The 72,089-nt window shown below is 44.0% G+C and overlaps 2 protein-coding genes across 2 annotated transcripts; both read left to right on the plus strand.

Annotated features, from left to right (window-relative positions):
• Positions 1–18,144: 18,144 nt before the first annotated feature.
• Positions 18,145–25,865, plus strand: LOC121405398. Its single transcript, XM_041596075.1, has 5 exons — positions 18,145–18,626; positions 18,924–20,547; positions 20,974–22,840; positions 23,519–24,234; positions 25,779–25,865. Exons 1-5 carry the CDS (start codon positions 18,145–18,147, stop codon positions 25,863–25,865), a joined length of 4,776 nt encoding a protein of 1,591 aa, XP_041452009.1.
• A 70-nt stretch (positions 25,866–25,935) lies between these two features.
• On the plus strand, positions 25,936–26,832 carry LOC121405399. Its single transcript, XM_041596076.1, has one exon. It carries the CDS (start codon positions 25,936–25,938, stop codon positions 26,830–26,832), a length of 897 nt encoding a protein of 298 aa, XP_041452010.1.
• Positions 26,833–72,089: the final 45,257 nt, after the last annotated feature.

The raw sequence follows: 72,089 nt of genomic DNA on the forward strand, positions 1-72,089 counted from the left end.
TTTTTTTACAGCTGCTGCTTCATCTCCAGACAAACGGCTTGGCGACTGAAAAACGGTTTTATAACTCCATCTGGAACGATCTACAGCTCCATTGGACAAATTATGGGCACTTCGGCTGACTTATAACTGCTTTCCACTAGCTGCTCGATGTTCTTCTGATATGTGGAGCATCAACACAACCTAGAGTTTCGATGACATTTTAAACCATTTTATACTCTTCTTTCGATTTTTTCTGGTGTTCCAGGCTCAGAAAAGAGACTCCGTCTAAATCGGCCATAAGTGTGAACTTCTTAATGAAATCGTAGCCCAAAATTCCATCACATTCCATCGCATTGTTTGGAACCACCAGAAACTTGTGCTCGGTTCGCAGCTGATCCACTTTTATGTGGGCGTTAAAAAATCCAATTGGCTTTGTATTCTTGTTTGCCAGGCCACGCAAAGTTGTTGCACTTTCCAGCATCTGCACATCGTTCAAATTTTTGAATACTCCTTCTCTGACCAAGGTCACGTCCCATGACTTCATTGTCAATTTTAAACTGAAAGGCATCTTCCTTAGGCAACCATGAGATTCCTAACGCCTTAGTCGATTCTGAATCCGAGATCGTTATGGGTTTTGCTGTGCTCTCAGATGCGGTGATTTCAGGTGAGTTCGAAAACCACTTCGCTAACTCAAACCCTGCGGTCTGAAGAACCTGAGATACTTCGGACTTAATTGCCCTTAGCTCCTCTACGCATGCAGCACCAGTCAACATGTCATCAACGTAAAAGTCGGACCCAATAACGTCAGCAGCTTTAGGGAATGATAGCTTCACAGACTCACTCAACCTTTTTAAACACCGGATAGCCAAAAAAGGGGCTGGTCCAGTCCCATAAGTCACGGTGTTAAGCTTGTATAATCTCAAGGACTCAGATGGGTCTCTTCTCCACACTATCATCTGAAACTGCCTATCCGCTTCATTCACCATCACTTGGCGATACATCTTTTTCACATCGGCAGTCAGGGCGAACCTGTGCAGACGGAAGCGGAGCAGTGTTGAGTATAATTCCTCTTGAATGGTCGGTCCGACCATCAGAATCTCATTCAAGGCCACCTGAGAGGACGTCTTCGACGACGCATCGAACACGACGCGAAGCTTGGTGGACGTACTTTGGGGCCGAAGGACACACTGATGTGGAATTACGTAGTGTGGAGTAGAAGGAACCGTATTGTCAGTCGGTGACATATGACCTAAGGAGAGGTACTCTTCCATGAATTCCAAGTACATTTTCTTCAACTCAGGGTCACGAGACAATCTTCTTTCGAGCGACAAAAACCGCCGTTTAGCAACCTCAAAGGAGTTGCCCAAACAATTTGGATCTGATTTAAACGGCAGCCTTACTTCAAACCGACCTGATGGCAATACCTGAGTCGTCTTCCGAAAGTGATTTTCACATAACGTGTGCTCAGGCGAAATAATTTTCTTTGGAGATGGCATTTCTTCCAGTGACCAGAATTTTTGCAAGGTAATGGAAACTAACAGCTCTTCACTGCAACTCAAACTGTTTGCCGTTTGGGGGGCAGAACTTTTGGAAACATATTTTCCCGAAACAACCCAGCCAAGAAGGGTCTTCTGAAGAGTTGGATAGTCAGGACCTTGCTTGATTTGACCAACAGCTAATAACTCAAAGAATGATTCAGCTCCAATCAGCATGTCTATTCTTTGTGGCTTGTAGAAATAGGGGTCTGCCAGTGGTAGGTTCTCTGGGATTTTCCAATCAGTTACATTAACTGACTGGTCAGGATGATAACCTGAAATTGATTTCAGGATCCAAAAATCAAAGGAGAACTCACTACCATTTATGCGCGACTTCACCACAGTGTGTATTTTTTTCTTTACTTGAGAATTGGATTCACCAATACCAAGCAAGGTAATACACGACTCCTCTCTACGGATCTGTAAGCGGTGGGCGAGGTCTTCCGTGATGAAGTTTGTTTGGGATCCAGAGTCAAGGAGAGCTCTGGCCAAAATGTGTTCACCATTTTTTGTTCTGACACTTACGATCGACGTAGCCAAAATCACCCTGTCCAACGAAGTCGCATGCAGAGCATGAGAGGTGGAAGGGTGGTCCTGGTCGGTGGCAACGCGAGACTATTATCAGTCACTGTGTATCGATGCAACAATGTGTGATGTGAGCGGCCACAAACTCGACATTTGGCGACCTTGCATCTTACAACAGTGTGACCCTTTTGCAGATAATTTATACATAAGGACGCAGACTTTGTGAATTCGAACCTTTGCATAACCGAGAGACGTGAAAATGGCGTGCAGTTAGCCACTACATGGTCCCCCTTATTGCAATAGCTGCATGTTCGCTGAGCTCTACTGTTGGGGGGAGTGGAAGAACAAGCAAATGAACTGCGATTGTGCGACTTGCTTGGCATGACTTTTTCTTGCCTTGGCTTTGTCGACTCTTCCGCAGACAAATGCTGGTATCGACGATTTAAAACTTTTTCAAAGTCTGACCAAAGCGGCAACTTTTCGAAGTCAAGCTGTTCTTCCCACTTCTGTCTAGTCACTGGGTCGACTCTGTTCAAAACGAGATGAATGAGCATTGCATTCGAATTCTTCGTATTGTCTCCTATCGATAATAATGAACCATAGATCGATGACACTGTATCGATGAGGCTTCTTAGGGACGATGCGGACTGTTGCGAGATTTTTGGCAGATTAAACAGTGCGGGAGATTTGGTTCGAGAATATTAGACATTCGTTGTCATATACTCGCTTTAGGCTGTCCATGGCCTTTGCATAATTGGCCTCGGTGACTTGGAACGCCTTTATTGTTCCTAATGCTTCATTAGAGAGGCACGAAATTAAATGATTAAATTTTTCGATCACCGGTATACTCTCATCATTATGAACAAGAGTCTCAAAAAGGCTAATAAAATTTTTAAACTCCGGATATTTACCACTAAATTTTGGTAGTGCCAATTTCGGAAGTCGAGCACGAGTTGGGGCTGTAGAAGCTGATACCGAGGGCGGCGGATCGCTTGTTAGCTTCAAGGCATCGATAAGCGACATTATCTTTGCCTTGGTTACAATGGCCATTTCTTCCAGCTCGGCTCCAAATTCATCTTTGCTATCAATTTCTTCTATTTGCTCCTGCAATAGGTTGGCCTTGTTAATAGCTGAATTCAGAACATCGAGTCTGCATTGTAGCTCTGTCAAATGCAATGGAATCGACCCACCCTCTAAACGATCCTCTAAGCGGCGAATGCTTTTGACTCGGTTTCTGAGCTTAATTTTTAAGTCATCGAGAACAGACTTATTTTCTTGTGCCATTTTACTATTTATAATCTACGCGACGAAAACCAATATTATTGTAGATAAAGAAATAATAAATGTTCAAACAAGAACGAAAATCGAGAACGACAATAATTGAATGTCGAGGCACGAGGTGTATAGTTGGTTGCAAGTGACAGCCAAAACGATATACCCTCACACTGTAGGGTAGCGCGTAATTTTCCAAGTGAGAGCCGAAAGAAATATACCCTAAGGAAGAAGGGTAGCACGTCACTTTCCAACTGAGAGCCAAAACAGCCCTAAGAATGCAGGGTAGCGCGTCACTTGCGAAGTGACAAGAAAAACAATATACCCTCGAAAAACAGGGTAGCGCGTCACTTGGCGCTCCGTTTTGATCAAGCGCGGCAACGAAATTCTCCCACCAAATACACAGCAAGCAACGGTGGATAAGCGAAAGCGAGAGACGAAAAGAATGCACCGGTGCAGCTGCTTGTATGTATGTATGTATTGTAATGTCCTATTTCAGGCTGAGGTATTCGGTCCAGGGTCCTGAATTACAAGATATTTATAATTCCCGAGGACTTTATCGGGAAACCAGGAACTTTGCCAGAAACTGAAATAGAAATCACAACACTGTTGGCTCTTTTAATTTTTAATGGTTTTCTTTATTCTTCCGTATTCTTCCGTATGATTATTCTACCCGGTTATGTTAGGTTTACTTGTACTACGACGCGGATGGTGATTTTACTGACTGCTGCGATGGCTGATTGACTGCCTCCGACGATGGCTGGTGGACTGCCCTTTTCTTCATGCAAGGCAGTGCCTTTTATAGATCGGCCGGCCTTCGATTTTCCCATGAATGTCTTAAAGATATCTTATTTCTACTCCAGAATGTGGGAAGGGTTCTTACATAAATATATATTGCCGAATTATAGTCTGCGCGTGCAGACGGGCTGATCGGTAACAGAAGGTTACCTAATCATTAGCCTGCAGTCAGTGTCCAATATCCCCGGTAAGGAGAGTCGGAGACTGCTGAGTGGCTTGTGCATGTGGGGGTTTTGCCCGGTAATCGAGGGTTACCTAAGCAATCGCCTCCCAACAAGTGTCCAATGTCCCAGGTAAGGTGATCGGTGTGCACCGGTACCGTGGGAAAGGAATTTCGTTGGCACTTCGGGAATATATATTGTTAGGAATATTTATTTATTTAATATTATTTTAGGTACTTATTGCGTAAGCCCCTTCTGCTGGTCTCCTGTCTTTTGGCGTGTGCTGAGTTTGCATTTTTGCTGGGTGTTGATCGCTTCACCTGGGAGTAGCGTTGGCTGCGTCATCTGCTTGTGACGAACCATGGGATCCATGGTTCGTTACCCCCCCGCCCCCTTTCTTCCGGGTGGGTGATGGAGAGATTTGTGGCGTCGCTTGGCGAGTGCTGAGGTTCGCCTTTTTCCGGGTTATCCTGTCCTTTGGCTTGTGCCGAGTCTCCGGATTCGTCGCTGTTAGTCTCGTCACTTTAGCGTTGCGTCGGTAACGTTATATTTTCTACTGCGGTTGTGATCGTGGCCTTTCTGCTGTTCTGGGTGCTTTGTAGTTGGTGTAGTTGGTGCTTGGTGGGTCGAATTTCCCATATGACGATGGTTTTCTCGGCAGTTTTCTTTGGTCGTTATTTGTCCAGGCATTCTCGAATCTTCGGGGCTATGTCGGGTGGCCAAGGATCCGTCGGTAGTTCTGGGTCGTCTTCGGTGGGTTCGGTGGCTCCGGGGTCAAAGGTTTGATTCGGGTTTTTCGGAAGGATGGGTTTGTCAAATGTGCTTGACGGATCGATGCTCCGGTGGTAATCGCTTATGTGGGCGATGATCGGGGAGGCGTTGGACGTGGGTAGAGTTGTTTTGTAGCTCTGGCGGAACACTTGGGTGGTATTGTGTCCAGACTGGTGGATGAACTGGCTGGTCTCGACGATGTCTCTTTTGTTGGACCAATGGCTTGTTTGGGCGACGGATGCTTGGGTCTGTGGGGCCAAGTCCGGCGGCCACGGCTCCGGGACTGGTTCGGGCTCATGTTCGGTTCGATCGGCGGCTTCGGAGTCAAATGGTTGGCGTGGGTCTTCGGGTAAGAGGGTTGTGTCGAAGGAGCTGTGCGTTTCGATCCTCCGTTGGTAGTCGCTTATGTGGGCGACGATGGGTGTGGTGTCGACCATGGGTATGATGTTTTGGCACGCCGGGTGTAGTACTCGTGTTATACTACAGCCAGATAGGTACGTGAACAGGTGAGTCGCGATGACGCCTCTGGTATCACAACAACGACTTGTATGGGCGACGAAGATCTCGGACATGGCTCTAGGCATGGCTCGGTGCATGACGCTAAAAATCATGTCAGTACGCGGAAGGTACTCCATTGTGTGGGCGAGGATCGGTGTGGCGTCGGCCGTGGGTACGACAGGGCTGCGGTCGGTGTATCGTGGGGCCATCGTACTGGTTTCCGGGCCCGCGTTGAGGGGCTCTGTGGATATCAGTTCAATTATGGGCCCCGACCAGGGTGGGGTCAGCGTGGCTGTTTCCCTTGTTGCTGGGCTGTTGATCTGTTGCTGCCGTTGTCGGTGTCGATTTTGTTGTCTTGGTTCAGGGCTGATTGTCGTCTCTGAGGGTGTTTCTATGTTCACTTTCTCCTGGGAGGAGAGGGTACTTACATGCTCTGTTGCTGGACTTGGACCTGGGCTTCCTGTGTCGAGCGCCGGGTTCCAGTGCGTTAGTGCTTGTCTCGTGGGTGAGATTCTCGTAGTTTCTTTGGGGTATGTGTCCCCTGTGGTTGGCCTAGGACGCGGTTGCTCCGTAGTGACCGTGGGACTCGTTTTCCCGTTTGCTTGATTGTTGTTTCGTGTTGTTGGTTTCGGCTTCATGTTCGTGGGCCGGCGCTTTGCCTCTGCTGGGGCTGGGCTGGGTGTCGTGTTCTTCGTGGCGATCTGGGTCGTTTTGTTCGTTGGGGTAGGTCGTGGTCGTGTGTTCGCTGAGGTTTGTATGGGTGTCATGTTGGCGTGGCTGGGTGCCGAAATTGTTGGGATAGGTTGCGGACGTATGACGGCCGCCGTTGGCTTCAGTTTCTGGTGTCGGGGTTCGTGGCCTTGTACTCTGTTGGTCGGAACGGTGTGGATATGTGGTGTGTGGCACTGATCTCGTAATTGTAGAAGTGTGGTACCGCACTGGATCGTTGTTTCAATGGCGCATAGGAAGTCCATGCCGACGATAACTTGATCCAACATGTTTGGTAGGACCAGGAGGGGTATTTGAACTTCTCTTTGATCCAGTCTGATGTGCGCCAGTAGAATCTGGGTGATCTCTCTGACCGAGCCGTCGGCCAGGCGTATGCGGACGCATGCATCTTGGAGGTTGGTGTTGTTGTCTAGTTGTCGGGCGAGGTTTGCACTGATAAAGCTTCGGGATGCCCCTGTGTCGACGGTGGCTTCCGTTGCCTGTCCTCGTATGGTTACCATTGCCACTATCCGGTTCTCGTTCATGTGTAGCGGGGTTTTTATTCGTGGGTCGGGCAGACGTCGTTCCCGGCTGATCCCGTGTCAGTCGAGGACGCGAGTCGTTTCCCGACGTGTTCTGGCGACAGCAATCGATGGTCCGGGTGCCGCGCTTGCCACATTCCCAACAGAACAGGATCGAGGGATTTTGGCATTCATATGCCGCATGCCCTGCTTCGCCACACCGGCGACAGGCTGCGCGTGGGTTGGCGATGGGGGTCGTGATCATGCGATGTGCTACCTCGGGCTTTGTCGTACTCACTGGGTTGGATGGCTGTCTTCTTGGTGAGTCTGCCGAGTTCCAATGAGGCTTCCGGAATGGTGTCCGATTGGAATCGTCGCTCCTCTGATCTGTCGTAGGCCGTGCGTATCTGGGCGTGTGTCGTGATGGTGCGAGAGTGCTCGGGATGGTCCGCTCTTGAATACTCTCAAACTCTGTGGCCAGCAGTGTTAGCTGTGACAAGTCCTGCAGTTCGTGGCGGCGCACGTACATCTGGTAGGCTGGGAGGGCGTTGTCGTAGATCCTGGTTAGCTCCTTGGTTGCGTCGTACCCAGCGTGGTGCATAAGTAGACGTATCTCGATGAGGAAATCTTTGAACAGTTCCCCAGCCAATTGCTTTCGGGCTCGGATCCGGTCTTCCAATTGTTCAAAATACCGTGGTGGCAAGAAGAACGTTAAGAATTCCTGGCGGAAATTTTCCCATGAGGAACTTTGTAGGCGGCTGGTGCGGAACCAGCGACTGGCACGGTCTGTGAGAAGTTCGGCCATGGCCCGCGGCAGATGGTTTGTGTCCACCCCATACGAGAGCGCGCGTTCTTCGAGCAGTTCGATGAATGATAGAGGGTCATCTTGGCCGTCAAACTGGATTCCCCACTTTCGGATGCGTTCCGCCATTGGTGCAGCGTGGTTGTAGTGGTGCCCTTCCATGGGTCGGTCGATCGCTGGCAAGATCCTCGGCACGGGTGCTGAGTGGGTCTCTGTAGCTAGGGGCCTTGGAAACGGGGCGGCAGGAGTGCGGTATTCGGTGGCTGCGGGGACTCGTAGTCCGGTCATAGGATCCATTTGGAGAGTGTCGGATGGTCCAGGAGTAGTGGGCCGTGGTGACTTGGAACGAGAGCGTGAGGCTGGCTTGGCATAGTGCCTCTCGAACTCTCCTAGGCGGACCCAGGCTTCTTGCGCGAGTGGCCCGGCGACTAGAGCGGCAAATTTCCTTCGGCGTTCATCGACCGTTCCTTCGCTGCCGAATCCGAATTCTTCGGCGAGGACTTCTAGTTCGTCCCGACGGAGTTTGTGGATCCAGCCGGTGCTGACCCCTGGGTTGGAAAAGTGTCCCGCAGGGTATACCTCCTCTGGTTGTTCATCGTCGTGATGTTCCATGTTGATTTCTGTTGATTTTTGGCACTGAGTCACTGTTGAACGGCACTTTTAGGATCGGCACTGCGTATACTTTCGCGTTTGTTTTCGCGCCCGGATTATGTAAGTGCGCGGACTTGTTATCGATTCAATTTCCTTTTTGATGGCAGTGGGTCTTTAATCCACGAAGTCCCTGATTTCGGTTTTCTTGAAGTTTCCACGAAAAATCCTTTAAAGTCCCTGCTCGGGCGCCACTTGTACTACGACGCGGATGGTGATTTTGACTGACTCTCGCGATGGCTGATTGACTGCCTCCGACGATGGCTGGTGGACTGCCTCCGACGATGGCTGGTGGACTGCCTTTTTTATCATGCAAGGCAGTGCCTTTTATAGATCGGCCGGCCTTCGATTTTCCCATGAATGTCTTACAGATATCTTATTTCTACTCCAGAATGTGGGAAGGGTTCTTACATAAATATATATTGCCGAATTATAGTCTGCGCGTGCAGACGGGCTGATCGGTAACAAAAGGTTACCTAATCATTAGCCCTGCAGTCAGTGTCCAATATCCCCGGTAAGGAGAGTCGGAGACTGCTGACTGGCTTGCGCATGTGGGGGTTTTGCCCGGTAATCGAGGGTTACCTAAGCAATCGCCTCCCAACAAGTGTCCAATGTCCCAGGTAAGGTGATCGGTGTGCACCGGTACCGTGGGAAAGGAATTTCGTTGGCACTTCGGGAATATATATTGTTAGGAATATTTATTTATTTAATATTATTTTAGGTACTTATTGCGTAAGCCCCTTCTGCTGGTCTCCTGTCTTTTGGCGTGTGCTGAGTTTGCATTTTTGCTGGGTGTTGATCGCTTCACCTGGGAGTAGCGTTGGCTGCGTCATCTGCTTGTGACGAACCATGGGATCCATGGTTCGTTACACAATAATATTAGTCTTTATTTCAGACATTTATACAACAACTTTCTAAAGTTACCTAAAACAACAAGAATTGCCTATTTCAATTATTTTTGCTTATATTGTTCGAATTTCAATAATATCAGTCTTTATTTCAGACATTTTTACAACAACTTTCTAAAGTCACCTAAAACAGACAAGAATTGCCTATTTCGATTATTTTTGCGTATATTGTTCGAATTTCAATAATATCAGTCGCCAAATCTGAAAATAGTTGCTTATTTAGCTCATATTTGCTTATATTGTTCGAATTTCAATAATATCTGTCTTTATTTCAGACATTTTTACAACAACTTTCTAAAGTCACCTAAAACAGACAATAATTGACTATTTCGATTACTTTTGCTTATATTGTTCGAATTTCAATAGTACCAGTCTTTATTTCAGACATTTTTACAACAACTTTCTAAAGTCACCTGAAACAGACAAGAATTGCCTATTTCGATTATATTTGCTTATATTGTTCGAATTTCAATAGTATCAGACTTTATTTCAGACATTTTTACAACAACTTTCTAAAGTCTCCCAAATCAGACAAGCATAGCTCATTTCGATTACTTTTTCTTATATTGTTCGATTTCCAATAATATTAGTCTTTATTTCAGACATTTTTACAACAACTTTCTAAAGTCACCTGAAACAGACAAGAATTGCCTATTTCGATTATATTTGCTTATATTGTTCGAATTTCAATAGTATCAGTCTTTATTTCAGACATTTTTACAACAACTTTCTAAAGTCTCCCAAAGCAGACAAGCATAGCTCATTTCGATTACTTTTGCTTATATTGTTCGATTTCCAATAATATTAGTCTTTATTTCAGACATTTTTACAACAACTTTCTAAAGTCACCTAAAACAGACAAGAATTGCCTATTTCGATTATTTTTGCTTATATTGTTCGAATTTCAATAGTATCAGTCTTTATTTCAGACATTTTTACAACAACTTTCTAAAGTCACCTAAAACAGACAAGAATTGCCTATTTCGATTATTTTTGCTTATATTGTTCGAATTTCAATAATATCAGTCTTTATAAACAACATTTTTATACCCGTACTCAAAAAAGAGTTAAGGGGTATATTAGATTTGTGGTAAAAGTGGATGTGTGTAACGCAGAGAAGGAAACGTTTCCGACCCCATAAAGTATATATATTCTTGATCAGCATCAATAGCCGAGTCGATATAGCCATGTCTGTCTGTCCGTCTGTCCGTCTGTCTGTCTGTCTGTCTGTCTGTCTGTCTGTCTTGTTGAGCGCCTAGATCTCAGAGACTATAAGAGCTAGGGCAACCAAATTTGGTTTCCAGACTCATGTAATATCCCACTGCTACAAGTGTATTTCAAAATTTCGCCCCGCCCCCTTCCGCCCACACAAAAGACGAAAATCTGTGGCAGGCACATTTTTAAAGATACGATAAAACTAAAACCGCAGTATCGTAGAGAATGCCCATATCTACCGAATCTGAATTAGATGGGATTATAATTATAGCCAGAATGAAGAAATTAATTTTCAGTTGCTTCCCCTCCCCCTCCCGACACGACAACGCATCTCATTTTCCTTCTCGCTCGCACACTCTGCCGCGTTCAGTGCGCGAGCAACCCCTAGCGGAGGAGATGTAGAATCTAAATGGAACATGTACAATCTACATGTTAGATGTAGAATAGACATTGTATATGTATATGTAGATAGCAGATGTAGCAAAAAAATGTAAGATGTAAAATTTTTTTTTTCTAAAATTCAAAAAAATCATAAGCTCAAAAATGTATATACTGACTGAGTACGGGTATAGTAGAGTCGTGTCCCCAGAAACGACTCACACGTTCCTTCTCGTTACAAACAAGTTTCAAAGTCACCCACTCAGACAAAAAATGCATATTTTTGCTTAATAATACAATTTTTACAACTTTTAAAGGTCGCCCAAATCAGAAAATAAATGCTTATCTAGCGTATATTTGCTTATATTGTTCGAATTACAATAGTATCAGTCTTTATTTAAGACATTTTTACAACAACTTTCTAAAGTCTCCCAAAGCAGACAAGCATAGCTCATTTCGATTACTTTTGCTTATATTGTTCGAATTCCAATAATATTAGTCTTTATTTCAGACATTTTTACAACAACTTTCTAAAGTCACCTAAAACAGACAAGAATGGCCTATTTCGATTATTTTTGCGTATATTGTTCGAATTACAATAGTACCAGTCTTTATTTCAGACATTTTTACAACAACTTTCTAAAGTCTCCCAAAGCAGACAAGCATAGCTCATTTCGATTACTTTTGTTTATATTGTTCGTATTTCAATAGTATCAGTCTTTATTTCAGACATTTATCAACAACTTTCTAAAGTCACCTAAAACAGACAAGAATTGCCTATTTCGATTATTTTTGCTTATCTTGTTCGAATTTCAATAATATCAGTCGCCAAATCTGAAAATAGTTGCTTATTTAGCTCATATTTGCTTATATTGTTCGAATTTCAATACTATCAGTCTTTATTTCAGACATTTTTACAACAACTTTATAAAGACCCATAAAACAGACAAGAATTGCCTATTTCGATTATTTTTGCTTATATTGTTCGAATTTCAATAATATCAGTCTTTATAAAAAACATTTTTACAAACAAGTTTCAAAGTCACCCACGCAGACAAAAAATGCATATTTTTGCTTAATAATACTATTTTTACAACTTTTAAATGTCGCCCAAATCAGAAAATAAATGCTTATCTAGCTTATATTTGCTTATATTGTTCGAATTCCAATAATATTAGTCTTTATTTCAGACATTTATACAACAACTTTCTAAAGTTACCTGAAACAGACAAGAATTGCCTATTTCGATTATATTTGCTTATATTGTTCGAATTTCAATACTATCAGTCTTTATTTCAGACATTTTTACAACAACTTTATAAAGACCCCTAAAACAGACAAGAATTGCCTATTTCGATTATTTTTGCTTATATTGTTCGAATTTCAATAGTATCAGTCTTTATTTCAGACATTTTTACAACAACTTTCTAAAGACACCTAAAACAGACAAGAATTGCCTATTTCGATTATTTTTGCTTATATTGTTCGAATTTCAATAATATCAGTCGCCAAATCTGAAAATAGTTGCTTATTTAGCTCATATTTGCTTATATTGTTCGAATTTCAATACTATCAGTCTTTATTTCAGACATTTTTACAACAACTTTCTAAAGACCCATAAAACAGACAAGAATTGCCTATTTCGATTATTTTTGCTTATATTGTTCGAATTTCAATAATATCAGTCTTTATAAAAAAACATTTTTACAACAACTTTCTAAAGTCACCTAAAACAGACAAGAATGGCCTATTTCGATTATTTTTGCTTATATTGTTCGAATTTCAATATTATCAGTCTTTATAAAAAACCTTTTTATAAACAAGTTTCAAAGTCAACCAATCAGACAAAAAATTCATATTTTTGCCTTAACCAAATTTTTACAACTTTTAAAAGTCGCCCAAGTCAGAAAATAATTGCTTATTTAGCTTATATTTGCTTATATTGTTCGAATTCCAATAATATTAGTCTTTATTTCAGACAGTTTTACAAAAACTTTCTAAAGTCACCTAAAACAGACAAGAATTGCATATTTCGATTATTTTTGCTTATATTGTTCGAATTTCAATAATATCAGTATTTATTTCAGACATTTTTACAACAACTTTATAAAGACCCCTAAAACAGACAAGAATTGCCTATTTCGATTATTTTTGCTTATATTGTTCGAATTTCAATAGTATCAGTCTTTATAAAAAACATTTTTACAAACAAGTTTCAAAGTCACCCACGCAGACAAAAAATGCATATTTTTGCTTAATAATACTATTTTTACAACTTTTAAAAGTCGCCCAAGTCAGAAAATAAATGCTTATCTAGCTTATATTTGCTTATATTGTTCGAATTCCAATAATATTAGTCTTTATTTCAGACAGTTTTACAAAAACTTTCTAAAGTTACCTGAAACAGACAAGAATTGCCTATTTCGATTATATTTGCTTATATTGTTCGAATTTCAATACTATCAGTCTTTATTTCAGACATTTTTACAACAACTTTATAAAGACCCCTAAAACAGACAAGAATTGCCTATTTCGATTATTTTTGCTTATATTGTTCGAATTTCAATAGTATCAGTCTTTATTTCAGACATTTTTACAACAACTTTCTAAAGACACCTAAAACAGACAAGAATTGCCTATTTCGATTATTTTTGCTTATATTGTTCGAATTTCAATAATATCAGTCGCCAAATCTGAAAATAGTTGCTTATTTAGCTCATATTTGCTTATATTGTTCGAATTTCAATACTATCAGTCTTTATTTCAGACATTTTTACAACAACTTTCTAAAGACCCATAAAACAGACAAGAATTGCCTATTTCGATTATTTTTGCTTATATTGTTCGAATTTCAATAATATCAGTCTTTATAAAAAAACATTTTTACAACAACTTTCTAAAGTCACCTAAAACAGACAAGAATGGCCTATTTCGATTATTTTTGCTTATATTGTTCGAATTTCAATATTATCAGTCTTTATAAAAAACCTTTTTATAAACAAGTTTCAAAGTCAACCAATCAGACAAAAAATTCATATTTTTGCCTTAACCAAATTTTTACAACTTTTAAAAGTCGCCCAAGTCAGAAAATAATTGCTTATTTAGCTTATATTTGCTTATATTGTTCGAATTCCAATAATATTAGTCTTTATTTCAGACAGTTTTACAAAAACTTTCTAAAGTCACCTAAAACAGACAAGAATTGCATATTTCGATTATTTTTGCTTATATTGTTCGAATTTCAATAATATCAGTATTTATTTCAGACATTTTTACAACAACTTTATAAAGACCCCTAAAACAGACAAGAATTGCCTATTTCGATTATTTTTGCTTATATTGTTCGAATTTCAATAGTATCAGTCTTTATTTCAGACATTTTTACAACAACTTTATAAAGACCCCTAAAACAGACAAGAATTGCCTATTTCGATTATTTTTGCTTATATTGTTCGAATTTCAATAGTATCAGTCTTTATTTCAGACATTTTTACAACAACTTTCTAAAGACACCTAAAACAGACAAGAATTGCCTATTTCGATTATTTTTGCTTATATTGTTCGAATTTCAATAATATCAGTCTTTATAAAAAACATTTTTACAAACAAGTTTCAAAGTCACCCACGCAGACAAAAAATGCATATTTTTGCTTAATAATACTATTTTTACAACTTTTAAATGTCGCCCAAATCAGAAAATAAATGCTTATCTAGCTTATATTTGATTATATTGTTCGAATTTCAATACTATCAGTCTTTATTTCAGACATTTTTACAACAACTTTCTAAAGACCCCTAAAACAGACAAGAATTGCATATTTCGATTATTTTTGCTTATATTGTTCGAATTTCAATAATATCAGTCTTTATAAAAAAACATTTTTACAACAACTTTCTAAAGTCACCTAAAACAGACAAGAATGGCCTATTTCGATTATTTTTGCTTATATTGTTCGAATTTCAATAGTATCAGTCTTTATAAAAAACCTTTTTATAAACAAGTTTCAAAGTCAACCAATCAGACAAAAAATAAAGATATATTTTTGCCTTAATAACCAAATTTTTACAACTTTTAAAAGTCGCCCAAATCAGAAAATAGTTGCTTATTTAGCTTATATTTGCTTATGTTGTTTGAATTTCAATAATATCAGTCTTTATTTCAGAAATGTTTACAAAAACAAAAAAGTCCTATCTCATCCTTTGACATTCTTATTTAATTTATCCCTGGAGCATTCTCGCCTCCCCATGATCTGGAATGAATCCTACCTTATTCCTCTTCACAAGAAAGGGTCCAGATCTAATATCGAAAATTATCGTGGTATTGCTAAACTATCTGCCATTCCGAAGCTGCTCGAGCACCTTGTTACTCGTCAATTGCAACACGCATGTTCTAGTATTATATCCCCGACGCAACATGGTTTTTTAGACATCGATCAACATCTACTAACCTTTTAGAATTCTCGTCTCTAATCAACATAGGATTTCAAAGTGGCTTGCAGACTGACGTCATTTTTACAGATTTCAGTAAAGCTTTTGATTCTGTTAATCATACTTTACTGATCCATAAACTCTCTTTATTAGGTGTTCCCACAAATCTTGTAAATTGGATATCATCGTACTTGTCGAATCGCACACAGCGTGTGTTGTTTAACAATGTCTTGTCGAATGTTGTCAAAGTAACCTCTGGAGTTCCTCAAGGAAGTCATTTAGGTCAGCTTCTTTACAATTTGTTTGTGAACGACCTGCCCCAAGTTATTTTGCACTCAGTTACTTTAATGTATGCTGATGACGTTAAGATTTTTTTTTCCTTCTCCGACTGGTACTTGCATACTCGCCTGCAACTTGACCTTGATGAATTAAGCATTTGGTGTTCAAATAACCTACTTTTCTTGAACCATTCTAAGTGCAAACTTATGACTTTTCACCGCCGTGCACCACATTTGGTCTCCTATTCTCTAGGACACCATGTTCTGGATCGAATCTCCACATCAAATGACTTAGGAGTCCTTTTCGATCACAAGCTATGTTTTAATATCCATATTGCTTCAACTGTTAACAAAGCTAAGGGAGTTCTAGCGTTTATTAAGCGTTGGTCAAAAGATGATGATCCGTATATAACGATATTGGAGTATTGTTCTTGTGTGTGGAGTCCACAATACAAGGAGCAACAAATTATTATTGAATCCGTTCAAAAACAATTTTTAATATTCGCCCTTAGACATCTAAACTGGGACTCTAACAGACTCCTTCCACCATACCTATCTAGGCTAAAACTACTGAACCTACCCTCTTTACACCATCGCAGAATTTGCAATGGCGTGGTATTCATGCATAAGCTCATTCTCGGGATTGTGAACTCCCAAACGATTTTGGGACGAATCGATTTTTCGGTTCCCTCCAGACCAACCCGTACCTTCCGCCCCATCCGATTATCCATATGTAGATCTAATTACCTCCCAGCATGAACCTTTCCGGGTTTTATGCAATAATTATAATTACTTGTACCATTTAATATCCCCGAATTATCCCTTGAACAAATTATATTTAACATTTATCATTACCTTAGTTTAGAAAATGTGTAAATTGTATCTTTCCTTTCTGTCTTGTACATATATAATTAGTTTGTTTTTTTTTTTCTTGTTTATTCCTATTCCATAATTAGCAGATAATTGTTAATTGATATAAATAAATAAATATCCTGGGCTCCCCAATATTTTATTCGCAGGGTTATGTGTCTGACTATCAGCAGTAGCAGATGGCGACGCCTCCCGTGCCGAAAAAAATTTTTTTTTTTATTTATGAAAATTAATAAAAAAAAATTATAATATATTATAATTCCATATAATTGTCATTCATATAATGCTGCATTAATTATATTCTATTTGTCTTCATTATTAAAATATTTCATTTGGTTTTTTGTTCTCATATTGCAATGTTTGCTTCGTGTTTGCTGGCAAAATATATAAAATTGATATAAGTTTCGAGCGGGTTGAAATATACCAGCAATATCAGCAAATACATTCGCATACTTTTCTACTATATACCGATTTCTTTTTTTGGTTGTCTGACTCCTTCCGTGCAGGAAAACAGTTTGGTTCGGCCGCGCGCCCATGGCAGCGCAAAGAGAGCAGAGCTAAGCTCACAACATTGCCTACCTGACTCTGCGCTCTTGAGTCATTTTCCCCCTCCCGAAAATCGTCAGCCGACGAAGGCTGTGAGGGAGGCTCGTCTGCGCAGCAGAGACACTTCGAAATCTAGCATCATAAAACGTACAACATATCGTCGGTTGGCACAGTGACCTGCTACATTGTTATTAACCTTTATACAAAAACCCATTATTGTTTTCGCTGCAACACGGTCCACCACGGGTCCGCCTGTTGCTAACTCTTGCCCATTCTACTCCCACTCGCCTTGCATGGAAAATAAAGAAACTAACATAATCAAACAAACTGTGTTGTGAATTAATCAAAGTACAAATTGTCGATTTAACTCTACGCTATTGAAAAATCTCAATAGCTCAACATTTTGGTGACCCCGACGTGATCTAATCGATATATATTTATATATATACACATATATATGCCTTGCAAATAACACTTGTCGGTTGTTTAATTCGCTTTGTACCACGGTTTTTCGATTCGGCGTCTGTGCACTGCACAAGCAACATAAACGGTTCTCGCGTCATCTGCTTTGCGGTTTGTCTTGCGGTTGTTTCGTTTCGGTTTTCGGTGCTCTAAGTGTGCATGCCATTGTTGTTGTCAGCTGCACCTACTCAGTTCTTTTAAAACTGTGAACTTTCGCTGCTGGCCTGTAGAACTGTGAGCCCGTGTGTTTGAGCGCTGCGATCGAGTGTGCAGTTCCTATCAAACTGTTCGAGGTTATTCACCGGTTATTAACCTCTCCGTGCTTCAGAAACTGTAACCCAGTGCGTCGTAAACCTACCCAATGGCTTCTAATAGCACCCCCTCACTCTTGCCCCCCTCACCATTGTTCGTCGATTCGGAAGCTGCATTCTACAAGCGCAAGGTGCAATCCATGGTAGGGGCAGCACGGAGAATCGAAACGGCCGTTGGCAAGGAGAGAATTGGCGAGCTCAGTGAGGAGGAGCTGAACGTGAGGCTGAAATTGCTAGCGGAGCTTGTAGTTTCATTCAACGAGCACCATAATGCCCTGGAGAGGATTGATCTCGATGAGATCGGTAGTCCCTTGAGGGAGGAGTTTGACGAGTGCGTGGTCATGCTGGAGATTCGCATGAAACGGGAGTTAAACAAGCGGCAGCCCACAATGCTACCATGCTCAACAATGCGGACGGACCATGTAGGAGAGGCCCCAACTACGGTCGTTGTGCAAAGTCGGCCACGCCTGCCGGAGTTGAAGCTTCCTGAGTTCAGTGGTGGCTACGCTCAGTATTCCTCGTTTTGGAGCATGTTTTCCTCCATAATAGACAAGGATACCGATTTGTCAAATGTGGAGAAGCTGCAGCACCTGCGTTCCTGCCTGAAAGGACCAGCACTAGACACTATTTCGTCTCTAGAGTTCACGCACGCCAGCTATCCCATCGCGCTAGACCTCCTTGATAAGCGTTTTAATAACAAACGTTTAATTTTTCAGGCGCATGTCACGGACATTCTGGGTGTTCCGCGCGTAGAGGCTTCGTCTGTGTCGCAACTTCGGTCTTTGTCGGACACTGTGAATTCTAATCTTCGGGCTTTGCAGAGTATGGGAACAACGGAGCAGATTGCAGACTGTATCTTGATACACAGCCTGCTGCAGAAGGTGGACAGCGCTACGCAAGCCAAGTGGGAGGAAACGTCATCGCTGGACAGCATACCCACAAGCCAACAATTCACCGCTTTTCTGGAGCAAAGATGTCAGAAGTTGGAGAATCGGGAGCACGCTATGGCAATGTATACGCCTGGCATTCAGGTGGGAAAGATAAAAAAAGTACAGAGCAACCCTAGAAGTTCATTTGTAGCCACTGAGTCTGTTTCTCTTGAGTGTCTATTTTGCAATACTGCTGGCCATAGCATATATACATGCGCGCTGTTTGGGAATCTTTCGCCGTCCCTTCGCCTAATTGAGGTGAAAAAGCTTGGTCTTTGCCTGAATTGCCTGAAGGCTGGCCATCAATTGCGCACTTGCAGGTCATCAACTTGTCGTCACTGTGGTAGCAAACATCACACCTTATTGCATTTAAACGCCAGACCCTCGCCCACGGAACCCGTTGTCTCTTCATTCCCGCACCCTGAAGCGCAGCCACAGTCCTCAGCTGCCTCTCTGGTTGCACAGAACTCTTGCAGGGATGTTGTGCTCTTAGCCACTGCAGTTGTTCTGCTGAGGGATCGTGCTGGATCGCTCGTACCATGTCGGGCACTCTTGGACTCCGGATCACAAATGCACCTTATAACCTCCAGCCTCGCCCAACAACTTAGACTGAAAAGGACCATGTCGTCGGCCGCAGTATCGGGTCTTGGGGATTCCAGTTTTGTATCGGAGGGCTATACTGTGGGACTCAACTTGCAGTCCCAAGCCTCTGACTACAGTACCAGTTTCGTCGCGTTGGTAGCTCCCACAATCACCGAGCAGCAGCCCAGCTTTTCAGTTGACGTTTCTGGTTGGAAAATTCCGCCGAATTTACCATTGGCAGATCCGCAGTTCTTCAGGCCACAGCGTATTGACCTGCTCATTGGGGCTAGCCTATTCTTCGAGCTGCTGTGCATTGGCCAAATCAAATTGGATGTTGGCTTGCCATCGCTTCAGAAGACTCGCCTTGGATGGGTGGTTTCAGGAGGTGGTCAGCAAACGCGTAGGACAGCCTTACTTGGGGCTCAGGCCTCATCTGACGCCAGGCAGGAGTCTCTTGATCAAGTGGAACTGTTACTGAGGCGTTTCTGGGAGGTTGAAAGTTCCACTGAAGATTCGGTAATGGTCAAGCAGGAGGATGTCGATTGTGAAGATCACTTCAAAGCAAATTTCTCGCGCCTGTCATCTGGAGAGTTTGCCGTGAAGCTGCCCATCAAGAAAAGTTTGGATATCTTGGGCGACTCATACACGCAAGCATATCGGCGGTTCCTCAACTTGGAGCGGAAACTTGAGCGTCGTCCGCAGCTGAAGGCTCAGTACGCATCTTTCATTAGGGAGTACCAAGAGCTTAATCATATGTCGTTGGTGGAATCAGAACTGCTCAGTCGTTGTCGCTATTTTCTACCGCATCATTGCGTGTTTAAGGAGGACAGCACGACCACCAAATTGCGGGTTGTGTTCGATGGATCTGCCACAACATCAACAGGTTTTTCGTTAAACGAGGTCCTAATGGCGGGGCCTACTATCCAGCCAAAGCTGCTACATACGCTGCTTCGTTTTCGTACGTTCCTCATTGCGCTGACTGGTGACATTTGCAAGATGTACAGGTGTGTCCGAGTATCTGAGCCGGACAATTACCTGCAGTGCATCTTATGGAGGGATTCCCCTCACGAGGATGTGAAGGCGTTCAAGCTCGACACAGTAACATATGGAACCAAACCGGCTTCCTATCTTGCAATTCGTTCCATGCTCCAATTGGCAGAAGAAGAGAGGGCTGCATTTCCCATTGGCTCGGAAGTGTTGACCTCCAACTTCTATGTCGACGATTTGATGACTGGAGGAGGATCTGTAGAGGAAGTGCGCGAAAAGATGAGGCAGACATCCCAGTTATTGGCTCGGGGAAGGTTCCCAATTCGGAAATGGTGCTCCAACGTCCCTGGCGTACTTGAGGGAATTCCTGACAAGGATAAGGAAACGCTGCTAAGGTTCGACGATGGCACCGACTTCACAAAGGCTCTTGGATTGGTTTGGGAGCCTTCATCTGATAATTTTCTCTTTTCGGTAGTACCCACGCAGCTGCCATCAAAGCCGACGAAACGTTCAATGTTGTCAACGATTGCTCGTTTTTATGATCCTTTAGGACTGATTGGGCCTGTCATCGCAAAGGCAAAGATTTTCCTTCAGTTGGTATGGAAGGAGCAGCTCCAATGGGATGAGAGTCTGCCAGAGTCTCTTTCATCAGCGTGGACCATTTTCTGCGAGAGTTTGTCCACCCCTCAACTGTTTAGATTTCCTCGTCTGTCAGTTCTCCCCAATTCAACAGTGGAAGTTCACGGGTTTTGTGACGCCAGCCTAGATGCCTATGGAGCATGTATTTACGTTGTGTCAAGGACAAATAATCGCGCGCACGTGCAACTTCTGTGTGCGAAGTCTCGTGTCGCCCCTCTTAAGGTATTGACGGTGCCCAAGTTGGAGTTATGTGGCGCTGACTTGCTTTCTCAATTGATCAGTGAGATACAGAAACTTAAATTGTTCACTGGAAGCTTCTATTGCTGGTCGGACTCCACAACTGCCTTGTCTTGGGTGCGCCATGACTCATCAAGCTTTAACGTATTCGTTGCAAATCGGGTCTCAGCCATTCAGGAGCGGACTGCTCAGATGGAGTGGCGCTACGTGCCCACCGCCCAGAACCCTGCTGACATATTGTCCAGAGGCGCTTCGCCGTCAGAGCTTCTGGAATCGCATCTTTGGGCCCACGGGCCACCCTTTCTTCAAGATGAGCAACCTCTGTGGCCAGCAGCGTCTATTCAATCTGCGCCAACACTGGAGTTGCGCAAGAGAGTCCTGATTGCAGTTTGTCCATTCGTAGACTTATCTGACGGCCGAAAGTTCTCCAATTCCTTCGGAAAGATCCAGCGCACATTTGGATATGTATTCAAGTTTCTGCAGCGCAAAAGGTCGTCCGGATTAACAGTAGCTGACATCGTTGGTGGTACGCGGATACTTCTTCGTTCGATTCAGCGAGTGCATTTGTGGCCTGACTACAAGACTCTGCGTGACGAACAGCAGGTGCAGTCGTCTAGCTCCATCTCGTCACTCGCGCCGTTCCTGGATGACCATGGCTTGTTACGCGTCGGTGGGCGGTTGGAAAATTCATCACTTGATTTCAACGCACGGCACCCAGTCATTCTTCCAAGGCGTCATCCCGTTACATCTGCTGTAATTGTGCATGTCCATGAGCAGAATCTGCACGCTGGGCCTCGGTCATTGCTCGCACTTATTCGGCATGAGTATTGGCCGATTGGAGGGCGCAAGACAGTGGCCAGCGTCGTAAATCGCTGCACCAGATGTTTTAAGGCCAAGCCGCGCCTGCTGCAGCATATTATGGCCGACTTGCCGAAGGATCGTGTGAATGCGTCGTACGTTTTTGCAGTCACCGGTGTGGATTTTTGTGGTCCGTTCTTTTATAAGAGTGAGGTGCGGACCAGACCACCCATCAAATGCTACATATGCCTCTTCATATGCTTTGCCACCAAGGCCGTTCACTTGGAGCTTGTGCAGGATCTATCGACGCCAGCGTTCATAAGCGCACTAAAGCGATTCATTTTAACTCGCGGTCGGCCCAGGGAAATTTGGTCCGATAACGCAACCAACTTTGTGGGAGCAAAGAACGAGTTGGCAGAGTTGAAGAAGCTGTTCCTGGCAGAAAGGCATATGAAGGAAGTTCAGGAGTTTTGCGTTGCGGATCATATTGACTGGCGGTTTATTCCCCCTCGCTCTCCCCACTTTGGCGGACTCTGGGAGGCTGCGGTTAAAACAGCCAAGCATCATTTCTACCGTTCCGCTTCCAGCTCCTTGCTGTGCTTTGATGACCTGAGAACGCTTGTGTGCCATATCACTGCCATAATAAACTCAAGGCCATTGCTTCCCATTTCAGAGCATCCTGACGATTTAGACATGCTAACACCTGCGCATTTCTTAGGTACTGCTCCAATCCGTACCTTCGCGGAACCAGATGTGACCGGACTCAACTTCAATCGTCTTGATCGCTGGCAGCAGGTCAGCTTCCTGCAGCAGACTTTCTGGTCCCGCTGGCGAGAGGAGTACCTCACGCTTCTGCAGGAGAGGGCAAAATGGAGGACTGAGCAGCCTAACCTCAGCGTCGGCGACGTGGTCCTCGTAAAGAACGAGAACTTGCCTCCACTTAAGTGGCCGCTGGGAAGGGTGACGAAACTGATCGCCGGCAGAGATGGCGTTTCCAGGGTAGCTGAGCTCAAAACGGCTACTGGGAGCACCACGAGGGCTATCGCAAAGCTGTGTATGCTGCCAAAGAATGATGTCGAAGACCCGTGCTCTTCAACGGGGGGAGAATGTTCGGCTAAGCGCCGGCCCATGGCAGCGCAAAGAGAGCAGAGCTAAGCTCACAACATTGCCTACCTGACTCTGCGCTCTTGAGTCATTTTCCCCCTCCCGAAAATCGTCAGCCGACGAAGGCTGTGAGGGAGGCTCGTCTGCGCAGCAGAGACACTTCGAAATCTAGCATCATAAAACGTACAACATATCGTCGGTTGGCACAGTGACCTGCTACATTGTTATTAACCTTTATACAAAAACCCATTATTGTTTTCGCTGCAACACGGTCCACCACGGGTCCGCCTGTTGCTAACTCTTGCCCATTCTACTCCCACTCGCCTTGCATGGAAAATAAAGAAACTAACATAATCAAACAAACTGTGTTGTGTATTAATCAAAGTACAAATTGTCGATTTAACTCTACGCTATTGAAAAATCTCAATAGCTCAACACAGTTTTTGCCCGTAAAAATTTCTTATCGGTTTCATACGAATATCAACCCTGATTCTGTTCGCGAGGTGTTTTTTTTTGGATCTGAGTACTAGGCTTAACACAAAAACAAACGCAGCAGACACATATACATACAACCATTCAGCTATATATATGATGTACTAAATACACACACATACACATCTATATCCAGCAATGAAGACGGATGCCGCATCGCAAACCGAGCCGTGGCGAAGGCTTAGCCAGCCTGTTGTGTCGGATGGCCCCGCTGGGGGGCAGGCTCCAACGCTTATGCGCCCAGCAGGTCACAAAGGCGCACCCTTGAAGAAACAGAAGAAGGCCCAGATAAAGCCACACGAGGAGAAGGCGACGCACAATGCCCCCAGCCAACAAGAGAGCCTCGGAAACCGTGAAAGCGGGTGGAGTTTAGTGGCCAAGAAGGCGAGGACAGCGCACCGCGCACGCCCTGACGCGGTCGTAGTGCATGCGGGCGGCAAGACGTATAGCGAGGTGCTGGCCATGGTGACCAGGAGGGAGGATAACCAGCTGTCGGACCTGGGAAGCTGCGTTTCCAGGGTACGCCGCACCATCAACGGCAACCTTTTGCTGGAGGTGGCAAAAGGCAGCTCAGAGATCGCAGAGGCCATGAGAGAGAGCATCGCACGCGTACTTGGCGACGCAGCGGCAGTGCGTGCACTGACAGAGGACTCGAAGGTGGTCGTCTTGGATATCCGCGATCTCGACTCCCTCGCGACAGAGCGTGAGATCTGTACCGCCATCGCGAGCCAGTTCGGGATTGAGGAGGGACGAGTCAGGGTGCGAAGCCTGCGACGCGGCTACGCGGAGTCCCAAACGGAGGTGGTCAGCTTGCCTTTTTCCCTGGGCAAAGCAGTAATGCAGCGGGGACAGGTGCGGATCGGCTGGACCGTTTGCAGGATCCGCGAAACTCCGCACTTGCAACATCTCTGCAAATCACTTATATCTCCGTCCCAGCACGGATTTATAAGGCGACGATCAACAACCACAAATTTATTAGAGTTTACCTCTTTTATCATTAAAGGCTTTCAAGGTAACTTGCAGACGGATGTCATTTACACTGATTTTAGTAAAGCATTTGATTCTTTAAACCATTCCCTTTTAGCACAAAAACTTGACCTTTTAGGGTTTCCGCCTAATCTCTTGAGATGGATTTCTAGCCACCTTTGTTCTAGGTCTCAAAGAGTCCTCTTCAAAAACTCCTTCTCTTCACCTGTTAAGGTTACTTCTGGAGTACCACAGGGCAGCCATCTAGGCCCCCTACTATTCACACTCTTTATTAATGATCTGCCTTCAGTATTAACAAACTCTCGAGTACTCATGTATGCGGATGATGTTAAACTTTGTGTCCAGTATAAGGACATTTCATTTCACTCTCGCTTGCAATCCGATCTCAATAACTTTCAATCATGGTGTTGTGCAAATATGTTACACCTAAATGCCTCGAAATGCAAAGTAATGACATTTCATCGCTCCAGCCCCCTATTGGCTCCTTATAGCCTCTGCGGTGGTTCTCTTGAGAGAATTACCTTGGTTGATGATCTTGGTGTTAAATTAGACCCAAAGTTGAAGTTTTCTGAACACATTTCTACCATGGGTAAATAAGGCCATGGGTGTGCTTGGGTTTATAAAGAGGTGGTCAAAGGAATTTGACGACCCCTATATAACGAAGACTCTCTATATCTCGCTTGTTCGTCCGATTTTAGAATACGGCTCTTGTGTATGGTGCCCCCAGTACAAAGTACACCAGGACCGTATAGAATCAGTCCAGAAAAACTTTTTACTTTTTGCTCTGCGTGGCCTTAACTGGGATGCAGGTGTGAGACTGCCATCTTATCCTCGTAGATTGCTTTTAATAAACCTTCCAACCTTAGTTAGTCGTAGAAAAATGCTTGGTGTGAGTTTTATGCACAACCTGATCAAGGGTGATGTAGATAGCCCTGACTTGTTGAGCCGCATAAACTTTACGATTCCTATTAGATCTACTAGAAACTTCATTCCTCTTTTCCTTCCGCTTTGTAGATCGAATTATTCCTTGCACGAACCATTTAGGGTACTTTGCTCGGACTTCAATTCCCTTTACCACATAATATCAACTACTAATTCCCTTCCTCTTCTTATATCACTAATACTAACATACCTTTCCCGTAATTAGTTATATTTTTTAGCTATCTTTGCATGCTTAGCTCTTTGAGTTGTGTTTAGCTCTAATTTTCCTCGAATTTTAGTCTAACACCTATCTTTCCTGCATGCTCGCGATCGGTTCGGTAACACGCGTCGCGCGTCATGCGGCAGCGCCCCTCGGTCGGTTGGGCGGGAGGAGGGCTGCGTTTCTGCCTGGGTTCCGCGCGTAACAGGCTTCGGCTTGGTGTCGCATGGGCCACTTGATGGTGCAGTCATTGCATATCAACGTCCAGACAATAAAAAAAAAAGAGGAGGACTCCCGAGGTGCTACAAATGCCTGGAACCTGGGCACATCGCGAGCAGCTTCAGGAGTGCAATAGACAGCAGCGGCTGCTGCATCAAATGCGGCGAGCAGGGGCACAAAGCCGTTGACTGCAAAAAGGAGCCATTATGCTTCATTTGCTCGGCAGCGGGCAAGAAGGAGTCCAGGCACCAGGCCGGCAGCAAAAGCTGCCCGGCAGCGTTCAGCGGGGTCGGTCAACGCAGCATCACATGCGGTTGATCCAGCTCAACCTGAACCACTGCAGGGCCGCGCAGGACCTCTTGCAACAGACGGTGCGTGAGCGGGGATCGGAGGTGGCAATCCTCAGCGAGCCCTATAGGGTTCCCAGCTGCAGCGACTGGGCCACAGATCGCTCGGGCAGAGCTGCGTTGTGGACATGCGGAGTGGAGACGCCCCAGATCTGCGACATAAAGTCGGCCGATGGGTTCGTCCGAGGCAAAGTAGGCGGTAAGTGGGTCTATAGCTGCTACCTGGCGCCCAGCCTCCCGCTGGAGACCTTCAGCCGAATCATCGACGAGCTGATCGGAGACCTGCGAGGACGAAGCGACGTCGTAGTCGGGGGCGACTTCAATGCCTGGGCCCAGGAGTGGGGGTCCTCCCTAACCAACGCTAGAGGACGCACGGTGCTGGAGGCCTTCGCTACCTTGGACATGGTGCTGCTCAACGAAGGATCCCAACAAACGTTCAGCAGGGGAGGCATGGGGTCAGTCATCGACCTCACATACGCCAGCAGCGCGTTGGCCAGAAACTCCAGTTGGAGAATCAGCGACGCCTACACTGCTAGCGACCACGAGGCCATCGAGTGCGTGTTTGGCGGACCGGATCGGGTAAGAGCAGCTCCTACTCAGCAAAGGAAGGCGTATCGGCAGGCCACGCTGAGGACACAGGCGTTTACAAGCGCCCTCCGGACCTACACGGCATCAGAGTCAGACGGAGCCAACGAGTGGGCGACCCAGCTGGGGGAGGCAGTGGAAGCGGCCTGCGACCTGAGCATGCTCCAGTGAAGTGCGTTTGGGAAGCACCATGCCCCAGTCTTCTGGTGGAACGAGGGCATCGCCGAGCTCCGCAAAATCTGCCATGGCGCGAGAAGACAGCTCCAACGAGCCAGGGGAACTCCGCGACTAGTAACCTGTTGCGAGGCATACAAAGTCGCGCGGAAGGAGTTGAAGACCGCCATTAGAGACAGCAAGAGAGAATGCTTCCTCAAGCTGTGCGACGCCGCCGAGGAGGACCCCTGGGGAGGCGCCTACAAGATGGTGGTCAAAAACATCAACGCCGGAAGCAGAGCCCCAACGGACCCAGTAGTGTTGGATGGGATCGTTGGGACCTTGTTCCCGCAGGGGCGGCCCATAACAACATCCCGGACCCCCGAGCACAGCCTGGACGACATCTGCGAGGTCACGGAGGAAGAGGTGCTGCAGGCAGGCAGAGACCTGAACCCCAAGAAGGCACCGGGGCCGGACGCGATCCCTAACCGTGCGACGAAGCTGGCACTAGCGCTGATCCCAAGCGAGGTTACGGGTCTGTTCAACAGATGCCGCCACGAGGGTACGTTCCCATCGAGGTGGAAGAGGCAACGGCTCTTTTTGCTGTCCAAGCAGGGGAAGCCGCCGGGCGAGGCGTCCTCCTACAGGCCCATCTGCCTCCTGGACACGATAGGGAAGGTGTTCGAGAAGGTGATTGCCACGAGGCTGAGTGCAGCCATCGAGGCAGCAGGCGGCCTCTACCCGGAGCAATACGGGTTCAGGAAGGGGAAGTCGACGCTGGACGCCATCTCCAAGGTGGTTAAAACGGCAGAGGAAGCCTGCGCTGGTACCAGATGGAGAGGAGGATCCAAATCCTACTGTCTCGTGGTGACACTCGACATAAGGAACGCGTTCAACTCGGCCGATTGGAGCCGCACGCTAGAGGCCCTACAGCGCTTCAGCATCCCTGGATACCTGCAGAGGATAGCACGTAGCTACTTCAGCGACAGGGTGCTGACGTACGAGACCAGTCTGGGTTCCAGGGCATACAAAGTCTCAGCCGGAGTCCCTCAGGGCTCCGTTTTGGGACCCCTGCTCTGGAACGCCATGTACGACGGAGTCCTAAGACTACCGTTGCCAGCCAACACCAGCATGGTGGGATTTGCGGACGACGTCGCCATAGAGGTGGTGGCCAAGCACCTCGCCGCAGTGGAGGAACTCGCCAACGCGGCCGTCCGAGCCGTGGAGTCGTGGCTTACGGTCGCCGGATTGGACCTGGCAGCACAGAAGACTGAGGCGGTGCTCATATCGAGCCGGAAAGCTGTAGAAACAGCAAGTGTGCAGGTCGGTGGCACCACGATACGCTCGCAGAGGTCAATCAAGTACCTCGGGGTGCTCATCGACACTCGCCTCTCCTTCAAGGAGCACTTGGAGTACGTGCAGAGGAAGGCCGGCGGAACCGCAGGAGCGCTCTCGCGAATGCTTCTCAACACCAGAGGCCCGAAGCATGCAACGCGGAAACTCCTGACGAGCGTGGTGACGTCGCAGATCCTGTACGCTGCGCCCGCGTGGGCGAAAGCCGCTCAGGTGAAAACCTACATGCGAGGCGTGGAGGCGACGTACAGGCTGTGTGCCTTAAGGATCGCGTGCTCGTTCCGGACTGTGTCGGACGAAGCAGCGCTGGTCATAGCCGGTCAAGTCCCACTCAGGGAGCTGATAAGGGAGAGAAGGGATGTCCATACGGCCACGCAGGGCGGAAGCGAGGCGACAAGAGCCGAGCTGAAGGCTACCGCAAGGAGGAACAGCATCAGTAGATGGCAGACCCAGTGGGACAGCTCAACCAAGGGGCGCTGGACACATTCCCTCATCCCGAAGCTGCAAGACTGGATCGAGAGGAAGCACGGCCAGGTAGATTTTTATCTCACCCAGGCGCTTAGTGGACACGGCTGCTTTCGCAGCTACCTCAAGCGCTTTGGCCTTGAGACGGCGGACTGGTGCCCGGCGTGCGGCACCGGCATAGTGGAGGACGCACAGCACGTCCTCTTCGAATGCCACAGGTTTGACCGCGAGCGTCTCCGCCTGGAGGCGGTAGTAGGCGACAGGATCGCTACCGGGACCTTGGTGCCGATCATGCTGGCCGAGCCAAGTGCATGGGAATCGGCCGCAGAGTTCGCCTCTAGCGTCATGCGAACTCTGAGAGTTTTGGAGAGAAGGCGTAAGCAGGAGACGGAGTAGGAGCCTTCAAGCGTGCGAAGCAATGCTTTACGGCAGTACCGCGCGCGTTGGGCGCCCACTCCCAAACACGGCCTGCACTTAATTATACCCAATAGTAAGACTGTAGTATTAAAAGCAAGAAATTAGACTAGAAGAAATAAACGTATGAATACAAAAAAAAAAAAATATCCAGCAATGAAGCGTTGCTTTACTTTTGTTTTTCTTATTACCGTGACAAGTCGTGTGCAACGAAAATAAATAAAGAAAAAGAAATATATGAAAATAATAACAGCATAACCATTAAGGTTATTGATCAAGAGTGTGATGAAATAACAGAAGAATGTAAGGTTAGGTTAGGTTGTCCCGGACGGCCCTCACGGGGCCACGCATAGGCCAATATGGCCCTTAGTTGTCCGGATTGGTGCGTATGGACCTTCTGAGTGTTTTTACGCGGTTTCGAAATCCGTGAGGATCGAGGAGAATTTTGCAAAGGCAAGGAGTTCCGCTGGTGTCCTCTTGGATTCATCTACCAGCGATGCCAGTACCGGGCTGCCAAGATGTTTGTTTCTTGCCCTTATGAGGGCCGGGATTGGCAGATTAGATGTTCCAGAGTTTCGATAACCCCAGATTCATCACATTTCCTGCACTTGCCACTGTTGGTGATGCCTAATTTGACTGCATGTGCTGCAGCCAGGCAATGACCTGTGAGTAAACCCATTAGCATCCTACAGTCCTTCCGTGGTAGGTGCAGTAGGTAGTGGCTGAGTTTACCATTGCTCTCCTTGTACATGGTTTTCGCGATCTTGCATTTGGTGGTTCTCCTCCACCTGCTACTGGCCTGTATGTGTGCCCGCCCATTTAGATCGCTTTGAAGCGTTCTGAGGGAGACAGGCACGTTCTCAGTCCTGTCGTTTGCCAGCCCGACGCCTTCCTTAGCCAGCACGTCTGCTGTCTCGTTGCCTTCGATGCCCTGGTGGCTGGGAACCACACTGACTTTGCCGTGCTTAGGAAATCTAATGCCTCCCTGATTGCCAGGTCATTTTTGGAACTGACCGCTGACGACTCCATGGATCTTATCGCCGCCTGGCTGTCCACGAACAGGTTGACCACATTATGTGGGCGCTCCGTACATCGAGCAACCTCCGCCGCTTTCCGTATGGCAAAGACTTCTGCCTGGAATATGCTGCATTTGTTCGGAAGCTTATAGGACAGCCTTATTTCAAGGTCTGTCAGTATATGCCCGCACCTACTCCTCCCTCCATCTAGTTCGGGGGATCATGTAGTCAGATATACTGATCATGTTTGATCTGTGCCCGAATCCTTGCAGTGACATATTGCCTGATGCGACTAGGCGTTGTGCTGCCTTACCTGCAGTCAGTTGAGCGTGAATGTCCAGGGGATCAATTCCGAGTATTGTTTCGAGTGCTTTTGTTGGGGTTGACCTCAGCGCCCCAGTGATGCAGAGCAGTACCTGCCGCTGAGTTCTATCCATTAGCTTGTTGTAAGTTTTCTTTTCTGTAGCCTGCCCCCACACCTTAGTGTACACTCAATACAGCAGAGTCGGTCGCACTACCGAAATGTAGATCCAGTGCATTAGTGCAGGTGATAGGCCCCATGTGCTGCTAAGCATCTTCTTGGATGCATATAGCGCAATGATGGCCTTCTTCACCCTTTCCAATACATTGGGTCTCCATGTCAGCTTGCTGTCCAGTACTATGCCGAGGTATTTGACTTGTGTTTTTGGGGTAAGCCTGGTTCTGTCAATTTTTGGGGGCATCCATGCCGGTACCTTGTACCTCTTCGTGAAGAGGATGAGGTCCGTCTTGTCCGCGTTGATACTGAGTCCTACTTTTCCCGCCCACTCACATATCTCCCTGAGTGTTGATTCCATTATGGAGCTTAGAGTCGATGGACATACTCCCGTAATAATTATGCTTGTGTCGTCTGCATAAGCTGTTATTTTTGGGGCTCTCCTCTCGAATCTCTTTATTAAGTCGTCGACCACCAGGTTCCATAGGAGGGGCGATAAGACCCCACCCTGAGGTGTGCCTCTGTGTGCCCCTTTCACCATGGAAGCGGTGCCCCACTCTGAGTACACCCGTCTACAACTTCAAAGGTTCTTTATCCAGAGGTTGATTGCGGGATGTGTGTTGATCGCTTCTAGGCGGTCCATTATCGCGCTCGTATTCACGTTGTTGAATTCTCCGGATATGTCTACGAACACGCCTAGAGCATACTTCTTATTTTGGAGGACATTTTTGATGGTGGCTACTAGCGAATTCAGTGCCGTCTCTACCGATTTCCCTTTGGTATAGGCATGCTGGTTGGTTGACATCCGCCCACCTACATCGTTTCTGATGTGTAGATTTTCTAGTGTTCTTTGTGTTCTCGAGTTTCTTTGTGCATTGCGTATTTCCTTCTTGTACTCCCTGAGTAGGGTTTTGTATTCCTCATTGATTATCTCGTCGTTCGTCAGTTTGGCGATTTTGAAGAATTCTTTGTGGTTATTTCTTTGAAGCGATAAGTCCCGGTTCCACCAGAGTGGTCTGGTTCTCTTTTTCGTTCTCGAGGGTGGGCATGCTGCGTGGTACGCATCCAGTAGCTCCTTGGAGAGGGTCTCTATGGACGTTTCTATTTCTTCCGGGGATTTCACTGTGCCCGGACGAGTCGCGAGTTTCGAAGTAACTGTCTTTTTAAACTTTTCCCAGTTTGTGTTCCGGCGGTTTCTATAGACAGTTATCTTCGGAGAGTGTTTAAATTCGCACTTAAACTGAATGTAATTGTGGTCTGAGAAGGATGGTCTTTCAAGGACTCTCCAGCCAGATACCAAAGATACGAGTGTTAGATCTAGTACGTTAGACGAGGTGGGGCCTACGAAGGTGTGCTCCTCCCCCACGTTTGCTACATCTAGATTAATGGATAGTATAAAGTCTAGAAAGGACTCACCTCTATCGTTGATATCGGAGCTTCCCCACACGCTATGGTGGGCATTGGCGTCCGTACCAACTAGAAGTTGCTGGTCTTTCGGACTGGCTTCCGCCACCAGACTCCTTAGCTCCTCCGGTGGAGCTGGCCTGCCGTGTGCCATGTAGCAGGATGCTACCATAAGGCGCTTGTCCTCGCTTTCAAGCATCACCGCAGCCAGGTCTTCAGTGCTGTAATGAGACATAAGATAAGCATGCCCTTTCGTACGAGTACGGCGGTTCTGGTCCTGCTTACCGATGGTGGGTAGAAAAGATTATAATTAGAGGACTTTAGTCCGGCCACAGCATTGCCGGAGGCAAGCCATGGCTCCTGGACCAAAGCTTTGTCGACGGGCCCTTGCTCCAAGGCAATGAGGAGCTCCGCCGACGCGACCTTACTTTTATGCAAGTTGAGCTGCAGCAGTCTCAATGTCATGGGAGGCTAGCTCAACTGCACTCGACGGGTTGACTATTATAGTCAGGTCACCGTCCTCGTCCTCTGCGGCATCAGAGTTGTCCAGCGCAAGATCCTGTGCGGCCTCCACGATGGACTCCAGATCTAGGTCCTTCTCCACCTCGCCTGCCTGCAGGGTGTGCGCGTCCTTGTCTTCGGGGTGGCGCTTTTTGAGACGTAGTAGACACTGCCTACGCCCCATGCCATCTTCCCGAATCTCGGGTAGATAATGTCCTCTGCCTCCTTGTTGATCTGGAGGATCATGTGCTGGCCCCCCTCATTGGGTAATGGGCTACCAGCATGCAAGATTTTCCAGTCAGCCCTTGGCACTTCTGTATTCTGCCTCTGGAGGAGTTTCAGTGCTCGGTCTCCCTGGACTGCAATGGGGAAGAGCACCTTCGCCTTTGGGATGGAAGGGATCATCTCCCTGTCCACTACCTCCAGCTTGGCCCCCTCCCACAGAGCTTCCAATTTGGGCATTACTTGCACCAGCCACTTCCTCGTCGGGTCATCATTACATTTGAGGATCTTCACCCCGTTCAGCCATCCCGCACCGCCGAAGGTGGGCATGAGAGCGTCCGGCGCGTCCTCCATTCGCGCTAAAAGGGATTCTCCAGCTGGGCGTGGACCTGTTTCCACTGCGCCGCCGCCTTTACAAAATGGTTGGGAAAGCCCTTACTGCCTGGCGGATTATATTTGGTTGGCTATTCCGAATCTCAGAATCTAAAACCAAAATTCCTTCAATAACCTCCGTTACAGTAGTAGAATCTACACACTTTCCTTATGATGTTGGATTATAAAAAGAGCTTGATTTTGGGCTTTAAACCAGTAGTAACTAGCTTTTCTTGTTAACTCTGGCCCCACGATGGGCGCCAATCTATGTAATGTGCGGAATTACTAGGTGTGAGATAGTAAGTACCGATGTTGCTGGTACATACAATTCGGATGGTCGTACACCCAGGGTATAGCAGGATTTCGGAACGTGTACCTCTAGCTATGCTCTAACTAGCTCGCCAATGTCGTGGGATCTTTCCTACTCCCCTATGTGCCACACAAACACATTTGCACAGATATTTTAGGTACACGTGATTCAACGTTTAGAAGGAACACTCAAACTATAACAATAAAAGCTTCGAAATGTCAATGAATGAATTATGGGACTACCGACAAATAGTATGGCTATATTCCGTTAATGTCGGGGAAATCAGATGACCTTGACCCCTTCTCTACCCTCCCTACCTTTTGTATACCTTCTAACCGACGGCATACCCTTAGCAAGTGTACCTCTCTACAGTAATTCGGACTCGATCATGCTCTACTTAGGACAAACGCAACAGATTTAATATTTCATTTATGTCTATTAATATTCATTTAATAATTCAATATTAACGAGGTTTGACTTCATGTCTTTCTCCAAAAGTATAGGTTGTGTTTCCAAAAAAAAATATATATATAGGGTAGCAAAAGAGTAGGTAAAGAGAAACTTATAATTAGTTCTATGCAATATATATATATATATATATATATATATATATATATAAGGCTAATATCGGGGCAAGGAATATGACTTAAAAAAAACAAGAGAAAGAAAAAATTATAATATGGCTACCGTAAGAATGGTTACAAATCGAATCGCTTTTCAGGTAATTTATACCAAAATATAGAAATAGAAGTTTCCAAGCCATGTGTACATTATGGACCAGGTGAGAACTCCGTTTAAAGAAGCTCGTCTACTCACTCATACTTTAATAAAAAAATCTGTCCAGCGCATCCGTTGAGCTCAAGGGGGCGACGCTGAAACATATTCTGAGGAAAAGAGAGAAATTGTAATTATACAGGTCTTGGCTTCTAATTCAAATCAAATGAAGATTTCAATTCTTTTCGTTCAACGTTGATTTGTAACTTACAAAGGGATTTTCTTTCTATCGTTTCTCTTTCATTCGGGCTAAATCATCGTTACAGATAACGAATATATAGGTTTTCTTATATTTTATATTATAGATAATAAATAACTAATATAATCCTTAAGAAGGGATTACTACTAATTGAGAAAAGAATGTACTGTCTAAAAATCGAGATCTACGGTTTTACATTATCTCATGGCTCTCCCATTTACAATATGTGTCTGCACAGCACAATTGTCTATTTGCACAGTACTATGACTGTCATGAAGAACTTTCAGCCGAAAGCTTTGGCAAAGCATACGCAGAGCTACTACGACTAACGGAGTAATCGTACGATGCTAGGCAAAGCTTACTCAGAGCTACCACGACTAACGGAGTAATCGTACGATGCTAGACAAAGCTTACGCAGAGCTACTACGACTAACGGAGTAATCATACGATTCTGAACAAAGCTTTTACATACATAAATTCCACCGATCCACACTGCTTCGCTATGTCCAAACCTAAACTTTTCAATTAAAGCTTTAACTAGCTACTCTGCCATAATTACTCTCCTCTCTTAATTCTAACCCGAAGAGAAAAGACAACGCTCTCGATACGTTCGATATTGGTCTGGGACATTGGTCACAACTTCCCACTACAGTATATGCCCCGTGATTCCCAATAACCTTACCATATCCTACTCCCAAACCAGTCACCACCCATATATATGATTCTGAAGGTACTCAAAATCTCACTCGGAATTGCTGGCAATCTAAAGGTTATTGAGTCGGAGCCAGGCCAGGAGATAGGGATGTTCCGAATTTAATGATATTATTCTGGTTGTTTCTTTTCGTCAAGAAAAATTACTTACTAAGTATGCTATTAATTCAAACGTCTAGTATTTCATTGTGTAGGAATTTTGGTCCTGACTCAAGTCGGTTCCATACCACGTATTAAATATCTAGAATACTTTCATCTGTCTAACTGGAATTGAGATTTGCTCAGATTGGAGATTTTTTTTCGGTCAGTTCCTCTTTTAGTTCCATTAGATATTCATTCGATATTATTTCTTTTTGTAGATTTTGTCCACGGATTTCGAGATTTTCTGTACTTCTTTCTAACACTTACTGCGGATACGAATGCTTAAGGATAAGTCCCTCGATTCCAAATCCAGTTTTGGTTTACTATAGATGTTAGTGTTTGTTATAACCTAGCAAAGAGGCAGAAGGTTACTAATCCGGCTCGAATGACCGGATTCCATCATTTCCGTCAACCAACCTTTCACCACGTGTGCACAGGTCATATGATTATTTCTGGTCGTCGTCGTCTGGTTATTTCTTAGAAACCAACAGGAATTTTTGTTGTATCGACGAGTTATTTTTGTTCAATTTGTATTTCACAGCTTCGTCAATCTTTTGCAATACCACAATTTTCAGTCGACATACAGATAAAGACTGCCAACTCATCTTGGATCAAAAATATACATAAATGTGTTGACTTCGGTCACACTTACAAAATATCCGATATTCGTTGTAGGGGTTTAATAAGGAAAGGGTTAAATTAAAACGAGAAGGAACGTGTGAGTCGCTTCTGGGGATGCGACTCTACTTATAGCCGTATTCAGTCAGTACATTAATTTTTGAGCTTATAATTTTTTAGAATTATAGAATTAAAAAACAAATTTGATATTTTACATTTTTTTGCTTCATCTGTTATCTTCATCTACTATGTATATTCTACATCTAACGTGTAGATTTTAAATGTACCATTTAGATTATAATTCTCCTCCGCTAGAGGGCGCAAGCGTACAAAACGAGTCAGTGTGTGATTTGGAAAGAGGGTGCGGGGGAAACAACAGAAAATTAATTTCTTCATTCCGTCTATAAATATGATCCGATCTGATTCAGATTCGGCAATCTGGTAGACATGGCCATTCTCTAGAATGCTGCGTTTTAAGTTTTACCGTACCTTTAAAATTTTGCCTGACACAGATTTTCGTTCTTTGTGGTGGCGGAAGAGAGCGGGGCGAAATTTTGAAATACACTTGTAGCAGTGTGATATCACATGAGTCTGTAAACCAAATTTGGTTATCTAGCTCTTATAGTCTCTGAGATCCAGGCGCTCATCGAGACGGACGGACGGCCAGACGGACATGGCTATATCAACTCGGCTATTGATGTTGATCAAGAATATATATACTTTATGGGGTCGGAAACGTTTCCTTCTCTGCGTTGCACACATCCACTTTTACCACAAATACAGTATAACCTCTAACTCTTTTTTGAGTACAGGTATAATAAAAATAGATACCTTCAATTAATTTGAATTTTCACGTTCTTATTTTAAATATCAGTATACCTGTAATAGAAGATCTAAGAGTGCTCGACTCAGTCGAGAGATTGAATCCGTAGAGTCATCCTGTAAACACAAGATTCATAGATCTTGTTTGTTAGAGTGGTTGACGACCAATAAGACATGTTCTGCCTGTAGGCAGTTTTGTTCGCGAGTAATGATGCAAATTAGAGAAAGTCCTTTGACTGAGTTTAGACCTCCGTCGATGCGCGGCCAATATCCTGCAAATGCTTCGCAGACTCAAACGGGAACCGTTCCAAGACCTCGTGTGAATCCCAGGTCAGTTTCTCGTAATACAGGCAACTCAACTAACATCCGAAATGTCTGTTGAAAAATGCAGAAGAAGTCCATCGGTCTGGCTAGTCCTTTGTGACGCATGTATGAGTACATGTGTGTAAATGGATGATGAAATAATTTGTTCTTCTGCGTAAAGCTTAGTACTCAGATCCAAAAACTGTTTGCTAGCAAACAAATATATTCTTCCAGCGGCCAGTTGTGTGACCAGAGGTATGCACAGCTGCTTGGATTTGTTTAAATTTAATAAAATGCACTTCTTCGGCTGGGGTCGCTCTTCCCCAGGCATATCCTGGGCTCCCCAATATTTTATTCGCAAGGTTATGTGTCTGACTATCAGCAGTAGTAGATGGCGACGCCTCCCGTGCCGAAAACAATATTTGTTTTATATTTATGAAAATTAATAAAAATAATATATTATAATATCCATATAATTGTCATTCATATAATGCTGCATTAATTAGATTCTATTTGTATTCATTATTAAAATATTTCATTTGGTATTTTGTTCTCATATTGCAATGTTTGCTTCGTGTTTGCTGGCAAAATATATAAAATTGATATAAGTTTAGAGCGGGTTGAAATATACCAGCAATATCAGCAAATACATTCGGATACTTTTCTAGTATATACCGATCTTTTTTTTGTTGATCTGAGTACTGCCTTCCGTGCAGAGAAAACAGTTTTTGCCCGTAAAAATTTCTTATCGGTTTCATACGAATATCAACCCTGATTCTGTTCGCGAGGTGTTTTTTTTTTGGATCAAACGCAGCAGACACATATACATACAACCATTCAGCTATATATATGATGTACTAAATACACACACATACACATCTATATCCAGCAATGAATAGCAATGAATTGTTTTTCTTATTACCGTGACAAGTCGTCTGCAACGAAAATAAATAAAGAAAAAGAAATATATGAAAATAATAACAGCATTTTTGACTTAACAAAAATGACTGGTCTGTAACATAAGAGGAGCTGATTTGGAGTTTTAAAACAGCGATTGGGAGGAGAGTTGGCTGCCATCTGTTCACAGGAGTCTCTGCCGGTTGTCTCAAGACATTGCGGTTGCATTGGTGTGAGCTGTGCCTTTTATTCAATAAGTTATAGGCCTAGCCAACGCCTCTTAGCTGCAGATAAGTATAAAGTTGTGATTTATATATAATGGAAAAAGGAAAGCGAAACATAAAACTATTTGATGGAGAAAAATACTCAATTTGGAAGTTTATAATAAGAGCATTGTTGACTGAAATAGACGCCATTAAGGTTATTGATCAAGAGTGTGATGAAATAACAGAAGAATGGAAGGTTAGGTTAGGTTGTCCCGGACGGCCCTCAAGGGGCCACGCATAGGCCAATATGGCCCTTAGTTGTCCGGATTGGTGCGTATGGACCTTCTGAGTGTTTTTACGCGGTTTCGAAATCCGTGAGGATCGAGGAGAATTTTGCAACGGCAAGGAGTTCCGCTGGCGTCCTCTTGGATTCATCTATCAGCGATGGGCTGCCAAGATGTTTGTTTCTTGCCCTTGTGAGGGCCGGGCATTGGCAGATTAGATGTTCCAGGGTTTCGATAACCCCAGATTCATCACATTTCCTGCACTTGCCACTGTTGGTGATGCCTAATTTGACTGTATGTGCTGCAGCCAGGCAATGACCTGTGAGTAAACCCATTAGCATCCTACAGTCCTTCCGTGGTAGGTGCAGTAGGTAGTGGCTGAGTTTACCATTGCTCTCCTTGTACATGGTTTTCGCGATCTTGCATTTGGTGGTTCTCCTCCACCTGCTACTGGCCTGTATGTGTGCCCGCCCATTTAGATCGCTTTGAAGCGTTCTGAGGGAGACAGGCACGTTCTCAGTCCTGTCGTTTGCCAGCCCGACGCCTTCCTTAGCCAGCACGTCTGCTGTCTCGTTGCCTTCGATGCCCTGGTGGCTGGGAACCACACTGACTTTGCCGTGCTTAGGAAATCTAATGCCTCCCTGATTGCCAGGTCATTTTTGGAACTGACCGCTGACGACTCCATGGATCTTATCGCCTGGCTGTCCACGAACAGGTTGACCACATTATGTGGGCGCTCCGTACATCGAGCAACCTCCGCCGCTTTCCGTATGGCAAAGACTTCTGCCTGGAATATGCTGCATTTGTTCGGAAGCTTATAGGACAGCCTTATTTCAAGGTCTGTCAGTATATGCCCGCACCTACTCCTCCCTCCATCTAGTTCGGGGGATCATGTAGTCAGATATACTGATATGTTTGATCTGTGCCCGAATCCTTGCAGTGACATATTGCCTGATGCGACTAGGCGTTGTGCTGCCTTACCTGCAGTCAGTTGAGCGTGAATGTCCAGGGGATCAATTCCGAGTATTGTTTCGAGTGCTTTTGTTGGGGTTGACCTCAGCGCCCCAGTGATGCAGAGCAGTACCTGCCGCTGAGTTCTATCCATTAGCTTGTTGTAGGTTTTCTTTTCTGTAGCCTGCCCCCACACTAAGACTCAATACAGCAGAGTCGGTCGCACTACCGAAATGTAGATCCAGTGCATTAGTGCAGGTGATAGGCCCCATGTGCTGCTAAGCATCTTCTTGGATGCATATAGCGCAATGATGGCCTTCTTCACCCTTTCCAATACATTGGGTCTCCATGTCAGCTTGCTGTCCAGTACTATGCCGAGGTATTTGACTTGTGTTTTTGGGGTAAGCCTGGTTCTGTCAATTTTCGGGGGCATCCATGCCGGTACCTTGTACCTCTTCGTGAAGAGGATGAGGTCCGTCTTGTCCGCGTTGATACTGAGTCCTACTTTTCCCGCCCACTCACATATCTCCCTGAGTGTTGATTCCATTATGGAGCTTAGAGTCGATGGACATACTCCCGTAATAATTATGCTTGTGTCGTCTGCATAAGCTGTTATTTTTGGGGCTCTCCTCTCGAATCTCTTTATTAAGTCGTCGACCACCAGGTTCCATAGGAGGGGCGATAAGACCCCACCCTGAGGTGTGCCTATGTGTGCCCCTTTCACCATGGAAGCGGTGCCCCACTCTGAGTACACCCGTCTACAACTTCAAAGGTTCTTTATCCAGAGGTTGATTGCGGGATGTGTGTTGATCGCTTCTAGGCGGTCCATTATCGCGCTCGTATTCACGTTGTTGAATTCTCCGGATATGTCTACGAACACGCCTAGAGCATACTTCTTATTTTGGAGGACATTTTTGATGGTGGCTACTAGCGAATTCAGTGCCGTCTCTACCGATTTCCCTTTGGTATAGGCATGCTGGTTGGTTGACATCCGCCCACCTACATCGTTTCTGATGTGTAGATCCAGCAGCTTTTCTAGTGTTCTTTGTGTTCTCGAGTTTCTTTGTGCATTGCGTATTTCCTTCTTGTACTCCCTGAGTAGGGTTTTGTATTCCTCATTGATTATCTCGTCGTTCGTCAGTTTGGCGATTTTGAAGAATTCTTTGTGGTTATTTCTTTGAAGCGATAAGTCCCGGTTCCACCAGAGTGGTCTGGTTCTCTTTTTCGTTCTCGAGGGTGGGCATGCTGCGTGGTACGCATCCAGTAGCTCCTTGGAGAGGGTCTCTATGAACGTTTCTATTTCTTCCGGGGATTTCACTGTGCCCGGACGAGTCGCGAGTTTCGAAGTAACTGTCTTTTTAAACTTTTCCCAGTTTGTGTTCCGGCGGTTTCTATAGACAGTTATCTTCGGAGAGTGTTTAAATTCGCACTTAAACTGAATGTAATTGTGGTCTGAGAAGGATGGTCTTTCAAGGGCTCTCCAGCCAGATACCAAAGATACGAGTGTTAGATCTAGTACGTTAGACGAGGTGGGGCCTACGAAGGTGTGCTCCTCCCCCACGTTTGCTACATCTAGATTAATGGATAGTATAAAGTCTAGAAAGGACTCACCTCTATCGTTGATATCGGAGCTTCCCCACACGCTATGGTGGGCATTGGCGTCCGTACCAACTAGAAGTTGCTGGTCTTTCGGACTGGCTTCCGCCACCAGACTCCTTAGCTCCTCCGGTGGAGCTGGCCTGTCGTGTGCCATGTAGCAGGATGCTACCATAAGGCGCTTGTCCTCGCTTTCAAGCATCACCGCAGCCAGGTCTTCAGTGCTGTAATGAGACATAAGATAAGCATGCCCTTTCGTACGAGTACGGCGGTTCTGGTCCTGCTTACCGATGGTGGGTAGAAAAGATTATAATTAGAGGACTTTAGTCCGGCCACAGCATTGCCGGAGGCAAGCCATGGCTCCTGGACCAAAGCTTTGTCGACGGGCCCTTGCTCCAAGGCAATGAGGAGCTCCGCCGACGCGACCTTACTTTTATGCAAGTTGAGCTGCAGCAGTCTCAATGTCATGGGAGGCTAGCTCAACTGCACTCGACGGGTTGACTATTATAGTCAGGTCACCGTCCTCGTCCTCTGCGGCATCAGAGTTGTCCAGCGCAAGATCCTGTGCGGCCTCCACGATGGACTCCAGATCTAGGTCCTTCTCCACCTCGCCTGCCTGCAGGGTGTGCGCGTCCTTGTCTTCGGGGTGGCGCTTTTTGAGACGTAGGTAGACACTGCCTACGCCCCATGCCATCTTCCCGAATCTCGGGTAGATAATGTCCTCTGCCTCCTTGTTGATCTGGAGGATCATGTGCTGGCCCCCCTCATTGGGTAATGGGCTACCAGCATGCAAGATTTTCCAGTCAGCCCTTGGCACTTCTGTATTCTGCCTCTGGAGGAGTTTCAGTGCTCGGTCTCCCTGGACTGCAATGGGGAAGAGCACCTTCGCCTTTGGGATGGAAGGGATCATCTCCCTGTCCACTACCTCCAGCTTGGCCCCCTCCCACAGAGCTTCCAATTTGGGCATTACTTGCACCAGCCACTTCCTCGTCGGGCCATCATTACATTTGAGGATCTTCACCCCGTTCAGCCATCCCGCACCGCCGAAGGTGGGCATGGGAGCGTCCGGCGCGTCCTCCATTCGCGCGAAAAGGGATTCTCCAGCTGGGCGTGGACCTGTTTCCACTGCGCCGCCGTCATCTTCCCATTTTCGTCGCTGCGGTCGATCAGGGCCACGATGAGGTGTCTCTTGGACACGTCGCTCAACTTGGCCTTCTGCTTGGTCTTCTTCGTCTTCGTAGGTTGAGGGATACCACCTTGGGCCCGCGTTGCCGCTTGCCCGCCGGAGTGTCCTTGGCACTCTCGATCGAGCGTTGCCTTTTGGTGGCCATCATCTCCTCAACCCTATTGGCGAATTCGCCCTTCGTCGCCTTCATTTGAGGCAGCTGCGCGTAGTGAAGACGCCCCTCTTCTACCTTTTTCTCTGCCCAGGCTAGTTTGGACTTCTCCTCTTGGGAGATGTCCTCTTTGCATTGTAGCCGCCTGCGGATTTTGAGGGCCGCCTTGTATTAAGCCCTTAGCCTTCATCCCATCTCCAGAACGTTTCGGCCCTTCCCTACGCAGGGAGCTGATACCTGGTTCAGGCGAGCGGAGAAGGCTCTCTTCTTCTGTTCTGCTTACGCTGAGCACGCTCTCCAGGTCCGAGTCTGTTTCGACCACGGCACCCGTGCGGCTCAGCTTGCAGAGAGGCGTTTTGGTGGCAGTAGCTTTGAAACTAATATGACCTGCTCCCGCCATATTAGAGTTGAGACCACTGGCGACACGCAGAGAGGATTGCTCCTCCCCGTGCCCGCCGGTGGAAGCAGTCACGCTTTCCACCGACGTTTGGACTGACATCCCAGTCCCTGTTCGATCCTTGCTCAGGTCCATGTTGTTAATATTTATCGGGGGGACCACCCCCTAGCGTTTTATGCCTGTCCGCCAGGCACCTTCAGCCATGGCCATGGTTCAGTTCCCGCAATTTTATATCGGGAAGACCTGGACCTGGCCTTAGCTAGACACTGCATTACCTCGGACAGAGCAAGCGGCAATGCATTACCCGATCCGGGATAATGCAGTGCCCATTGCCCGGCCAGCACCCTCTGGGAGGGTTCAGCTGAAGGATTTTCGCAACTCTGACTCCACATTTACAAATAATTTAATCCGTTGGTAAATTTTACAAAGGTTTTTATTTACCGATGGGTTACAAGGGTTGAGGCCGTGGCCGTGAGCCACGATTCGATGCGTTCGACAAATATTTTGGACTGTTGCGAGAACATGGCGAAGCAGTGCACTATAAGCAGTAATGATATATGTGTATGAGTAAGGGAACGTACTGAGAGAGCGATTTTCAGTATAAGAGATGATGTGTGACTATGTGATATCAATTACTATTAACGGCTGCTGCTCCGAACATACTCCCCCCCCCATTGAAAGACCACGGCTTTTAACAGGATCCTCAACGGGTAGGACGCACAGCTTGTTGACAGCTCGACAGCTACTCCTCACTCCAACGCTTCCAAAAGACCTGCTGAGGCGACTCGTTGCCACCAATCTAGTTTAGATTCGAGCCAGACGGCTCGGTAAACTGCATAAGCGGACGACCAATTAGAAAATTTCCTGGTGTAAGGACGCCAAGATCTTTAGGGTTTTCTGAAATTGCGAGAAGAGGACGAGAATTTATTACAGCCTGGATTTGGCAGACCAATGTCCGCAGCTCGTCAAAGCCAAGGAGTGACGATCCCAGTGCAATGATTATGAACTGCATCACGATGCTTCTCGCTCATAAACAGCCGCCGAAGGTCCTCCAAATCGTTCCTTGCGCCCACAAAATTGGTGACATTGTCCGACCAAATGCATCGGGGTATGCTGCGCGTGACAACGAAGCGTTTGAGGTCACTCAGAAATCCAGCAGTTGTGAGGTTCTTCACTAATTCCAACCAAACGGCCTTTTTTTTTGCCAAACAGTTGAAGACGCTGATTTAACATTTTGTAGGCGTTCGACTGCGCTCATGTGGCTTGTAATAGAAGGGACCGCAGTAGTCGATTCCAGTGAACGCAGGCGAATCCTGCACTCGATCCTTCGGTAGGTCAGCCTTTATGTGCTCCACAAGACGAGGTCTGGATCTGCAGCAGATGATGCATTTCCGCAACGCTCGAGCAATAGTTTTTATGCCGCCGATGGGCCAGAACTGCATGCGAATAGATCTCAGTAGCGACTGCGGACCAGCATGGTGATGCTTCCGATGAAAGTACATGATGATGGCGAACATCAATGGATGATCACGGTACTCAGGATACAGGTGGGCTCGTTGAATGACACAACAAATGCGATCCTTTGCGAAGGTGTTCAGAGGAGATTTTTCTTACTATTGAACTTATGAACATACCCAAAAATGCGCATCATGACTCCGAATGAGTTAATGTGCTTAAACGAAAGCGAGATGTCGACACGCTCAGACGACAGCAATACTCGATGTCTAATTTTCGGAAGACTGAGTTCGGGCGAACAACGTTCAGGCCAGCTACTTCTTTCGCCTTCCAAGAAGGAAGGTCCATTCATCCACAAACTAGACTGCAAGAGATCGCGAAGTAAATTGGCTAATAGGAACGCTGCACATAGCTCAAGCTTGGGCACCGTGAGGGTTTTCAATGGTGCAACTCTAGCCTTCGAGCAAAGCAAATATACCTCATCGGCGGTATCCTTAAACGAACGGGCATAGATACAACCTTGCCTTAGGTTGAAGTATGTAACGCAGAAATGTAGCGTGACCCACAGTAGCGAAGTCCTTGCAAAACTCAGCCCAAGCCGATTCCAGGGGCTGAGGAAGACTTTCATCCCAATGCAGCTTGTCTCTCCACATGTGCTGCATGATGATTTTCGCTCTTGTTAATGTGGGTGAAATCAATCCCATAGGATCATAGCATCCTGCAATGGTTGACAACACCGAACGCTTAGTGTGCTTGCCAACACCGATTTGAGGTGCAAAAGTAAACAAGAACTTGTCCATATGGGGTTGCCAGATGAGTCCAAGCGCCTTGATCACATCGCTGCCATCATCGAGCTTCAGAAAACTTTCCCTTTCTGCCTCAGGGACTTCACCAAGAACATCAGGAGAGTTGGAACACCGTTTCCTTAACTGAAAATTGCCACAAGCAAGAAGATACGTGGTTTGTCGCATAATATCCAGCATTTCCTCGACTGAATTTTCTTCAGAAATCATATCGTCCATTCCTGTAGAATGGTTTCCGAACACAATGGATACGAAGACAACTCATCCATGGCCAGCTGATGCATAGCTCGAATAGCTAAAAACGAAGCAGGCTTAGTCCCATAGGTGACAGTGTTTAGCTTGAAGATCTGTATATCGTCGTCAATAGAGTCCCTCCACAATATGCATTGGAGCATGGTGTCGGGCATTGTCACGCAGGCACTTATACATTTTACCGATATCGCCTGTAAGAGCAATGGAAAATGTACGAAATCGAATGAGAGTGTGAAACAGCTTGGCTTGAATGGTGGGACCTGACATAAGCATATCATTCAACGAGAGACCAGATGTGGTAACTGCAGAGCCGTCGAGTACGACTCTCAGCTTTGTCGTGGAGCTGTCCTCTTTAATGACGCAATGATGCGGCAAGAAATATCTATCTTGTATCTTGTATCTTGTATCTATCTTCATTTGGCACCAGAGACATAGGATCAAGAGACAGGTACTCCTTCATAAATGCCGAATATTTCAAATATAGAGCTGGACTAATTTTCCAACTGTCGCTTTGCTTGCATGTAGGAATCGCCCAAGGACTCCAGACTTCGCTTTATGGGCAAGCTAACGGAATATTCCCCTGAGGGTAATCGAGTGTGATGGTTGACAAAGTGGTCCTCGCAGTGCAGTTCCTCCTTTGTTGCCCTAGCGATTGGCTCAAAGATGTGCTCGACTTCCCAAAATTGACGAACCAACTCATCGAGCCGAGTGCTGTGATTGGTGTCATCCGAAGATTGGGTTGCGATGAACGACGAGCTATTGAGGGCTGAGTGCCCGCCACCAGAAAGAATCCATCCTAGCTGTGTATTCTGCAGCAACGGTAGTTCAGGCGCCAGCTGAATTTGCCCCACACACAGCAACTCGAAGAAAAGTCTGGCTCCGATGAGCAGGTCAATCCGCTGCGGCTTATGGAACGAAGGGTCAGCAAACTGGATATTCAAAGGTATAGGCCAATTAGCAGTGCTAACTGTGATGCTAGGTTGATGGTCCGTGATCTTCTGGGCAAGGACGGCAGTGATGCTAGTGGTGAACTCTGAAATCCGCGATTTCAGAACGAGATCCACCGAGATACCTTCTGTTGGGAAGCTAGCAACTCCTATGCCAGAGACAGCGATAAGCGATTTGGTTGTTCGACGTTTTAGTTGATTAGCCAGACGACTAGTTATGAGATGCAATTTCGATCTCGAATCCAAAAATGCGCAACATGGCACGAAAGTTCCAACGCTGTTTTTTATGAGAACGACGGCGGTGGCTAAAAGCACAGCATCAGATGGACTGTGAGACATAAAAGCTTGCGGCAAGGAGGGCGATAATGCAACCATGGCGTTACGACTTGGTTGTGCTGGTGAGGCTTCAATTGGAGGCGCAGATTGGGCAGACTCTGTTGGACGAATGAAATGCAAAAGAGTGTGGTGCTCTCAATTGATGGCCCTTTCGTAAGCAATTAAGGCATAGCAAGAGCCTCTTGGCTTCCATAGGTGTATTGTCGCAGAATATCCACGGATGTTTATTTAATTCTTTGATTTGTTCCGCAGGTCAAATGTTAGTACTCCTCTCAATTTCGTTCAGCCAGGAAGTGACTCTGTCTCCCTCGCTCCGATCTCTCGTTTAGTGTCAACCAATATACGACCAAGACGATATTTTACGCAAGGTGCAAGAGTCGATATTATGTGGGTTAACAATACTAGTGATATTCCCTCTCTGACCTAATTCCACACAGTTCTAGTTCGCAGAACTAGAACTATCGAAACTTATTACGATATTTTATACAAGGTGCAAGAGTAAATGTAAATACAATTGTAGGTTAACGATAATAATACATTATCGTTATCGTGAACTGATCGGACGTGTTTCTTGGCCCGCGCCAAGAAAATCGCAAATTCAACAATTACTATTATACTTTACTCGCTTGAATTTTTGCAAAGCACAACCGAATGATAACTCTTCACTCTGAGTTCACGGCAAACAAAAATAAATACGGCAGCAACCTTAAACAGAATATTTAATTCGCGTTAGACGCCGCCAAATACACTCAAACCAGACGCTAAAACACAAACACTCCAAGTTACACCGATACGCACAAGTAACACAGAAAGCACTCAATACGGACAACCAGAGAAAAGAAAACAAGTAAATAAACACTCAAAACACACTCCAAACAGCGATGGCACCACCACAAAACGCCCACGGGACAGCGCTGCTGCCGATGTGCAGCGATGCAGCCCAGATGCACCTTCACCACGACTTTTGGAGATTATCTCCGAAAAGTTTGGGGAGCAGGCACAGCTCATACGGGAGACCGAACAGCGGATTCTGGGTGAGCTCTAAGATCACGTCTCCAAACTGAACGAGGAGCTTCAGCGCCTGGCCAAGCGTGTGGAACAGCTGGAGACGGAGGCATCCGAGAATGGCGCTCTAAAGGATCAAATATTGGCACTGGAGGCGCGTTTTGAGCAGAAGCTGGAGGTGCAGGCAATGGACGGGGTCGCAGCTGACGTCCGAGTGCACGGAGTCCCGTTTGTTGACGGCGAAAACTTAAAAACAATCTTTCATACACTGTGTTTTTCACTTAATCTTACGCCTCCGCCAAAGATTAGGGATATTTTCCGAATAAGGCAACAGAGGGCATCGAACGGCACTATTGTTGGATCACATACGCGACAAAATTGCATTGCTGCGACAAATTGGTGCATATCGGAGAATAGAAAAACAGCCGCTGAGCTTACAGCTGCTGGGTTTTGACTCAAACGTGCCATTCTATGTTAACGAGCAATTTACAAAAGCTCAATATGCAATTTTCAAAGCAGCTATGAAAAAGAAGAGGCAAAAAAAGCTCACCGCAGTATTTACGCGCCGCTCCGCTGTGAGAGAGGCTGGGAGCGATAACTACGTTCGCATTAGTAGCATGCAAGAGCTTTTGTCCATGTATGCATCTCAATCCCATCAACAAGAACACGATCAACAGGGGAGCTTTCGTAGCTAAATGTCTCTCTTACCTTTCTCTTTATGTACTCAATGTTAGTCTTAAGAGTTTACTGCATTTCTTTCTCCTTTGTAACTTTAAGTTTTTATGTACGTTTTTAAGGTGTAAGTCGAATATCTCTCTGAATTTGTCTGTGCGTCAGTTAAGTATGGATAAATTAACTGCAAAATGCAGAGTAATATGACTTCAGAGGCGAGCAGTCATGCACTAATCCGTATTCTTAGCAAGCAACACTCAGGAATTAATATTTGTCATATTAATGCTCAAAGTCTAACCAAAAAGATGGATGAATTCAGGTACCTTTTTACTAACTCAAATGTTGATGTCATCTGTGTTTCTGAAACGTGGTTTACATCTAATATCTGTGATGTTATGATTACGTGTGACGGATACAATGTTTTTCGTTCGGACCGTGAGGGACATGCTGGGGGTGTTGCAATCTATGTTAAGTCCAACCTGACATCTAATGTAATAAGTAAGCACACCAATGAGAGCCAAATAGAGTATATCTTTCTCGAAATAAAGGGAGCCAGACAAGCGTTCAGGTTACTTATTGGCTGCATTTACAGACCAAATCGCACAACAGACTTTTCGGAAGCCATCTCAATACTGGACACAATATCATTAAGGTATGACAATGTAGTAATCACCGGTGACCTAAATAGCAACATGCTGAAAGAGCACCAGCTAAAAAACAATTTGGAAGCGATAGGCCTGCATGCTGCAAACTCTGACTACCCAACTCATTTCTCACACAGTACTGACACCCTGCTTGACGTATTTTTTGTTAGTGATCGCCAAAGTATTTTATTATATGACCAAATTTCTGTGCCAGTATTCTCTAGACATGACTTAATATTTCTGACGTATAATGTTTACTTCGAAAACTCTGCCGAAACAATATATTACAGGGACTTTAAAAATATTGACTATTGAATCCTTGCTACAACCTCAGTGGACGAACAAGTTTCATTACTTGAGAATAACATACTGTACCTTTACAAAAAATTTGTACCAACCAAATCACGCACTATTAGGCCGTCTTTAAAGCCCTGGTTTTCTGACAATATAAAGTTGCTAATAAATGCTCGAAATGTTTCGTATGAGCGATGGAAACGATACAAGACAAGCCATCACTACGCTATGTTTAAGGAAGCGAGACACAAAGTGCAGAATAGCATTAAGAAATCTAAAACTTACTATTACACGATCAAATTTCATGAAATCATGTCAACTAGCCAAAAATGGCAGGAACTAAAATCACTCGGTATCGGCAAACAGATGCCGAAATCACCACAGGTTGATATAGACCTTGATGATTTGAACAGAAAATTTGGAATTTGAAATTAGGAAAAACAGGAGCTGTATCTCTGCAATCCTTAAAGTCACTGAAGACATCCGTAAAAAAATTGATGAAGGACAGGTGGCATTCTTGACATTATTAGACTATAGCAAAGCATTCGATACCGTCAATCACGAGGTTATGTGTACAAAACTACAAAGACTATATGGACTGGACAGCACTGCAACCGAACTAATTCATTCATACTTGACAAATCGATCACAATCTGTAGTCACGAAATTTGGGAACTCGTCATCTCTGTCCCCTACGAGAGGAGTTCCGCAAGGATCTATCCTTGGACCATTATTGTTTACTGTTTATGTAAATGACCTTCCCAATGTATTGTCTGAGTGTGAAGTCCATTTATATGCTGATGACGTCCAAATGTATGTATGCCGTCCCGTAAATAACATAAATGAGTGTGCAATAATAACCAACAGGGAACTAACAAACATAAGCAGTTGGGCAAACAATAACGGTCTAGGATTAAACCCAACTAAATCTAAATGCCTAGTAATCTCAAAGAAGAAAATCGAACTTACTAACCTACGCAAAATAAAAATAAATCACAATACCATTACATACACAACAACAGCAAATAATTTGGGAGTGGTTTTTAATAGCATGCTTACATGGAATGATCACATTATAAAGGTCGTAGGTAGAACCTATGGTTTGCTGAGAACTTTAAACATGACACAACGTTACCTTCCAGAAAATATTCGTCTCTTAGTTGCTAAAACACTATTGATACCAACACTTTTTTATGGCGTAGAGCTATTTGCAAACTGTGATAGTAGTTGTAAGCAAAAACTGAACGTCGTATTCTATAGTATAGCAAGATATGTGTTTCATATAAGAAAGAGGGAGCTCATGCAGTCAGAATTTTTGGTATGGGTTTAACGAAATGGATTGACTCGCGAGCATTAATATTTTTACATAAAATTATAACCAAGAAAGAACCACCATATCTATCAGACATACTAAGGATTACTGCATCACGAAGAACAAATAATATAGTATGTCTTAAGCACAGACTAGCTAGCTCTGAAAGACACTTTTTCATGTACACTGTTCGCCTATGGAACCAATTACCAAATAGCTTAAAAACAACTGTAGACGCATTAAAGTTCAGGACAAATTTGACTATACATCTGAAAACTCTAAATTAAAAGAAAAGAATAACATACCTCAAAATAAAATTAAGAATCTATTATGCTTAGGAGATATTTAAATTTAAATTTAGAATTAAAAATGTGTATAAAATTAAGCAAAATTAGCTATAAGAAATATTCGATCTAATCCAATTTCATTTATTAATTAATCGTATTGGAATTTTTGTGACTAGTGCACTAATCATAATGTACAACCTTGTAGCACTAGGAAAATCAAAATAAACAAACAAATAGTAATACAATCTAACAGCTCGGCCATCCTGACAATTAGATCGTCCTCGATCGTGAGTTTGTAATTAAGGTTAATTGTAATTATATGTGTATATATATAAAATGTTAACTACTTAGGTTGGAGTTATTTTCACACTGATTACGCCAATCGGCCCATTTCCTCAACCGGCATGCCTCTACAACACCGTCATACGGGATTTGACTTATCTGGCAATTTTCAATGTCGTTTAACACGTATCTGTCATTCGGCAATACCTTCCTGACGATGTACGGACCCCTGTATTTTGGAACAAATTTTTTATTTGTACCGATTGTGGTGTCAATGTTTCTCATTACAACGAAATCTCCCTCTAAGAACTCAATGTGGTTTTTGTGCTTCCTTTCAAAATACTCTTCACTCTTCTGCTGACTATGCTCAATTTTAAAGATGTCTTACGTATTGATTCTAAATCACCTTGCGGTTGGTCTTGCTTGTCATCTAAATATTCTGTCAACGCGTCAATATTACAACCCCTTTGCTGAACTCCAAATAACAAAACTGTGGGCAATTCTTTCGTGGTCGAGTGCACTGAGTTGTTTATTGCAAATTCTGCCTTTATCAAGAGTTTACTCCAATCTTCGTGTTTTATTGGCTCAGTTATTTTGGCCAACATAGCTTTTATGGTTCTGTTCACCCGTTCTACCTGACAATTCGCTTGAGGTGACGCAGTTGCTACTTTCACATGTTCTATATTATTTTCTAACAGAAATTTACTAAATTCTAATGATGTAAAACATGATCCTCTATCACTTATAATTCCACGTGGACGACTATAGAATTGAAAATATTTTAAAAAACAACTGTTGACTTCTTTCGTGCTTGTCGTATTTACAGTAAACAATTTTACAAATTTCGTAAACGCGTCAATGATGACTAGCACATACTTTTTCTTTGATATAATAGCGGGAGTGGTCCAAAATGATCTACGTGTAATGTATCAAATGGGATTGGTCGCTTAGGAATATTGTGAAGTGTTCGGTTGTTTGCGTGTGTGGGCACTGAAAACATTATGCAATTTAAGCAGTTTCCTATAAATGAATCAATTTTAGATCTCATATTCGGAAACCAATAGTGCCTTAGGATTTCTTTCATACATTTTTCAGTTCCCAAATGACATAACTTCTCGTGAACTCTTCTGATTATGTGCGTTTCCATTTCAGCTGGGACATAAAATAGTTCGACGTCATTCTCATTTAATCTATACACAATTCCATCACTCAAAGAAAATTTCTTAACAGGTCCATGTTCCAATTGTTCTTTCAATTTCTCTATATAGTTGTATCTGTTTTGTGTTATCTGAAGCTGAAGACTAATGTCATCAATGTCAATTACGGAAACTATTCGGTCTTTGTTATAACTTTCATGACTTGTAACTACTGGCTCATATTCAAAATCTTGATTAAGCGCTGAAGGATATCTACTAAGCGTGTCAACATGGGCCATATATTTTGCACTGCGATGTTTCAGAGTGTAATTATAATTAGCTAACTCCATGGCCCATCTGGCAATACTTGAATTAAGGCGTCCTTTTCCTAAACATAAGACTACTGCGTTACAATCCGTTATAATTTTGAACGGAATTCCTTCTAAATAGATTCTAAACTTCCTTAATGAATAAATCACTGCTAATGTTTCGAGCTTGAAACTTTCATATCTTGCTTCTAGTTTGGTCGCTCTCTATGAAAAAAATGCCGTTGGGTGAAACTTATCATCATTTTGTTTCTGCAACAAAATTCCACCAAAACCTTCACTACTTGCATCACAATGCAGCTCTGTTTCTCGATTTGGATTATAAAGAGCCAATACTGGGAACGAAATTAGTTTCTCTCGCAGATATTCAAAAATTTTTATGCACTTGTCTTGAAGTTCAAACTTAGCCCCTGGTTTCGTAAGTTCCTGTAATGGTTTTGCTATTTTTGAGTACGCCGGAATAAAACGCCTAAGCTAGGAGAATAATCCTAAACACTTTTGCATTTCATGGCGATCCTTTGGCAACGGAAGATTCTTAATTGTTGCTGTGTGCTCGCAGTTTGGGCTTATTCCTTTTCCACTAAGTGTATATCCTAAGAATTCAATACTTTCATAACCAAATTGACATTTACTAATCTTAATTTCTAATCGATATTCAGCGAGAATTCTTAATACTCTACCTACTGTTATGAAGTGATCATTTAACGTTTTGGAACCTACAGCAATATCGTCCATATAAACTACTACATTACCTTCGCGAATTAATGGTTGCAAGATAAAATTAATAAATCTCATAAATACTGCTGGTGAATTCATAAGTCCGAAGGGCATTCTTGTATATTCATACTGACCACTAGGTATGACAAAACTTGCATACTGCACCGAATTCTCTGATACTTTTACCTGGTGATATCCGTGTTTCAAATCTAAAATTGTAAAAATTTTATTCCCTTCCAATCTCTCTAAACAGTCATCTATTAGAGGCAACGGATATCCATCACGAATGCATATCTTATTAAGCTGCCTGTAATCTACACACATTCTTTTTTCTCCTGATTTTTTCTTCACTAATACTATTGCAGAAGTATAGGGATAGAAAGTATAGAAAGTAACTCTCTCTTATAAAGCCTCTTTTCAATAATTAATCTATTTGGGCATCTACTTCTTTTTTCTCTTGGTATGAAAGTCTTCTTGGAACGGAGCGTACAGGTTCTTCTGTCTTCAGTTTTAGATTCATTTCATAATTATGCTGAATTGCTGGGATATTACTTAAATCTGAATAGTTAAATTTGACCACTTCAATGAATTTACTACGTTCTTCATCACTCCGCCTCGGGTCTATATTGAAGCAGTCATCTTCATTTGTTATATCAATACTATATATATATGGTATATCTATGTCAGATATTCCTAATGTTTCCCTTGCCATATGCTCATTATCTTTTAAAAATTGTCACTACTTTTTAAATTTAACTGGTCACTAATCTTATTATCATCATTTCCATCCTTCACTAAATCATTGTTATTGCTATCTGATAATCTCAACTCATTATTTATATTTGTCAATACTATGTTTTCAATTGGGTCGCCGTCAATGTTTACCAATATTTTATTTTCAATTTCACTGTCAATGTTTACTAATACTCTTTTTTAAATTAAGTCACTGTCACTAATTTATACAGTTCTGTTTTCTATTAAGTCCCTGTCACTGTTCACTAATATTATATTTCGTATTAAGTCACTGTCACTGTTCACTAATATTCTATTTCCTATTAAGTCACTGTCACTGTTCACTAATATTCTATTTCCTATTAAGTCACTGTCACTGTTCACTAATATTCTATTTTCCATACTGACTTGCATTACTCGTTTTAATTTTTCAATTATATTTTCAAAAATCAATTTTATTCCATAATGTTCAAGGAAACTACGCCCCAGAAGGACATTACTAGATACATAATTATTGGGTACAACGTAAAATATGAGTTCTTTCTCTATGTTATGAAAATTTACTTTAACAACTATTTTTCCAAAAGTGCTTATTCTTGAACCATTTACTCCACAATACTCAGTTGGTCTTAGTACATCATCAAAATTTACATAAGGCATCGCCGCACGCTGCATCAAATTAATAGCGCTACCGGTGTCCAACATGGCAGAAAGAAATTTAATATGATACCTGCGTTTTATATCAGTGTAAAAATATACCCCTACCTGATTCATAATAGGAACAAACATATTGTGCTGCTCTCTGTCGTCCATCATCGGCTGGTTGCTGGCTGTATTCACGGATCGTTGAGTTGTCACATGCTTCTGTTGGCAATCCTTCACCTTGTGCTGCATGGACCCACACTGGAAGCACGATCCCTTCTCCCGCAGAGGTGCGGGACACGATGAAGCGTAATGTCCATGCGCTGAACAATTATAGCAGCGCACCTGGTTCTGGTCAGGTCCTGATGCACTCATCTCAGAGCGCTTGAAAGTCGTCTGGGTACTCTTCCTTAAGGCCTCGTATTGACGGGCCAGCTCTTTAAGTTTTCCAATGGTCGTCGCTGAATACAATAAGGCGATACTGGTAGAACGATCGCGAAAACCATCAATGATAAACTGAACCGTTAATTTTTCTTCGATGTCGGCACGGATAGCAATTTCTTCCATCAGAAGAATGTATCCCATTACGGAGTTCTTCCCTGGATTGAAAGTGGTTTCCTTCAAGAGCAGTACCACATCAGCAGTTGAATTACTGCGACCAAAAGTTTTCAGGAAGTTTTCTTTAAACTCATCGTAAGTCTTCGATTTGTCGACATTATTATCCATTGTCATTAGAGCAGCTAGTTTCTTCTTCTTCTCAGCCACCCTAATTGCTGCGTCGAGCAAGTCTTCTTCTTCTTTTAAATCGTCCATCTGATCGCTTTCAGACACTTTTCCTTCTATGTTAACGTTATGGTGGTTTTCAATTTCGAATTTCTCCAGACTTCCAGATACCTCCTCCATTCCACCACTTATGGCAAGTTTGCGTAGCTGTCTTAGTGTTGCGCTGGCTGAAAAAATTACCTCATTCTCCAGCAGCCACTCTGTAATTTTTTCTTTGTCCATCATTTCATCAGCCATTTATGAAATGATGAAAATACTTATTGTCGTGGATGCCACTGATCCTATCCTTATGTAGGCTTGTACTTTAAAGTGTCTCGATCCCACTTCTGAAGTTATTGTCGCAGAATATCCACGGTGTTTATTTAATTCTTTGATTTGTTCCGAAGGTCAAATGTTAGTACTTCTCTCAATTTCGTTCAGCCAGGAAGTGACTCGGTCTCCCTCGCTCCGATCTCTCGTTTAGTGTCAATCGATACTTATACGACCAAGACGATATTTTACGCAAGGTGCAAGAGTCGATATTATGTGGGTTAACAATACTAGTGATATTCCCTCTCTGACCTAATTCCACATAATTCCACTATCGAAACTTATTACGATATTTTATACAAGGTGCAAGAGTAAATGTAAATACAATTGTAGGTTAACGATAATAATAGTAATACAATCTAACAGGTGACAGTGTTTAGCTTGAAGATCTGTATATCGTCGTCAATAGAGTCCCTCCACAATATGCATTGGAGCATGGTGTCGGGCATTGTCACGCAGGCACTTATACATTTTACCGATATCGCCTGTAAGAGCAATGGAAAATTTACGAAATCGAATGAGGGTGTGAAACAGCTTGGCTTGAATGGTGGGACCTGACATAAGCATATCATTCAACGAGAGACCAGATGTGGTAACTGCAGAGCCGTCGAGTACGACTCTCAGCTTTGTCGTGGAGCTGTCCTCTTTAATGACGCAATGATGCGGCAAGAAATATCTGCACTTGTATCTATCTTCATTTGGCACCAGAGACAGGTACTCCTTCATAAATGCCGAATATTTCAAATATAGGGCTGGACTAATTTTCCAACTGTCGCTTTGCTTGCAAGTAGGAATCGCCCAAGGACTCCACACTTCGCTTTATGGGCAAGCTAACGGAATATTCCCCTGAGGGTAATCGAGTGTGATGGTTGACAAAGTGGTCCTCGCAGTGCAGTTCCTCCTTTGTTGCCCTAGCGATTGGCTCAAAGATGTGCTCGACTTTCCAAAATTGACGAACCAACGCATCGAGCCGAGTGCTGTGATTGGTGTCATCCGAAGATTGGGTTGCGATGAACGACGAGTTATTGAGGGCTGAGTGCCCGCCACCAGAAAGAATCCATCCTAGCTGTGTCTTCTGCAGCAACGGTAGTTCAGGCGCCAGCTGAATTTGCCCCACACACAGCAACTCGAAGAAAAGTCCGGCTCCGATGAGCAGGTCAATCCGCTGCGGCTTATGGAACGAAGGGTCAGCAAACTGGATATTCAAAGGTATAGGCCAATTAGCAGTGCTAACTGTGATGCTAGGTTGATGGTCCGTGATCTTCTGGGCAAGGACGGCAGTGATGCTAGTGGTGAACTCTGAAATCCGCGATTTCAGAATGAGATCCACCGATTTACCTTCTGTTGGGAAGCTAGCAACTCCTATGCCAGAGACAGCGATAAGCGACGTTTTAGCTGATTAGCTAGACGACTAGCTATGAGATGCAATTTCGATCTCGAATCCAAAAATGCGCAACATGGCACGAAAATTCCAACGCTGTTTTTTATGAGAACGACGGCGGTGGCTAAAAGAACAGCATCAGATAGACTGTGAGACATAAAAGCTTGCGGCAAGGAGGGCTTTAATGCAACCATGGCGTTACGACTTGGTTGTGTTGGTGAGGCTTCAATTGGAGGCGCAGATTGGGCAGACTCTGTTGGACGAATGAAATGCAAAAGAGTGTGGTGCTCTCAATTGATGGCCCTTTCGTAAGCAATTAAGGCATAGCAAGAGCCTCTTGGCTTCCAGGCGACGATCATTCGGCGATAGAATTGTAAATCGTTGACAATTGGCAATCATGTAATGAGTACTCTCGCACAATTCACAGGAAACTGGAGCGCTCGATGCTACAAACGACCTGCCCACCGATGCATCAGCCTTCTCCAACCCAAATATCCCTCTGATATGTGCCTGCAACATAAAACGTTTATTGTCAAAGCGTCGCTTCAGAATGTCTAATGCTACGATATTTCCAACGAGCTGATGGTATTCAGGGCTGCGCCACTAAAGCAGGAACGTAGATGCTGCAGTTTTTCGATAGGGCTCAGCTCAGACTCCTTGTCAATAATCGCGGTGAACATTGAGAAGAAATTGGCCCACTCCGTATAAATTCCACTAGAGTTGGCGTTGAATGTGGAACAATGCTTATTATTTGAGCGACTTCCAAGCCCGCGCTGAAGAATGGTATTCAACAACAATATTGTTGTACGAGTCGAATTTGGCAGGAATTTCACTGGACATTGACTCAAAATCCACTTCCTCCAAAGCTCCGTCAATGATTCCAACAGCCCTCGCAGTCGTATTCATCCATTTGGCGCAACTTTTCACTATCCATCTCTGGGCGTATAGACTCTAACCGATCGAAAATAGCTCTAGCCTTCAGTCTCATGAAGGAAATACGAGATACCGGAACAGGGACTTGGGTGCTGGCTGCGTTGTCACTAAAACTTCGACCAGATGGAGCAGCGCCAAATGTCACAGAATCACTTTCATTGCCCATAGCAAACGATCCACTCTTTCTACTACTCTTTCTCTTGCCCATGTTTTCGGTTATAGAAAACGGTTGACGCGGAGGGTGCTAGTCGATCACAATTAAATATGATTATGCAACGCGCGAGTTCAGACGAGTTCAAACGCCTTTGCGTTCACTGTCTTGGCACTTGTTATATGTGTGAAGAGCTGTTACTCAACAGAAGCTGTCAACTCTATGGGGGCTGTTATACGCACAATAGACCCATAGCCATCGATAACAACAGAGGCGATACTTACTTAAGAAGTCGAAGCGAACAAGATAACACACATTCGACGACCTGCTGCAAGAGGACTTTCCGTTAGGATAAGATGTCATCATTAGCGGTCATCTATCCCTGAAGTTTGAGCCAGGCGACACTGAAGTGAAACGTGCAGTTCATCAACCGGTAGCCTTTGTAAGCGACAACATAACTACAAAACTTCTTGTCAGAACCATCAGGAAAGAAGTCAAATGGGCGGTTTGCTGGAGAAGTTCAACCATGTTTTCTCCACAGGACTGTAAGGCATAGGCAAAACAATGTTCGTTCAAGCCAACATTAGCGTTGAGAGTGGCCAAGTGGTTTCGAGTCCCAAGCTCCATTTCGAGCCAAAGAAGGAAATTGTAAGCAGAATGATCGAAAAGCTGTTGGAGCAGGATATTATCATACCATCCACGTCAGAGTACGCCAGCCCAGTGGTGCTCATCAAGAAGCCAAACGGTAGTGATAGACTCTGTGTTGATTACCGCCGTCTCAATAAACTGATCAAGAAGGAAAATTTTCCTGTACCGAACATCGAGGAGCGACATAATACATTACATGGACGACATCTTAATTGGTAGTCAGTCGTTTGACGAGATGTATGAGAAGCTTGAGCGAATCCTCCAAGTATTGCAAGAGTGCGGACTAACGCAAAATCTGGATAAATGTGAATTGTTTAACCAAAAAATCATTCAATTACATTCCTGGGTCATCAGATACACGCAGATGGCATCAGTCCTGGAGGCTAAGACGAATGCTATTGCATTGTTCTCGACACCGAGCAATGTGACTGAAGTACGGCAGTTTTTGGGTCTCAGCGGCTACTTCCGGTAATTTGTGTCCGAATATGCCATTATTCCGGATCCCATTCCTGCCCTATTGCGCAAAGACCAGACGTTCAAGACCAGACAGCCAAAACAGGATGCATTTGACGAGTTAAAGAGACGCCTAATATCGAAGCCCGTTGTCACCAGTTACCGACTCGACGCTGAGTGTTCAGAGTGAGGACGGCGCTGGCGGGGCAAGCGCTCTGTGGGCATTCCAGCCACACATCGCTGTAAGCGTTCCAGCTACACAAGCGGTCGCCCTCGCTCTCGCCCTCGTACTTAAGAGCATTTGTTCCCCCGGCGACGCGCTCTCGCGCGACTTACCGTACCGGTACCCGGCCACCCGCCGGCCAAACCTCCTCGAGCTACCCTGCAATCGTCGGCAGAGGGGTGACGCAAGTTCAGTGCTCCAGACCAAAATGCAACATCAGCATTTTGACCGGATGGCAGGCAGACCACTACTCGACACAACGTGACAACAAAGTCACTATAAAAACATACAAACAAACATACATATGTACATAGATATAAGAACCATAAGCAAAAGCTTTTATTGTAATAAAGATCAGTCGAAGGACGAACATTGAACGACGAAGAGTCTTAAATTATTTTCGGATTAACATAACTCCTATAGTTTGAGCGACGAAGAGTCTAAACCACTTACTCACTAACATAACTGGCGCAGCCGGCCACCTCAGCCGGAAGTACAAGCCTGGATACCTGGAAAATCTGGAATACCCGGAGGACTGAGGACTGGACCATGATCTGGATCATCAGTATATTAATTACACTAGTCAACACGATTTTTCCTCAAGGAACAAAACGAACTTTTTCTTAAAGATTTGGGGCTTAGAAATGGTTTGATGATATTTTTTTTTTTTTCTATGGCAGAACTTTTTTTTAAAGAATTTTTGAAAACTGGTATTTTTTTTTTAGCTTTTTTCAGAGGAAGCGCTTGTTTTTTTCACATAACTCTAGTATCTTACGTCTGGTTGTAAAGAACTTTGCTATGTTGAAAAGATAATTAAAACAGCTAAAAGTTAAGCCCAAACACTTTGTGATTACAGCTTACCGTCTGGGAAATATAAAGCATTGAAATGCAAAAATTATGATTTTTGTGCGGTATTTCTTACGAAATTTTGACTTTAAAAACTCAGGAAAAGTCGAAAAAAAAATATCCTGTGTCCTCTATTTTTTTGTGTATAGGTGCGTTAATTGGCGTCGTTTAAGTATCGCTCATTAAAATCTATGGAGAGACTTTGGAGCTAAAATTCGTTAACCAAACCTAAAATATGGAAAAAATGAACAAAAAATACCTTTTTGAAGGCGGCGGGCCCAACTGCCAATTGGGAACAAAGGAACGCGATCAGGTACCAAATGTACAACCCTTGTTCGTTTGCTTTGTTCCCAATTGGCAGTTGGGCCCGCCGCCTTCAAAAAGGTATTTTTTGTTCATTTTTTCCAAATTTTAGGTTTGGTTAACGAATTTTAGCTCCAAAGTCTATCCATAGATTTTAATGAGCGATACCTTAAACGACGCCAAATTAACGCACCTATACACAAAAAAATAGAGGACACAGGATATATACCAGAATCAGGTAGTCGTTGCACCCGGAGGCGCGATGGCAGCAATTGACATATTAGGAGGGTTTAGAATATCGGATGTGATCCGTTCGATGCCAATCTATGAGGGTAGTTCTGAGACGTTGAATGAATTCATATTAAATGTAGAAGAGATTCTCTTAATGATTAGGGGAGCAGACCAGACCCCCACGGGGCTCATGGTCTTGAGGACGATTAGAAACAAGATACAAGGTAGGGCTAATGATGCCTTGGTCAAGGCTAGTACGAAGCTAAATTGGGATGACATAAAAAGAGTGCTAGTGGGGCAATTTGCGGATAGACGAACGGAACAAAACCTGTTGAGGGAATTGAATCAGCTAGGACTAAAGCCACTATCTGTGGAGAAGTTCCATGATGAGGTTTCGGATGTGCATAAAGCCCTGTGTAACATTGTTGACAGAAACGAGACGAATACGATTGCTGTGAACACCAAGAAGAAATTTTTGAGATCACTTGCCTTGATACTTTCCTGACAGGGTTGAAGGGCAATTTGGGTAGTGACGTTAGGAACAGATAACCGGAGTCATTGCAAAAGGCGTACGAGATAGCTCTGAAAGAAAGAGATATATATTATAGAAACAGGGACCCTGTAGGTCCGAGTAACCCCAACAGGCAGCAGAACCAAGGGTACAGCGGGGACCGATACTACAATAATTACGGCAACAGAGTAACCCCAACAGGCAGCAGAACCAAGGGTACAGCGGGGACCGATACTACAATAATTACGGCAACAGAGGAAATGGGAATTATAACGATCGGTATAGGCAGCAGGGGACGTTCAATAGTAGATTTGACAATCACTCGGAAGGTGGAAGCACTAGGTACAATAGGAAAGCTATTATGCCGAAGCAGGAGGTAGTGGAATATACTCCATCTGGGTCGAAGTCGAATCGCTGGAACACGGCGAAGTCACAGAGAGGGCACTTGAATATGTCTGAAGCAGGTGACAGAGATCAGCAACTGCATAATATTCAAGAGGAAGGAAATTTTCGGCAAAATGCCTCCGAAGACAGACTGGGGTTATAAGAAAGGATAGCCATGCCTCAGTACTGCCGTATATTAGCGTGACATCATCAAACGGCACACCTTTAAAGCTATTAATTGATTCAGGCGCTACAAATTCATATCTGAAACCCACAGTAATAGAACGGGAGAGACGGCAAGAATTACGGGAGGTATTCGTAGTCAAGACGCCGATAGGTTCGCATAATATACGAACTTATGTTAGAGACATAAGAATTAAGGAATTAAGTACAACAGAAAAATTCGATATGTTCTTATTTGATTTTCATTCGTATTTTGACGGGTTGGTAGGCATGGATATACTAACTCGATTAGGAGCGACCTTAGATTTAGAAAACTTGTCGTTGAGGACACGGGACGCAGTAGTAGAAGTTCACTTGTGACCGAATAAGGCAACAGAAGTGCATGTATTGGCAGACGCATCAAGGGCATTGGTTAAATTACCGGTCACAATACATGATGGGCCATTATATATGGATACAATAGTTTTGGAAGACGGAGTAGAAATAACGGGGGGTATATACACAGCAAAGAAAGGACAGGCAGAATTCGAAATCACGAATTATACAGATGAGGAGAAAAAGCTGTATTTGGAGGAACCCTTAGTAGCGACACGGTACAAACCGGATGAGCATATAGAAATGGAGATGCTAGAACCCTGTAAACGAACAGTGCATGAAACACAGTTAAATATTATAACAAGCAGTGCAGAGGACATGACAGAGAAAAGGAACTTGAAGAAAGAGATAAGGATGGAACATTTAAACGCAGAGGAAGCAAAAGGGTTGTGGGAGCTTTTTTCTAAGTATCCCAATATATTCCATTCAAATGGGGATAAATTGACATTCACCAATATTGTCAAGAACGCGATTCCAACAACGGACGATATACCAGTGTATAAGAAGCCATATAGGTATGGGGTCAAACAAAGAGAGGAGATAAAAAACCAAGTGGAAGAATTACTAAAACAGAAAGTGATCAGGCACAGCCATTCCCCTTGGAGCGCACCAGTATGGCTGGTTTCAAAAAAATTGGATATATTCGGCAAGCAAAAATGGAGGCTCGTGGTAGATTTTAGAAAAGTAAACGAAAAGACAATAAAGGACAGATATCCGATGCCTGTAATTGGGGAGGTGTTGGACAAGTTAGGAAAGGCGACATATTTTTCAGTCCTGGATCTAGCGAGTGGTTAACATCAGATTGAGATGAAAGAACAAGATGTACCAAAGACTGCTTTTACAACTGAAAGCGGTCATTTTGAGTACGTTAGAATGCCGTTCGGATTAACAAATGCCCCGGCGACCTTCCAGAGGGTAATGAATAATTTGATGGGAGATCTGATTGGGAAGATATGTCTGGGTATATAGACGATATTATCGTCTATTCACCATCTCTTCAGAGCCACATGCAGGATCTGCGCACAGTGTTCCAGAAGCTTAGTGACGCGGGGTTCAAATTACAAACAGATAAAACAGACTTTTTGAGGAAAGAAATTGAGTATTTAGGGCATGTAGTAATAGAGGACGGGGTTAAACCCAATCCTAAGAAAATTGAATCAATTAAGCGTTTCCCAATGCCAAGGACGGCAAAAGAAATAAAATCCTTCTTGGGACTAGCAGGTTATTATAGGAAGTTTATTAAAGATTTTGCGAGAATCACTAAGCCATTGACAAAAAGATTAAAGGGGAAACAAAAAATTGAAATAGGTGACGAATATGTCAAAACCTTTGAATATTGCAAGACTCTTTTGTGTAATGACCCTGTGTTGAGATACCCAGACTTTACAAAACCGTTAATTTTGACAACGGATTGTTGCTATAGGAGCAGTGTTGTCCCAAGGGGCAATGGGCGCTGATAGACCCATAGCGTTTGCAAGCAGAACATTGAATGACGCCGAAGCAAATTATTCGACGGTAGAAAAAGAAATGCTCGCAATTGTTTGGGGGATAAAGTACTTAAGGCCCTACTTATTCGGACATAGGTTCACAATAGTTACAGATCACCTACCGTTAACGTGGCTTATGGGATTTAAGGAACCAAATTCAAAGTTGGTCAGGTGTAAACCACAGTTACTGGAGTATGACTATGACGTAGTATACAAAAAGGGGTCCCAAAATGTGGTAGCCGACGCATTAAGCAGAGTAGAGTTAGAAGTTCACACCAGTGAGCATGACTCAGAGCAAGCGACATGCGCAAATACTGACCACATTAAAGACATTGAGGTAAACAACAGAATTCATGTAGCTGAAAAACCGATTAATGACTTTAATATACAGATCATATTTGAAATAGGACACCGACACCGTTCAAGAATAAACTGAGACGGGTAATCATAGAACCGAAATTTGATAGGGAAGGAATGGCTAGACTTTTGAAAGAGTTAGTTAAGCCTCATAGGACTTGTGCGATATATGCCCCTGACGATATATTCGGAATAATTCAGGATGTATACATAGACTACTTTAGCCAGGCCAAGTTGTATAGGATTCTGAGATGCTTGACGAAGTTGGACGAAATACAAGAACGAGATGACCAGGATAACGAGATCGCGAAGTATCACACCGCGGGGAATCATAGGGGAATAGACGAAACCTTTTGGCGCATGAGGCGACATGTCTATTTTCCGTACATGAGAAACAAAATTGCACAGATTATCAATGGGTGTGAGATTTGTCAAACGCTGAAGTATGATAGGCAGCCACAAAAGTTGGTATTTCAAAAAACGGAGACACCAGAAAAGCCATTAGACATAGTACACACGGATTTGTATGAAGTTTATAAGCAGTACGTAATGACCATAATTGACAAGTTTTCAAAGTATGCTGTAGGGTACACAATTCCCGCTAGGGACACCTTAAACATCGTAAAGTCAATGAAGCGATTCATTTGTCAGCATGGGATACCAAAGAAAATTGTCTGTGATCAACAGACAACAATCACTATAAAGAAAAAAAAAAAAATGAAATAAAGATGTATATAAATTGAATGGAAAATTAAAGAATATAAGGGTAACTACTAATCGGGATATCGCAACGGCACAAAAGAATAAACAAAGAAACAAATTTTTAAACTTTTGCACACAGACTTCCAACCCAGCCCTCTGAAACACAGGGAGGCGAAGAAAAAAAATATAAAAAACAAAAAAACAAGAACATTTCACATATATGTATTTTACAAATTCTCAGCGCACACCTCGCTTCCAAAATAGGCAACGCAAACATAAACACAAACACACCCGAACTACACAAATAAGTATAGAAATATAACAGTAAACATTAGTAACATAGGAACATACATACATGTACAATAGAATAAGATATTACACAAATAGGAATAAGAAACTAAAGGGTAGCAAACATTAGAGCACAAGTGAAAAGGGTGTCTAAATGTCAGCATTGGGAAGATTAGGGAAATCTTTGAATCCGCTAACGAGGTCTAGAGCAAAGAAGGCGAGTAGCCTCCCCAACATAGCAGAAGAGTTAGAATTACAGGAGCAGGGTACGTCCAAACGTGGAAAAGAGAGAGCCATGCAGAATCAGGATCAGGTAGTCGTTGCACCCGGAGGCGCGATGGCAGCAATTGACATATTAGGAGGGTTTAGAATATCGGATGTGATCCGTTCGATGCCAATCTATGAGGGTAGTTCTGAGACGTTGAATGAATTCATATTAAATGATTAATGATTAGGGGAGCAGACCAGACCCCCACGGGGCTCATGGTCTTGAGGACGATTAGAAACAAGATACAAGGTAGGGCTAATGATGCCTTGGTCAAGGCTAGTACGAAGCTAAATTGGGATGACATAAAAAGAGTGCTAGTGGGGCAATTTGCGGATAGACGAACGGAACAAGACCTGTTGAGGGAATTGAATCAGCTAGGACTAAAGCCACTATCTGTGGAGAAGTTCCATGATGAGGTTTCGGATGTGCATAAAGCACTGTGTAACATTGTTGACAGAAACGAGACGAATACGATTGCTGTGAACACCAAGAAGAAATTTTTGAGATCACTTGCCTTGATACTTTCCTGACAGGGTTGAAGGGCAATTTGGGTAGTGACGTTAGGAACAGATAACCGGAGTCATTGCAAAAGGCGTACGAGATAGCTCTGAAAGAAAGAGATATATATTATAGAAACAGGGACCCGGTAGGTCCGGCAGCAGAACCAAGGGTACAGCGGGGACCGATACTACAATAATTACGGCAACAGAGTAACCCCAACAGGCAGCAGAACCAAGGGTACAGCGGGGACCGATACTACAATAATTACGGCAACAGAGGAAATGGGAATTATAACGATCGGTATAGGCATCGGGGGACGTTCAATAGTAGATTTGACAATCACTCGGAAGGTGGAAGCACTAGGTACAATAGGAAAGCTATTATGCCGAAGCAGGAGGTAGTGGAATATACTCCATCTGGGTCGAAGTCGAATCGCTGGAACACGGCGAAGTCACAGAGAGGGCACTTGAATATGTCTGAAGCAGGTGACAGAGAGCAGCAACTGCATAATATTCAAGAGGAAGGAAATGTTCGGCAAAATGCCTCCGAAGACAGACTGGGGTTATAAGAAAGGATAGCCATGCCTCAGTACTGCCGTATATTAGCGTGACATCATCAAACGGCACACCTTTAAAGCTATTAATTGATTCAGGCGCTACAAATTCATATCTGAAACCCACAGTAATATAACGGGAGAGACGGCAAGAATTACGGGAGGTATTCGTAGTCAAGACGCCGATAGGTTCGCATAATATACGAACTTATGTTAGAGACATAAGAATTAAGGAATTAAGTACAACAGAAAAATTCGATATGTTCTTATTTGATTTTCATTCGTATTTTGACGGGTTGGTAGGCATGGATATACTAACTCGATTAGGAGCGACCTTAGATTTAGAAAACTTGTCGTTGAGGACACGGGACGCAGTAGTAGAAGTTCACTTGTGACCGAATAAGGCAACAGAAGTGCATGTATTGGCAGACGCATCAAGGGCATTGGTTAAATTACCGGTCACAATACATGATGGGCCATTATATATGGATACAATAGTTTTGGAAGACGGAGTAGAAATAACGGGGGGTATATACACAGCAAAGAAAGGACAGGCAGAATTCGAAATCACGAATTATACAGATGAGGAGAAAAAGCTGTATTTGGAGGAACCCTTAGTAGCAACACGGTACAAACCGGATGAGCATATAGAAATGGAGATGCTAGAGCCCTGTAAACGAACAGTGCATGAAACACAGTTAAATATTATAACAAGCAGTGCAGAGGACATGACAGAGAAAAGGAACTTGAAGAAAGAGATAAGGATGGAACATTTAAACGCAGATGAAGCAAAAGGGTTGTGGGAGCTTTTTTCTAAGTATCCCAATATATTCCATTCAAATGGGGATAAATTGACATTCACCAATATTGTCAAGAACGCGATTCCAACAACGGACGATATACCAGTGGTTAACATCAGATTGAGATGAAAGAACAAGATGTACCAAAGACTGCTTTTACAACTGAAAGCGGTAATTTTGAGTACGTTAGAATGCCGTTCGGATTAACAAATGCCCCGGCGACCTTCCAGAGGAATAATTTGATGGGAGATCTGATTGGGAAGATATGTCTGGTGTATATGGACGATATTATCGTCTTTTCACCATCTCTTCAGAGCCACATGCAGGATCTGCGCACAGTGTTCCAGAAGCTTAGTGACGCGGGGTTCAAATTACAAACAGATAAAACAGACTTTTTGAGGAAAGAAATTGAGTATTTAGGGCATGTAGTAATAGAGGACGGGGTTAAACCCAATCCTAAGAAAATTGAATCGATTAAGCGTTTCCCAATGCCAAGGACGGCAAAAGAAATAAAATCCTTCTTGGGACTAGCAGGTTATTATAGGAAGTTTATTAAAGATTTTGCGAGAATCACTAAGCCATTGACAAAAAGATTAAAGGAGAAACAAAAAATTTAAATAGGTGACGAATATGTCAAAACCTTTGAATATTGCAAGACTCTTTTGTGTAATGACCCTGTGTTGAGATACCCAGACTTTACAAAACCGTTCATTTTGACAACGGATTGTTGCTATAGGAGCAGTGTTGTCCCAAGGGGCAAAGGGCGCTGATAGACCCATAGCGTTTGAAAGCAGAACTTTGAATGACGCCGAAGCAAATTATTCGACGGTAGAAAAAGAAATGCTCGCAATTGTTTGGGGGATAAAGTACTTAAGGCCCTACTTATTCGGACATAGGTTACAGTTACAGATCACCGACCGTTAACGTGGCTTATGGGATTTAAGGAACCAAATTCAAAGTTGGTCAGGTGTAAACCACAGTTACTGGAGTATGACTATGACGTAGTATACAAAAAGGGGTCCCAAAATGTGGTAGCCGACGCATTAAGCAGAGTAGAGTTAGAAGTTCACACCAGTGAGCATGACTCAGAGCAAGCGACATGCGCAAATACTGACCACATTAAAGACATGGAGGTAAACAACAGAATTCATGTAGCTGAAAAACCGATTAATGACTTTAATATACAGATCATATTTGAAATAGGACACCGACACCGTTCAAGAATAAACTGAGACGGGTAATCATAGAACCGAAATTTGATAGGGAAGGAATGGCTAGACTTTTGAAAGAGTTAGTTAAGCCTCATAGGACTTGTGCGATATATGCCCCTGACGATATATTCGGAATAATTCAGGATGTATACATAGACTACTTTAGCCAGGCCAAGTTGTATAGGATTCTGAGATGCTTGACGAAGTTGGACGAAATACAAGAACGAGATGACCAGGATAACGAGATCGCGAAGTATCACACCGCGGGGAATCATAGGGGAATCAGGATCAGGTAGTCGTTGCACCCGGAGGCGCGATGGCAGCAATTGACATATTAGGAGGGTTTATAATATCGGATGTGATCCGTTCGATGCCAATCTATGAGGGTAGTTCTGAGACGTTGAATGAATTCATATTAAATGTAGAAGAGATTCTCTTAATGATTAGGGGAGCAGACCAGACCCCCACGGGGCTCATGGTCTTGAGGACGATTAGAAACAAGATACAAGGTAGGGCTAATGATGTCTTGGTCAAGGCTAGTACGAAGCTAAATTGGGATGACATAAAAAGAGTGCTAGTGGGGCAATTTGCGGATAGACGAACGGAACAAGACCTGTTGAGGGAATTGAATCAGCTAGGACTAAAGCCACTATCTGTGGAGAAGTTCCATGATGAGGTTTCGGATGTGCATAAAGCACTGTGTAACATTGTTGACAGAAACGAGACGAATACGATTGCTGTGAACACCAAGAAGAAATTTTTGAGATCACTTGCCTTGATACTTTCCTGACAGGGTTGAAGGGCAATTTGGGTAGTGACGTTAGGAACAGATAACCGGAGTCATTGCAAAAGGCGTACGAGATAGCTCTGAAAGAAAGAGATATATATTATAGAAAGACCCTGTAGGTCCGAGTAACCCCAACAGGCAGCAGAACCAAGGGTACAGCGGGGACCGATACTACAATAATTACGGCAACAGAGTAACCCCAACAGGCAGCAGAACCAAGGGTACAGCGGGGACCGATACTACAATAATTACGGCAACAGAGGAAATGGGAATTAAACCGATCGGTATAGGCAGCAGGGGACGTTCAATAGTAGATTTGACAATCACTCGGAAGGTGGAAGCACTAGGTACAATAGGAAAGCTATTATGCCGAAGCAGGAGGTAGTGGAATATACTCCATCTGGGTCGAAGTCGAATCGCTGGAATACGGCGAAGTCACAGAGAGGGCACTTGAATATGTCTGAAGCAGGTGACAGAGAGCAGCAACTGCATAATATTCAAGAGGAAGGAAATTTTCGGCAAAATGCCTCCGAAGACAGACTGGGGTTATAAGAAAGGATAGCCATGCCTCAGTACTGCCGTATATTAGCGTGACATCATCAAACGGCACACCTTTAAAGCTATTAATTGATTCAGGCGCTACAAATTCATATCTGAAACCCACAGTAATAGAACGGGAGAGACGGCAAGAATTACGGGAGGTATTCGTAGTCAAGACGCCGATAGGTTCGCATAATATACGAACTTATGTTAGAGACATAAGAATTAAGGAATTAAGCACAACAGAAAAGTTCACTTGCGACCGAATAAGGCAACAGAAGTGCATGTATTGGCAGAAGCATCAAGGGCATTGGTTAAATTACCGGTCACAATACATGATGGGCCATTATATATGGATACAATAGTTGTGGAAGACGGAGTAGAAATAACGGGGGGTATATACACAGCAAAGAAAGGACAGTCAGAATTCGAAATCACGAATTATACAGATGAGGAGAAAAAGCTGTATTTGGAGGAACCCTTAGTAGCGACACGGTACAAACCGGAAGAGCATATAGAAATGGAGATGCTAGAGCCCTGTAAACGAACAGTGCATGAAACACAGTTAAATATTATAACAAGCAGAGCAGAGGACATGACAGAGAAAAGGAACTTGAAGAAAGAGATAAGGATGGAACATTTAAACGCAGAGGAAGCAAAAGGGTTGTGGGAGCTTTTTTCTAAGTATCCCAATATATTCCATTCAAATGGGGATAAATTGACATTCACCAATATTGTCAAGAACGCGATTCCAACAACGGACGATATGGGGTCAAACAAAAAGAGGAGATAAAAAACCAAGTGGAAGAATTACTAAAACAGAAAGTGATCAGGCACAGCCATTCCCCTTGGAGCGCACCAGTATGGCTGGTTTCAAAAAAATTGGATATGTCCGGCAAGCAAAAATGGAGGCTCGTGGTAGATTTTAGAAAAGTAAACGAAAAGACAATAAAGGACAGATATCCGATGCCTGTAATTGGGGAGGTGTTGGACAAGTTAGGAAAGGCGACATATTTTTCAGTCCTGGATCTAGCGAGTGGTTAACATCAGATTGAGATGAAAGAACAATATGTACCAAAGACTGCTTTTACAACTGAAAGCGGTCATTTTGAGTACGTTAGAATGCCGTTCGGATTAACAAATGCCCCGGCGACCTTCCAGAGGGTAATGAATAATTTGATGGGAGATCTGATTGGGAAGATATGTCTGGTGTATATGGACGATATTATCGTCTATTCACCATCTCTTCAGAGCCACATGCAGGATCTGCGCACAGTGTTCCAGAAGCTTAGTGACGCGGGGTTCAAATTACAAACAGATAAAACAGACTTTTTGAGGAAAGAAATTGAGTATTTAGGGCATGTAGTAATAGAGGACGGGGTTAAACCCAATCCTAAGAAAATTGAATCGATTAAGCGTTTCCCAATGCCAAGGACGGCAAAAGAAATAAAATCCTTCTTGGGACTAGCAGGTTATTATAGGAAGTTTATTAAAGATTTTGCGAGAATTACTAAGCCATTGACAAAAAGATTAAAGGGGAAACAAAAAATTGAAATAGGTGACGAATATGTCAAAACCTTTGAATATTGCAAGACTCTTTTGTGTAATGACCCTGTGTTGAGATACCCAGACTTTACAAAACCGTTCATTTTGACAACGGATTGTTGCTATAGGAGCAGTGTTGTCCCAAGGGGCAAAGGGCGCTGATAGACCCATAGCGTTTGAAAGCAGAACATTGAATGACGCCGAAGCAAATTATTCGACGGTAGAAAGAGAAATGCTCGCAATTGTTTGGGGGATAAAGTACTTAAGGCCCTACTTATTCGGACATAGGTTACAGTTACAGATCACCGACCGTTAACGTGGCTTATGGGATTTAAGGAACCAAATTCAAAGTTGGTCAGGTGTAAACCACAGTTACTGGAGTATGACTATGACGTAGTATACAAAAAGGGGTCCCAAAATGTGGTAGCCGACGCATTAAGCAGAGTAGAGTTAGAAGTTCACACCAGTGAGCATGACTCAGAGCAAGCGACATGCGCAAATACTGACCACATTAAAGACATGGAGGTAAACAACAGAATTCATGTAGCTGAAAAACCGATTAATGACTTTAATATACAGATCATATTTGAAATAGGACACCGACACCGTTCAAGAATAAACTGAGACGGGTAATCATAGAACCGAAATTTGATAGGGAAGGAATGGCTAGACTTTTGAAAGAGTTAGTTAAGCCTCATAGGACTTGTGCGATATATGCCCCTGACGATATATTCGGAATAATTCAGGATGTATACATAGACTACTTTAGCCAGGCCAAGTTGTATAGGATTCTGAGATGCTTGACGAAGTTGGACGAAATACAAGAACGAGATGACCAGGATAACGAGATCGCGAAGTATCACACCGCGGGGAATCATAGGGGAATAGACGAAACCTTTTGGCGCATGAGGC

The sequence above is a fragment of the Drosophila obscura genome, unplaced genomic scaffold, assembly GCF_018151105.1.
Source record: "Drosophila obscura isolate BZ-5 IFL unplaced genomic scaffold, ASM1815110v1 contig_95, whole genome shotgun sequence".
Classification (NCBI taxonomy): Eukaryota; Metazoa; Arthropoda; class Insecta; order Diptera; family Drosophilidae; genus Drosophila; species Drosophila obscura.

Bases quoted from the DNA above. Each gene is read 5' to 3' on its own strand.
- LOC121405398 (XM_041596075.1), top strand. From the start codon at position 18,145: ATGTTTTCCTCCATAATAGACAAGGATACCGATTTGTCAAATGTGGAG. The intron at 20,548-20,973 runs GTTTGGGAGCCT...GCCCCTCTTAAG, and splicing joins TCACAAAGGCTCTTGGATTG to GTATTGACGGTGCCCAAGTT. The intron at 24,235-25,778 runs GTGCGGATCGGC...ATCAACGTCCAG, and splicing joins CAGTAATGCAGCGGGGACAG to ACAATAAAAAAAAAAGAGGA.
- LOC121405399 (XM_041596076.1), top strand. From the start codon at position 25,936: ATGCTTCATTTGCTCGGCAGCGGGCAAGAAGGAGTCCAGGCACCAGGC.